The sequence below is a fragment of the Ranitomeya imitator genome, chromosome 3, assembly GCF_032444005.1.
Source record: "Ranitomeya imitator isolate aRanImi1 chromosome 3, aRanImi1.pri, whole genome shotgun sequence".
In the NCBI taxonomy this organism is placed as follows: Eukaryota; Metazoa; Chordata; class Amphibia; order Anura; family Dendrobatidae; genus Ranitomeya; species Ranitomeya imitator.
In genome coordinates, this window is record NC_091284.1 from 520,701,463 (window position 1) to 520,773,551 (window position 72,089).

A 72,089-nucleotide genomic window follows, 5' to 3' on the forward strand; every position below is an offset into this window, starting at 1 on the left:
AAATCTCTCTTCCGCATATCATCCCGAGACGAATGGGTTGGTAGAGAGGGCCAATCAGACTCTGGTCACATATCTGCGACATTTTGTCTCTGCCAGGCAGGATGACTGGGCATCTTTATTACCATGGGCAGAGTTCGCCCTTAATAACGCTGTAGCCGATTCCACCGGTCAGACTCCTTTCCTCCTTAATTACGGCCAGCATCCGCGGGTTCCTGTGCCTATGCCCGTGTCCTCTGCTGACTCCAGGGTGGCAGACTGGGCAGTGGAGGCACGGGACATTTGGGACCGCACTCAGGATGCCATTCGGGCCTCGAAGGAGAGAATGAGGTCCTCCGCCGATGCACATCGGCGCCCTGCCCCGGCCTTTGCTCCTGGCGACTTGGTGTGGCTCTCCGCCCGTAACATCAGGCTGCGAGTTGAGTCCACTAAGTTTGCTCCTCGCTACTTGGGCCCATTCAAGGTCCTCGAGCAGGTTAATCCCGTGGTCTACCGCCTGGCTCTTCCTCCACGCTTGGGTATCACCGACACCTTTCATGTGTCCCTCTTGAAACCCGTATACATGTCCCTGTTTTCCGAGTCATCTGCCGGGACATCGGGTTCGTCTACGGACGATTACGAGGTGAACGCTATTTTGGGGTGCAAGGTGGTACGCGGCAAAAAGTTTTATTTGGTGGATTGGAAGGGTTATGGTCCAGAGGACAGGTCTTGGGAGCCTGCTGAAAACATTCGGGCCCCACAGCTCATTGCTGCCTTCGAGCGTAGCGAGGCCCAAGGAGGGGGGGGCCCTAGGAGGGGGGGTAATGTTAGGAGTCGAGTTTCCTCTGCTGCACAGGGGGAATCTCGATCCGTCTCCGCTGCGGTCTCCCATTCCCCTCCAGCCGCAGTGGAGTCTGCTCAGCAGGGACGTCGATCCCAGCGTCTCGCTCAGTCTGACTCTGTGAGAAGAGTTATTGCTGCTTCTCCAGCTTCTGCCTTTGAAGCCTATTCTGGTCAGCAGCGAGCGGACTTCTCTGGGACTAAGTCCTTATCTGCACACACTGAGCATGCCCAGGGCAAGATCTCCCGTTGGAGATCGAGGGTCATGTGCTCAGGCTCTGCGGCACATTCCATTGGTCCTCTTGGCAGGTCCTAGAAGGGCAAAAGTTCTGTAGCCATTTCCTGTGCTGCAGCTATATAAACTGCGCATGACCGCACGGCCATGCGCTAGTATTGTCTTACAATTGATATGTGTGTATGTGTGAGTGCAAGTCGTTCTTGGTTACCCCTTCCCTATTGAATGTCTGTTCGCGGAAGGTGTACGGTTGCTATCTAGCGCCCGACTTAGCCTACTACACTAAACACACATCACAGCGTCCTGTAGCTGTGCCTGCCAGTACGGCGCCGTGCGCCTGCCTGGCGCTTTCCATACCCAAGTCTGGGTGGTTAGTGGCGTCCGTTAGTGCGGCATCGCTCGCGCACTTGTGCGCTTATATTTCTGAAGGTTCTCTACACACCCAGTTGCGGTGTTGTGCCAGCAAGGGCCTAATCGGGCTTCAATCCCTTCTGGGGTTAAGTCCGCTGGCCACTTGCTCGCTCTCTAGTGCGGTATTGCGGTCCTGTGAATTAACAGGATCGCTTTCCTCACGCTGGGTGAGGTTTAACCCACGCGTGTTTACTTTAGTGTACCGCTATAGAGTCTGCAAATTGCTAGCAGCAGGTTCTCACCTGCACGGTGGACCCCGGACTGCGAACGCATCTTCGTCACCTGTCTTGGTGCGTTCCGCCAGTCCTAACATCTATGGCCCACTATTTGAGAGAGAGAGAGACATGGCACACCCAGGAGTCAGGACTGGCACACAAGCAGAAAGGCCAATATTAATCTCCCACTGATTTTTTTAGATTTTTTCAGGGAGAATTTAAAAACAAATTAAAAAAAAATAAGCTTTCTATGGCCCACTATTTGAGAGAGAGAGATGGCACACCCAGGAGTCAGGACTGGCACACAAGCTGAAAGGCCAATATTAATCTCCCACTGATTTTTTTTTATTTTTCCAGGGAGAATTTAGAAACAAAATTAAAAAAAATAGGCTTTCTATGGCCCACTATTTGAGAGAGAGAGATGGCACACCCAGGAGTCAGGACTGGCACACAAGCTGAAAGGCCAATATTAATCTCCCACTGATTTTTTTAGATTTTTTCAGGGAGAATTTAGAAACCAAATAAAAAAAAAAATAGGCTTTCTATGGCCCACTATTTGAGAGAGAGAGATGGCACACCCAGGAGTCAGGACTGGCACACAAGCAGAAAGGCCAATATTAATCTCCCACTGATTTTTTTAGCTTTTTTCAGGGAGAATTTAGAAACCAAATAAAAAAAAAATAGGCTTTCTATGGCTTACTATTTGAGAGAGAGAGAGATGGCACACCCAGGAGTCAGGAGTGGCACACAAGCAGAAAAACCAATATTAATCTCCCACTGATTTTTTTAGAATTTTTCAGGGAGAATTTAGAAACCAAATAAAAAAAAAATAGGCTTTCTATGGCCCACTATTTGAGAGAGAAAGAGATGGCACACCCAGGAGTCAGGACTGGCACACAAGCAGAAAGGCCAATATTAATCTCCCACTGATTTTTTTAGATTTTTTCAGGGAGAATTTAGAAACCAAATAAAAAAAAAATAGGCTTTCTATGGCTTACTATTTGAGAGAGAGAGAGATGGCACACCCAGGAGTCAGGACTGGCAAACAAGCAGAAAGGCCAATATTAATCTCCCACTGATTTTTTTAGATTTTTTCAGGGAGAATTTAGAAACCAAATAAAAAAAAAATAGGCTTTCTATGGCCCACTATTTGAGAGAGAGATGGCACACCCAGGAGTCAGGACTGGCACACAAGCTGAAAGGCCAATATTAATCTCCCACTGATTTATTATTTTTTCAGTGAGAATTTAGAAACCAAATAAAAAAAATTGGCTTTCTATGGCCCACTATTTGAGAGAGAGAGATGGCACACCCAGGAGTCAGGACTGGCAAACAAGCAGAAAGGCCAATATTAATCTCTACTACTAATTTTTTTTTTCCAGGGAGAATTTAGAAACCAAATAAAAAAAAAAATAAGGTTTTTTATGGCCCACTATTTGAGAGAGAGAGATGGCACACCCAGGAGTCAGGACTGGCACACAAGCTGAAAGGCCAATATTAATCTCCCACTGATTTTTTTTTATTTTTTCAGGGAGAATTTAGAAACCAAATAAAAATAAAAATAGGCTTTCTATGGCCCACTATTTGAGAGAGAGAGATGGCACACCCAGGAGTCAAAAGTGGCACACAAGCAGAAAGGCCAATATTAATCTCCCACTGATTTTTTTTATTTTTTCAGTGAGAATTTAGAAAACAAATAAAAAATAAAAAAAAATAGGCTTTCTATGGCCCACTATTTGAGAGAGAGAGATGGCACACCCAGGAGTCAGGAGTGGCACACAAGCAGAAAGGCCAATATTAATCTCCCACTGATTTTTTTTTATTTTTTCAGTGAGAATTTAGAAAACAAATAAAAAAAACAAAAAATAGGCTTTCTATGGCCCACTATTTGAGAGAGATAGCTGGCACACCCAGGAGTCAGGAGTGGCACACAAGCAGAAAGGCCAATATTAATCTCCCACTGTTTTTTTTTTTTCAGGGAGAATTTAGAAACCAAATAAAAAATATTGATTTTTTTCAGGGAGAATTTAGAAACCAAATAAAAAAAATTGATTTTTTCAGGGAGAATTTAGAAACCAAATAAAAAAAAAATAGGCTTTCTATGGCCCACTATTTGAGAGAGAGAGAGAGAGAGAGAGAGAGATGGCACACCCAGGAGTCAGGACTGGCAAACAAGCAGAAAGGCCAATATTAATCTCCCACTGATTTTTTTAGATTTTTTCAGGGAGAATTTAGAAACCAAATAAAAAAAAAAATAGGCTTTCTATGGCCCACTATTTGAGAGAGAGAGAGATGGCACACCCAGGAGTCAGGACTGGCACACAAGCAGAAAGGCCAATATTAATCTCCCACTGATTTTTTTTAGATTTTTTCAGGGAGAATATAGAAACCAAATAAAAAAAAAAATAGGCTTTCTATGGCCCACTATTTGAGAGAGAGAGATGGCACACCCAGGAGTCAGGACTGGCAAACAAGCAGAAAGGCCAATATTAATCTCCCACTGATTTTTTTTTATTTTTTCAGTGAGAATTTAGAAACCAAATAAAAAAAAAATTGGCTTTCTATGGCCCACTATTTGAGAGAGAGAGAGATGGCACACCCAGGAGTCAGGACTGGCAAACAAGCAGAAAGGCCAATATTAATCTCCCACTGATTTTTTAGATTTTTTCAGGGAGAATTTAGGAACCAAATAAAAAAAAAAAAATAGGCTTTCTATAACCCACTATTTGAGAGAGAGAGATGGCACACCCAGGAGTCAGGACTGGCACACAAGCTGAAAGGCCAATATTAATCTCCCACTGTTTTTTTTTTTTTTTTCCAGGGAGAATTTAGAAACCAAAAAAAAAATTGATTTTTCAGGGAGAATTTAGAAACCAAATAAAAAAAAATGATTTTTTTCAGGGAGAATTTAGAAACCAAATAAAAAAAAAAAATAGGCTTTCTATGGCCCACTATTTGAGAGAGAGAGATGGCACACCCAGGAGTCAAAAGTGGCACACAAGCAGAAAGGCCAATATTAATCTCCCACTGATTTTTTTTTATTTTTTCAGTGAGAATTTAGAAAACAAATAAAAAAGAACAAAAAATAGGCTTTATATGGCCCACTATTTGTGAGAGAGAGATGGCACACCCAGGAGTCAGGAGTGGCACACAAGCAGAAAGGCCAATATTAATCTCCCACTGATTTTTTTAGATTTTTTCAGGGAGAATTTAGAAACCAAAAAAAAAATTGATTTTTCAGGGAGAATTTAGAAACCAAATAAAAAAAAATGATTTTTTTCAGGGAGAATTTAGAAACCAAATAAAAAATTGATTTTTCAGGGAGAATTTAGAAACCAAATAAAAAAAAATGATTTTTTTCAGGGAGAATTTAGAAACCAAATAAAAAAAAAAAATAGGCTTTCTATGGCCCACTATTTGAGAGAGAGAGATGGCACACCCAGGAGTCAAAAGTGGCACACAAGCAGAAAGGCCAATATTAATCTCCCACTGATTTTTTTTTATTTTTTCAGTGAGAATTTAGAAAACAAATAAAAAAGAACAAAAAATAGGCTTTATATGGCCCACTATTTGTGAGAGAGAGATGGCACACCCAGGAGTCAGGAGTGGCACACAAGCAGAAAGGCCAATATTAATCTCCCACTGATTTTTTTAGATTTTTTCAGGGAGAATTTAGAAACCCAAAAAAAAAAAGGCTTTCTATGGCCCACTATTTGAGAGAGAGAGAGATGGCACACCCAGGAGTCAGGACTGGCACACAAGCAGAAAGGCCAATATTAATCTCCCACTGATTTTTTTAGATTTTTTCAGGGAGAATTTAGAAACCAAATTAAAAAAAAAATAGGCTTTCTATGGCCCACTATTTGAGAGAGAGAGATGGCACACCCAGGAGTCAGGACTGGCACACAAGCTGAAAGGCCAATATTAATCTCCCACTGATTTTTTTTTATTTTTTCAGGGAGAATTTAGAAACCAAATATAAAAAAATAGGCTTTCTATGGCCCACTATTTGAGAGAGAGAGAGATGGCACACCCAGGAGTGAGGTGTGGCACACAAGCAGAAAGGCCAATATTAATCTCCCACTGATTTTTTTAGATTTTTTCAGTGAGAATTTAGAAACCAAATAAAAAAAAAATAGGCTTTCTATGGCTTACTATTTGAGAGAGAGAGAGATGGCACACCCAGGAGTCAGGAGTGGCACACAAGCAGAAAAACCAATATTAATCTCCCACTGATTTTTTTTAGATTTTTTCAGGGAGAATTTAGAAACCAAATTAAAAAAAAAAATAGGCTTTCTATGGCCCACTATTTGAGAGAGAGAGATGGCACACCCAGGAGTCAGGAGTGGCACACAAGCAGAAAGGCCAATATTAATCTCCCACTGATTTTTTTTTATTTTTTCAGTGAGAATTTAGAAACCAAATAAAAAAAAAATTGGCTTTCTATGGCCCACTATTTGAGAGAGAGAGAGATGGCACACCCAGGAGTCAGGACTGGCAAACAAGCAGAAAGGCCAATATTAATCTCCCACTGATTTTTTAGATTTTTTCAGGGAGAATTTAGGAACCAAATAAAAAAAAAAAAATAGGCTTTCTATAACCCACTATTTGAGAGAGAGAGATGGCACACCCAGGAGTCAGGACTGGCACACAAGCTGAAAGGCCAATATTAATCTCCCACTGTTTTTTTTTTTTTTTTCCAGGGAGAATTTAGAAACCAAAAAAAAAATTGATTTTTCAGGGAGAATTTAGAAACCAAATAAAAAAAATGATTTTTTTCAGGGAGAATTTAGAAACCAAATAAAAAAAAAAAATAGGCTTTCTATGGCCCACTATTTGAGAGAGAGAGATGGCACACCCAGGAGTCAAAAGTGGCACACAAGCAGAAAGGCCAATATTAATCTCCCACTGATTTTTTTTTATTTTTTCAGTGAGAATTTAGAAAACAAATAAAAAAGAACAAAAAATAGGCTTTATATGGCCCACTATTTGTGAGAGAGAGATGGCACACCCAGGAGTCAGGAGTGGCACACAAGCAGAAAGGCCAATATTAATCTCCCACTGATTTTTTTAGATTTTTTCAGGGAGAATTTAGAAACCCAAAAAAAAAAAGGCTTTCTATGGCCCACTATTTGAGAGAGAGAGAGATGGCACACCCAGGAGTCAGGACTGGCACACAAGCAGAAAGGCCAATATTAATCTCCCACTGATTTTTTTAGATTTTTTCAGGGAGAATTTAGAAACCAAATTAAAAAAAAAATAGGCTTTCTATGGCCCACTATTTGAGAGAGAGAGATGGCACACCCAGGAGTCAGGACTGGCACACAAGCTGAAAGGCCAATATTAATCTCCCACTGATTTTTTTTTTATTTTTTCAGGGAGAATTTAGAAACCAAATATAAAAAAAAATAGGCTTTCTATGGCCCACTATTTGAGAGAGAGAGAGATGGCACACCCAGGAGTGAGGTGTGGCACACAAGCAGAAAGGCCAATATTAATCTCCCACTGATTTTTTTAGATTTTTTCAGTGAGAATTTAGAAACCAAATAAAAAAAAATAGGCTTTCTATGGCTTACTATTTGAGAGAGAGAGAGATGGCACACCCAGGAGTCAGGAGTGGCACACAAGCAGAAAAACCAATATTAATCTCCCACTGATTTTTTTTTTATTTTTCCAGGGAGAATTTAGAAACCAAATTAAAAAAAATAGGTTTTCTATGGCCCACTATTTGAGAGCGAGAGATGGCACACCCAGGAGTCAGAACTGGCACACAAGCTGAAAGGCCAATATTAATCTCCCACTGATTTTTTTTTTTTCAGGGAGAATTTAGAAACCCCAAAAAAAAATTGATTTTTTCAGGGAGAATTTAGAAACCAAATAAAAAAAAAAAATAGGCTTTCTATGGCCCACTATTTGAGAGAGAGAGATGGCACACCCAGGAGTCAGGAGTGGCACACAAGCAGAAAGGCCAATATTAATCTCCCACTGTTTTTTTTTTTTTCAGGGAGAATTTAGAAACCAAATAAAAAATATTGATTTTTTCAGAGAGAATTTAGAAACCAAATAAAAAAAAATTGATTTTTTCAGGGAGAATTTAGAAGCCAAATAAAAAAAAATAGGCTTTCTATGGCCCACTATTTGAGAGAGAGAGATGGCACACCCAGGAGTCAGGAGTGGCACACAAGCAGAAAGGCCAATATTAATCTCCCACTGATTTTTTTTTATTTTTTCAGTGAGAATTTAGAAAACAAATAAAAAAAAAATAGGCTTTCTATGGCCCACTATTTGAGAGAGAGAGATGGCACACCCAGGAGTCAGGACTGGCACACAAGCAGAAAGGCCAATATTAATCTCCCACTGATTTTTTTTTATTTTTTCAGGGAGAATTTAGAAACCAAATAAAAAAAAAATAGGCTTTCTATGGCCCACTATTTGAGAGAGAGAGAGATGGCACACCCAGGAGTCAGGACTGGCACACAAGCTGAATGGCCAATATTAATCTCCCACTGATTTTTTTTTATTTTTCCAGGGAGAAAAGAGAAACCAAATAAAAAAATAGGCTTTCTATGGCCCACTATTTGAGAGAGAGAGATGGCACACCCAGGAGTCAGGACTGGCACACAAGCTGAAAGGCCAATATTAATCTCCCACTGATTTTTTTTTTTATTTCTTCAGGGAGAATTTAGAAACCAAAAAAAAAATTGATTTTTTCAGGGAGAATTTAGAAACCAAATTAAAAAAATGGATTTTTTCACGGAGAATTTAGAAACCAAATAAAAAAAAAAAAATAGGCTTTCTATGGCCCACTATTTGAGAGAGAGAGATGGCACACCCAGGAGTCAGGAGTGGCACACAAGCAGAAAGGCCAATATTAATCTCCCACTGATTTTTTTAGATTTTTTCAGGGAGAATTTAGAAACCAAATAAAAAAAAAAAGGCTTTCTATCGCCCACTATTTGAGAGAGAGAGATGGCACACCCAGGAGTCAGGAGTGGCACACAAGCAGAAAGGCCAATATTAATCTCCCACTGATTTTTTTAGATTTTTTCAGGGAGAATTTAGAAACCAAATAAAAAAAAAAAGGCTTTCTATCGCCCACTATTTGAGAGAGAGAGATGGCACACCCAGGAGTCAGGAGTGGCACACAAGCAGAAAGGCCAATATTAATCTCCCACTGATTTTTTTTTATTTTTTCAGTGAGAATTTAGAAAACAAAAAAAACAAAAAATAGGCTTTCTATGGCCCACTATTTGAGAGAGATAGCTGGCACACCCAGGAGTCAGGAGTGGCACACAAGCAGAAAGGCCAATATTAATCTCCAACTGATTTTTTTTTTTCAGGGAGAATTTAGAAACCAAATAAAAAATATTGATTTTTTTCAGGGAGAATTTAGAAACCAAATAAAAAAAATTGATTTTTTCAGGGAGAATTTAGAAACCAAATAAAAAAAAATAGGCTTTCTATGGCCCACTATTTCAGAGAGAGAGAGATGGCACACCCAGGAATCAGGACTGGCAAACAAGCAGAAAGGCCAATATTAATCTCCCACTGATTTTTTTAGATTTTTTCAGGGAGAATTTAGAAACCAAATTAAAAAAAAAAAATAGGCTTTCTATGGCCCACTATTTGAGAGAGAGAGATGGCACACCCAAGAGTCAGGACTGGCACACAAGCTGAAAGGCCAATATTAATCTCCCACTGATTTTTTTTTTATTTTTCCAGGGAGAATTTAGAAACCAAATTAAAAAAAATAGGTTTTCTATGGCCCACTATTTGAGAGCGAGAGATGGCACACCCAGGAGTCAGAACTGGCACACAAGCTGAAAGGCCAATATTAATCTCCCACTGATTTTTTTTTTTTCAGGGAGAATTTAGAAACCCCAAAAAAAAATTGATTTTTTCAGGGAGAATTTAGAAACCAAATAAAAAAAAAAAATAGGCTTTCTATGGCCCACTATTTGAGAGAGAGAGATGGCACACCCAGGAGTCAGGAGTGGCACACAAGCAGAAAGGCCAATATTAATCTCCCACTGTTTTTTTTTTTTTCAGGGAGAATTTAGAAACCAAATAAAAAATATTGATTTTTTCAGAGAGAATTTAGAAACCAAATAAAAAAAAATTGATTTTTTCAGGGAGAATTTAGAAGCCAAATAAAAAAAAATAGGCTTTCTATGGCCCACTATTTGAGAGAGAGAGATGGCACACCCAGGAGTCAGGAGTGGCACACAAGCAGAAAGGCCAATATTAATCTCCCACTGATTTTTTTTTATTTTTTCAGTGAGAATTTAGAAAACAAATAAAAAAAAAATAGGCTTTCTATGGCCCACTATTTGAGAGAGAGAGATGGCACACCCAGGAGTCAGGACTGGCACACAAGCAGAAAGGCCAATATTAATCTCCCACTGATTTTTTTTTATTTTTTCAGGGAGAATTTAGAAACCAAATAAAAAAAAAATAGGCTTTCTATGGCCCACTATTTGAGAGAGAGAGAGATGGCACACCCAGGAGTCAGGACTGGCACACAAGCTGAATGGCCAATATTAATCTCCCACTGATTTTTTTTTATTTTTCCAGGGAGAAAAGAGAAACCAAATAAAAAAATAGGCTTTCTATGGCCCACTATTTGAGAGAGAGAGATGGCACACCCAGGAGTCAGGACTGGCACACAAGCTGAAAGGCCAATATTAATCTCCCACTGATTTTTTTTTTTATTTCTTCAGGGAGAATTTAGAAACCAAAAAAAAAATTGATTTTTTCAGGGAGAATTTAGAAACCAAATTAAAAAAATGGATTTTTTCACGGAGAATTTAGAAACCAAATAAAAAAAAAAAAATAGGCTTTCTATGGCCCACTATTTGAGAGAGAGAGATGGCACACCCAGGAGTCAGGAGTGGCACACAAGCAGAAAGGTGTTAGGACTGGCGGAACGCACCAAGACAGATGATAAAGGTGCGTTCGCAGTCCGGGGTCCACCGTGCAGGTGAGAACCTGCTGCTAGCAATTTGCAGACTGTATGGCGGTACACTAAAGTATACACGCGTGGGTTTAACCTCACCCAGCGTGAAGAAAGCGATCCTGTTAATTCACAGGACCGCAGTACCGCACAAGTGCGCGAGCAAGTGGTCAGCGGACTTAACCCCAGAAGGGATTGGAGCCCGATTAGACCCCTGCTGGCGCAACACCGCAACTGGGTGTGTAGAGAACCTTAGGAAATATATGTGCACAAGAGTGCGAGCGATGCCGCGCTGACGGACGCCACTAACCACCCAGACTCGGGTATGGAAAGCGCAAGGCAGGCGCACGGCGCCGTACTGGCAGGCACAGCTACAGGACGCTGTGATGTGTGACTAGTGCTGTAGGCTAAGTCGGGCGCTAGATAGCAGCCATACACCTTCCGCGAACAGACATTCAATAGGGAAGGGGTATCCAAGGACGACTTGCACTCACAACATACACACATAAGCAATTGTAAAACAATACTAGCGCATGGCCGTGCGGTCATGCGCAGTTTATATAGCAGCAGCACAGGAAGTGGCCACAGCACTTTTGCCCTTCTAGGACCTGCCAAGAGGACCAATGGAATGTGCTGCAGAGCCTGAGCACATGACCCTCGATCTCCAACGGGAGACCTTATGCTGGGCATGCTCAGTACGTGCAGACAAGGACTTAGTCCCAGAGACGTCCGCTCGCTGCAGACCAGCACTGACTTCAATGGCAGAGACTGGAGAAGCAGCAGTAACTCTCAGAACAGAGTGAGAATGAGCAAGACGCTGGGACCGACGTCTTTGCTGAGCAGACTCCACTGCGGCTGGACAAGAATGGGAGACCGCAGCGGAGGCGGCTCGAGATTCCCCCTGTGCAGAAGCGGGAACTCGACCCCTAACATTACCCCCCCCCCTAGGGCCCCCCCCTCCTTGGGCCTCGCTACGTTCGAAGGCAGCAATGAGCTGCGGAGCCCGAATATACTCAGCAGGCTCCCAGGATCTATCCTCAGGACCGTAACCCCTCCAGTCCACCAAATAAAATTTTTTGCCACGAACCACCTTGTACCCCAAGATCGCGTTCACCTCGTAATCGTCCGTAGACGAACCCGACGTCCCAGTAGATGACTCAGAAAACCGGGACATGTAGACGGGCTTAAGGAGGGACACATGAAAGGTGTCGGTGATACCCAGGCGTGGAGGAAGGGCCAGACGGTAAACCACAGGATTAACCTGTTCGAGGACCTTAAAAGGGCCTAAGTAGCGAGGTGCAAACTTGGTGGACTCAACTCGCAGCCTGATGTTACGGGCGGAGAGCCACACTAAGTCGCCAGGAGCAAAGGTCGGAGCGGGGCGCCGATGTGCGTCGGCGGAGGACCTCATTCTCTCCTTGGAAGCCTGAATAGCATCCTGAGTGCGATCCCAAATGTCCCGTGCCTCCACAGCCCAGTCTGCCACCCTGGAATCGGCGGAAGACACGGGCATGGGCACAGGTACCCTCGGATGCTGACCATAGTTAAGGAGGAATGGAGTCTGTCCAGTGGAATCAGCGACAGCATTGTTAAGAGCAAACTCCGCCCACGGTAGCAAAGATGCCCAGTCATCCTGCTTAGCAGAAACAAAATGTCGCAGATATGTGACCAAGGTCTGGTTGGCTCTCTCTACCAACCCATTCGTCTCGGGATGATAAGCCGAAGAGAGATTCAACTCGATACTGAGAAGACGACAAAGCTCTCTCCAGAACCGAGACGCAAACTGGGGACCTCGGTCACTGACAATTTTGTCTGGCATACCGTGAAGACGAAAGATGTGTTTGACAAACAACGCTGCCAAGGCCCGTGCAGAAGGTAACCGGGGAAGTGGCACCAAATGCACCATTTTAGAAAAATGGTCGGTGATTACCCAAATAATGGTACAGCCACGAGACTTGGGCAAACCCACAACAAAATCCATCCCGACCATCTCCCAGGGCCTGTCTGCCACCGGCAGAGGGTATAACAAACCAGCTGGCCGTTGTCGGGAAGACTTATTCTTGGCACAAGAGACACATGCCCGAACGTAGTCTCCGACGTCACGAACCATATGTGGCCACCAGTACGTCCTCGCCAGTAGCTCAGAGGTCCTTTTAGCCCCAAAGTGTCCACCCACTCTGGACGAATGAGCCCAAGAGAGAACCTCCGGACGCAAATTGATGGGAACAAAAGTCTTGCCCGGGGGCACAGACTCCAGCGAAACCGGAGCTACAGTTCTCAGACTCTCCGAAGGGACAATGAGCCGAGGCTCGTCCTCCTCCTCCTCAGCTGACACGAAGGAGCGAGAGAGAGCGTCGGCACGAATGTTCTTCTCCCCGGCGAGATAATGTAGGGTAAAGTGGAACCGGGAGAAAAACAAGGACCATCTGGCCTGACGAGAATTCAGCCGCTGGGCTGTTTGTAAATAGACCAAATTCTTGTGATCCGTGAAAACCTGGAATGGGAACCGGGCACCCTCCAAGAGATGTCTCCACTCCGAAAAGGCCAACTTCATTGCCAACAACTCTCTATCCCCGATGGAGTAATTTCTCTCCGCTGGTGTGAAGGTCTTTGAGAAAAAGAAGCATGGATGCTTCCGACCCTGAGCATCCTTTTGATAGAGGACTGCTCCAGCGCCAACGGATGAGGCATCCACTTCCAGAAGGAATGGCTTACCCACATCGGGACGATGTAAGATAGGAGCGCTGGCAAAATGGGACTTTATAGAAGAGAAGGCCTTGGAGACCCCTTCGGACCACAATTTGGGATTCGCTCCCTTCTTGGTGAGGGATACCAAGGGAGCTACCAAAGTTGAAAAGTGGGGAATGAACTGGCGATAGTAATTTATGAACCCCATAAAGCGCTGCACCGCTTTAAGAGAATGGGGTTCCTGCCAGTCCATCACTGCTTGTAGTTTGGCAGGATCCATAGCCAATCCCTGGGCCGAGACGATATAGCCCAGGAAAGGCAAGGACTCCTGCTCGAACACACACTTCTCCAACTTTGCATATAAGGAATTCGCCCGTAGGAGTTCGAAGACTCTGCCAACATCTCTCCGGTGGGAGTCAATATCTGGAGAAAAGATGAGGATATCATCCAGATAGACTACGACCGAGGTGGAAAGCATATCCCGGAAGATATCGTTGACAAAGTCCTGAAAAACGGCTGGGGCATTACAGAGCCCGAAAGGCATCACCAGGTACTCATAGTGCCCATCCCTGGTATTGAAAGCCGTTTTCCATTCGTCCCCCTCACGGATGCGAATCAGATTGTAGGCACCCCGCAGATCTAATTTGGTGAAAATTTTAGCTCCCCTTAATCTGTCAAAGAGCTCCGATATCAGGGGCAACGGGTATTTGTTCTTAATAGTGATTGCATTGAGACCCCTGTAATCGATGCAAGGACGTAACTCCCCGTTCTTCTTCTGCACGAAGAAGAATCCCGCCCCTGCCGGAGACACTGACTTCCTTATAAATCCTCTTGCTAAATTCTCCTGAATGTATTGAGACATAGCCTCCGTCTCAGGAAGAGAGAGGGGATATACCCTTCCCCTAGGAGGTTCAGCTCCCGGCAAGAGGTCGATAGGACAGTCGTAAGGGCGATGGGGCGGTAGAGTCTCAGCAGCCTTTTTAGAGAACACGTCTGCATAACACCAATAATACCTGGGAAGTGACGAGAGATCTGCGGGTACCTGGGTAGAAGAGACCTGTACACACTCACTCACACATCTGCCCAAACATGACTTACTCCAGCCCAATATTTTCCCTGAGGACCACTCAATATGTGGCGAGTGGAAACGGAGCCAGGGTATTCCCAGCAAAATCTCATCCATTCCCTCAGGAAGGACAAGAAGGGAAATAATCTCCTGGTGGGAAGGAGACATGGACAGCGATAACGGGACTGTCTGGTGCGTGATTTGCAGTGGGAGTGTCGCCCCATTCACAACTCTAACCGTTATTGGTTTGGCGAGCATGACCAGTGGTATAGCATGACGTGTAGCAAAAGCAGAGGACATGAAACTTCCCTCTGCTCCTGAATCCACACAAAGCTCGACTGTAAGAGTGGAGGAGCCTAACAGGATTGTCCCTTTAAAGGACAGTTTGGAGGAGAATGCTGCTGTGTCTAGTGAACCTCCCCCAATGGCCACTAGACGCGATCGTTTCCCGACCGCCGCGGACATTTATTGGCGTAATGTCCATGTTGTCGACAGTTATTACAAACTACGGGTACTCGAGCGGCTAGAGATTTAGGTCCCGCTCGAGAAACCTCCATGGCCTCATGAGAATCTGACGCCAAGACAGGAGATTCCAGAGGTCTGGCGAAAGTTGGAGCCAGCCGAAACCTCTGCCTACACTGGGTCCGCTCCAACCTCCGCTCGTGAAAACGGAGGTCGATGCGGGTAGACACGGAAATAAGTTCCTCCAGTGTGGCCGGTATCTCCCTAGTGGCCAAGGCGTCTTTCACGTGGTCTGCCAGTCCCCTCCAGAACACCGGAATAAGAACTTTGTCTGGCCACTCTAACTCTGAAGCTAGAGTCCGGAACTGAATGGCAAACTGGCTGACCACGGAGGTACCCTGTGTAATGGACAACAATTGGAGTGCGGTGTCGTGGGTAACCCGAGGCCCTAAAAAGACCTGCTTCAGAGTGTCCAAGAAGAGAGGAGCACTCTGTACCACACGATCATCTCGCTCCCAGAGTGGCGTTGCCCACTCCAACGCCCTGCCCGACAAGAGAGATAGGATAAATCCCACTCTCGCCCGCTCCGTAGGAAAACGTGACGCCAGGAGCTCAAGATGTATAGAGCACTGACTCACGAATCCGCGACAAAGTTTACTGTCGCCAGCAAACTTGTCAGGTAGTGGGAGACGGGATAAAGTCGGAGCAGGGGTGGCAGTGGACAAACTGGCCACGGCTACACTTGCAGCCTGCACAGCTACAGCAGTGACATCCACAGCTGAGGTTGTACGCTCAAGAGCCGCCAACCTTCCCTCCAGCTGCTGGATGTACCGCTGTAAACGCTGGTCGTCCGCCATTTTACTAGCCAGACCCTGGCGCTAGTATTCTGTTAGGACTGGCGGAACGCACCAAGACAGATGATAAAGGTGCGTTCGCAGTCCGGGGTCCACCGTGCAGGTGAGAACCTGCTGCTAGCAATTTGCAGACTGTATGGCGGTACACTAAAGTATACACGCGTGGGTTTAACCTCACCCAGCGTGAAGAAAGCGATCCTGTTAATTCACAGGACCGCAGTACCGCACAAGTGCGCGAGCAAGTGGTCAGCGGACTTAACCCCAGAAGGGATTGGAGCCCGATTAGACCCCTGCTGGCGCAACACCGCAACTGGGTGTGTAGAGAACCTTAGGAAATATATGTGCACAAGAGTGCGAGCGATGCCGCGCTGACGGACGCCACTAACCACCCAGACTCGGGTATGGAAAGCGCAAGGCAGGCGCACGGCGCCGTACTGGCAGGCACAGCTACAGGACGCTGTGATGTGTGACTAGTGCTGTAGGCTAAGTCGGGCGCTAGATAGCAGCCATACACCTTCCGCGAACAGACATTCAATAGGGAAGGGGTATCCAAGGACGACTTGCACTCACAACATACACACATAAGCAATTGTAAAACAATACTAGCGCATGGCCGTGCGGTCATGCGCAGTTTATATAGCAGCAGCACAGGAAGTGGCCACAGCACTTTTGCCCTTCTAGGACCTGCCAAGAGGACCAATGGAATGTGCTGCAGAGCCTGAGCACATGACCCTCGATCTCCAACGGGAGACCTTATGCTGGGCATGCTCAGTACGTGCAGACAAGGACTTAGTCCCAGAGACGTCCGCTCGCTGCAGACCAGCACTGACTTCAATGGCAGAGACTGGAGAAGCAGCAGTAACTCTCAGAACAGAGTGAGAATGAGCAAGACGCTGGGACCGACGTCTTTGCTGAGCAGACTCCACTGCGGCTGGACAAGAATGGGAGACCGCAGCGGAGGCGGCTCGAGATTCCCCCTGTGCAGAAGCGGGAACTCGACCCCTAACAAAAGGCCAATATTAATCTCCCACTGATTTTTTTAGATTTTTTCAGGGAGAATTTAGAAACCAAATAAAAAAAAAAAGGCTTTCTATCGCCCACTATTTGAGAGAGAGAGATGGCACACCCAGGAGTCAGGAGTGGCACACAAGCAGAAAGGCCAATATTAATCTCCCACTGATTTTTTTTTATTTTTTCAGTGAGAATTTAGAAAACAAATAAAAAAAAAAATAGGCTTTCTATGGCCCACTATTTGAGAGAGAGAGATGGCACACCCAGGAGTCAGGAGTGGCACACAAGCAGAAAGGCCAATATTAATCTCCCACTGATTTTTTTTTATTTTTTCAGTGAGAATTTAGAAAACAAATAAAAAAAACAAAAAATAGGCTTTCTATGGCCCACTATTTGAGAGAGATAGCTGGCACACCCAGGAGTCAGGAGTGGCACACAAGCAGAAAGGCCAATATTAATCTCCAACTGATTTTTTTTTTTCAGGGAGAATTTAGAAACCAAATAAAAAATATTGATTTTTTTCAGGGAGAATTTAGAAACCAAATAAAAAAAATTGATTTTTTCAGGGAGAATTTAGAAACCAAATAAAAAAAAATAGGCTTTCTATGGCCCACTATTTCAGAGAGAGAGAGATGGCACACCCAGGAATCAGGACTGGCAAACAAGCAGAAAGGCCAATATTAATCTCCCACTGATTTTTTTAGATTTTTTCAGGGAGAATTTAGAAACCAAATAAAAAAAAAATAGGCTTTCTATGGCCCACTATTTGAGAGAGAGAGAGATGGCACACCCAGGAGTCAGGACTGGCACACAAGCAGAAAGGCCAATATTAATCTCCCACTGATTTTTTTTAGATTTTTTCAGGGAGAATATAGAAACCAAATAAAAAAAAAAAATAGGCTTTCTATGGCACACTATTTGAGAGAGAGATGGCACAAACAGGAGTCAGGACTGGCACACAAGCTGAAAGGCCAATATTAATCTCCCACTGATTTTTTTTTATTTTTTCAGGGAGAATTTAGAAACCAAAAAAAAAATTGATTTTTCAGGAAGAATTTAGAAACCAAATAAAAAAAATTGATTTTTTTCAGGGAGAATTTAGAAACCAAATAAAAAAAAAAATAGGCTTTCTATGGCCCACTATTTGAGAGAGAGAGATGGCACACCCAGGAGTCAAAAGTGGCACACAAGCAGAAAGGCCAATATTAATCTCCCATTGATTTTTTTTTATTTTTTCAGTGAGAATTTAGAAAACAAATAAAAAAAAACAAAAAATAGGCTTTCTATGGCCCACTATTTGAGAGAGAGAGATGGCACACCCAGGAGTCAGGAGTGGCACACAAGCAGAAAGGCCAATATTAATCTCCCACTGATTTTTTTAGATTTTTTCAGGGAGAATTTAGAAGCCAAATAAAAAAAAAAAAGGCTTTCTATCGCCCACTATTTGAGAGAGAGAGAGACATGGCACACCCAGGAGTCAGGACTGGCACACAAGCAGAAAGGCCAATATTAATCTCCCACTGATTTTTTTAGATTTTTTCAGGGAGAATTTAGAAACCAAATTAAAAAAAAAAAGGCTTTCTATGGCCCACTATTTGAGAGAGAGAGATGGCACACCCAGGAGTCAGGACTGGCACACAAGCTGAAAGGCCAATATTAATCTCCCACTGATTTTTTTTTTATTTTTCCAGGGAGAATTTAGAAACCAAATAAAAAAAATAGGCTTTCTATGGCCCACTATTTGAGAGAGAGAGATGGCACACCCAGGAGTCAGGACTGGCACACAAGCTGAAAGGCCTATATTAATCTCCCACTGATTTTTTTAGATTTTTTCTTGGGAGAATTTAGAAACCAAATAAAAAAAAAAATAGGCTTTCTATGGCCCACTATTTGAGAGAGAGAGATAGCACACCCAGGAGTCAGGACTGGCACACAAGCAGAAAAGCCAATATTAATCTCCCACTGATTTTTTTAGATTTTTTCAGGGAGAATTTAGAAACCAAATTAAAAAAAAATAGGCTTTCTATGGCTTACTATTTGAGAGAGAGAGAGATGGCACACCCAGGAGTCAGGAGTGGCACACAAGCAGAAAAACCAATATTAATCTCCCACTGATTTTTTTAGATTTTTTCAGGGAGAATTTAGAAACCAAATAAAAAAAAAAAATAGGCTTTCTATGGCCCACTATTTGAGAGAGAAAGAGATGGCACACCCAGGAGTCAGGACTGGCACACAAGCAGAAAGGCCAATATTAATCTCCCACTGATTTTTTTAGATTTTTTCAGGGAGAATTTAGAAACCAAATTAAAAAAAAAAAATAGGCTTTCTATGGCCCACTATTTGAGAGAGAAAGAGATGGCACACCCAGGAGTCAGGACTGGCACACAAGCAGAAAGGCCAATATTAATCTCCCACTGATTTTTTTTTTATTTTTCCAGGGAGAATTTAGAAACCAAATTAAAAAAATAGGTTTTCTATGGCCCACTATTTGAGAGAGAGAGATGGCACACCCAGGAGTCAGAACTGGCACACAAGCTGAAAGGCCAATATTAATCTCCCACTGATTTTTTTTTTTTTTCAAGGAGAATTTAGAAACCCCCCAAAAAATTGATTTTTTCAGGGAGAATTTAGAAACCAAATAAAAAAATTGTTTTTTTCCGGGAGAATTTAGAAACCAAATAAAAAAAAAAAATAGGCTTTCTATGGCCCACTATTTGAGAGAGAGAGAGATGGCACACCCAGGAGTCAGGAGTGGCACACAAGCAGAAAGGCCAATATTAATCTCCCACTGTTTTTTTTTTTTCAGGGAGAATTTAGAAACCAAATAAAAAATATTGATTTTTTCAGGGAGAATTTAGAAACCAAATAAAAAAAATTGATTTTTTCAGGGAGAATTTAGAAGCCAAATAAAAAAAAATAGGCTTTCTATGGCCCACTATTTGAGAGAGAGAGATGGCACACCCAGGAGTCAGGAGTGGCACACAAGCAGAAAGGCCAATATTAATCTCCCACTGATTTTTTTTTATTTTTTCAGTGAGAATTTAGAAAACAAATAAAAAAAACAAAAAATAGGCTTTCTATGGCCCACTATTTGAGAGAGATAGCTGGCACACCCAGGAGTCAGGAGTGGCACACAAGCAGAAAGGCCAATATTAATCTCCAACTGATTTTTTTTTTTCAGGGAGAATTTAGAAACCAAATAAAAAATATTGATTTTTTTCAGGGAGAATTTAGAAACCAAATAAAAAAAATTGATTTTTTCAGGGAGAATTTAGAAGCCAAATAAAAAAAAATAGGCTTTCTATGGCCCACTATTTGAGAGAGAGAGATGGCACACCCAGGAGTCAGGAGTGGCACACAAGCAGAAAGGCCAATATTAATCTCCCACTGATTTTTTTTTATTTTTTCAGTGAGAATTTAGAAAACAAATAAAAAAAAAAAATAGGCTTTCTATGGCCCACTATTTGAGAGAGAGAGATGGCACACCCAGGAGTCAGGAGTGGCACACAAGCAGAAAGGCCAATATTAATCTCCCACTGATTTTTTTTTATTTTTTCAGGGAGAATTTAGAAACCAAATAATAGAAAAAAATAGGCTTTCTATGGCCCACTATTTGAGAGAGAGAGAGATGGCACACCCAGGAGTCAGGACTGGCACACAAGCTGAATGGCCAATATTAATCTCCCACTGATTTTTTTTTATTTTTCCAGGGAGAAAAGAGAAACCAAATAAAAAAAATAGGCTTTCTATGGCCCACTATTTGAGAGAGAGAGATGGCACACCCAGGAGTCAGGACTGGCACACAAGCTGAAAGGCCAATATTAATCTCCCACTGATTTTTTTTTTTCTTTCTTCAGGGAGAATTTAGAAACCAAAAAAAAAAATTGATTTTTTCAGGGAGAATTTAGAAACCAAATTAAAAAAATGGATTTTTTCACGGAGAATTTAGAAACCAAATAAAAAAAAAAAATAGGCTTTCTATGGCCCACTATTTGAGAGAGAAAGAGATGGCACACCCAGGAGTCAGGACTGGCACACAAGCAGAAAGGCCAATATTAATCTCCCACTGATTTTTTTAGATTTTTTCAGGGAGAATTTAGAAACCAAATTAAAAAAAAAAAATAGGCTTTCTATGGCCCACTATTTGAGAGAGAGAGATGGCACACCCAGGAGTCAGGACTGGCACACAAGCTGAAAGGCCAATATTAATCTCCCACTGATTTTTTTTTTATTTTTCCAGGGAGAATTTAGAAAACAAATTAAAAAAATAGGTTTTCTATGGCCCACTATTTGAGAGAGAGAGATGGCACACCCAGGAGTCAGAACTGGCACACAAGCTGAAAGGCCAATATTAATCTCCCACTGATTTTTTTTTTTTTTCAAGGAGAATTTAGAAACCCCCCCAAAAAATTGATTTTTTCAGGGAGAATTTAGAAACCAAATAAAAAAATTGTTTTTTTCCGGGAGAATTTAGAAACCAAATAAAAAAAAAAAAATAGGCTTTCTATGGCCCACTATTTGAGAGAGAGAGAGATGGCACACCCAGGAGTCAGGAGTGGCACACAAGCAGAAAGGCCAATATTAATCTCCCACTGTTTTTTTTTTTTCAGGGAGAATTTAGAAACCAAATAAAAAATATTGATTTTTTCAGGGAGAATTTAGAAGCCAAATAAAAAAAAAATAGGCTTTCTATGGCCCACTATTTGAGAGAGAGAGATGGCACACCCAGGAGTCAGGAGTGGCACACAAGCAGAAAGGCCAATATTAATCTCCCACTGATTTTTTTTTATTTTTTCAGTGAGAATTTAGAAAACAAATAAAAAAAAAAAAATAGGCTTTCTATGGCCCACTATTTGAGAGAGAGAGATGGCACACCCAGGAGTCAGGAGTGGCACACAAGCAGAAAGGCCAATATTAATCTCCCACTGATTTTTTTTTATTTTTTCAGGGAGAATTTAGAAACCAAATAATAGAAAAAAATAGGCTTTCTATGGCCCACTATTTGAGAGAGAGAGAGATGGCACACCCAGGAGTCAGGACTGGCACACAAGCTGAATGGCCAATATTAATCTCCCACTGATTTTTTTTTATTTTTCCAGGGAGAAAAGAGAAACCAAATAAAAAAAATAGGCTTTCTATGGCCCACTATTTGAGAGAGAGAGATGGCACACCCAGGAGTCAGGACTGGCACACAAGCTGAAAGGCCAATATTAATCTCCCACTGATTTTTTTTTTTCTTTCTTCAGGGAGAATTTAGAAACCAAAAAAAAAAATTGATTTTTTCAGGGAGAATTTAGAAACCAAATTAAAAAAATGGATTTTTTCACGGAGAATTTAGAAACCAAATAAAAAAAAACAAAAAATAGGCTTTCTATGGCCCACTATTTGAGAGAGATAGCTGGCACACCCAGGAGTCAGGAGTGGCACACAAGCTGAAAGGCCAATATTAATCTCCCACTGATTTTTTTTTTATTTTTCCAGGGAGAATTTAGAAACCAAATAAAAAAAATAGGCTTTCTATGGCCCACTATTTGAGAGAGAGAGATGGCACACCCAGGAGTCAGGACTGGCACACAAGCAGAAAGGCCAATATTAATCTCCCACTGATTTTTTTAGATTTTTTCAGGGAGAATTTAGAAACCAAATTAAAAAAAAATAGGCTTTCTATGGCTTACTATTTGAGAGAGAGAGAGATGGCACACCCAGGAGTCAGGAGTGGCACACAAGCAGAAAAACCAATATTAATCTCCCACTGATTTTTTTAGATTTTTTCAGGGAGAATTTAGAAACCAAATAAAAAAAAAAATAGGCTTTCTATGGCCCACTATTTGAGAGAGAAAGAGATGGCACACCCAGGAGTCAGGACTGGCACACAAGCAGAAAGGCCAATATTAATCTCCCACTGATTTTTTTAGATTTTTTCAGGGAGAATTTAGAAACCAAATTAAAAAAAAAAATAGGCTTTCTATGGCCCACTATTTGAGAGAGAGAGAGATGGCACACCCAGGAGTCAGGACTGGCACACAAGCTGAAAGGCCAATATTAATCTCCCACTGATTTTTTTTTTATTTTTCCAGGGAGAATTTAGAAACCAAATTAAAAAAATAGGTTTTCTATGGCCCACTATTTGAGAGAGAGAGATGGCACACCCAGGAGTCAGAACTGGCACACAAGCTGAAAGGCCAATATTAATCTCCCACTGATTTTTTTTTTTTCAAGGAGAATTTAGAAACCCCCCCAAAAAATTGATTTTTTCAGGGAGAATTTAGAAACCAAATAAAAAAATTTGTTTTTTTCCGGGAGAATTTAGAAACCAAATAAAAAAAAAAAATAGGCTTTCTATGGCCCACTATTTGAGAGAGAGAGAGATGGCACACCCAGGAGTCAGGAGTGGCACACAAGCAGAAAGGCCAATATTAATCTCCCACTGTTTTTTTTTTTCAGGGAGAATTTAGAAACCAAATAAAAAATATTGATTTTTTCAGGGAGAATTTAGAAACCAAATAAAAAAAATTGATTTTTTCAGGGAGAATTTAGAAGCCAAATAAAAAAAAATAGGCTTTCTATGGCCCACTATTTGAGAGAGAGAGATGGCACACCCAGGAGTCAGGAGTGGCACACAAGCAGAAAGGCCAATATTAATCTCCCACTGATTTTTTTTTATTTTTTCAGTGAGAATTTAGAAAACAAATAAAAAAAAAAATAGGCTTTCTATGGCCCACTATTTGAGAGAGAGAGATGGCACACCCAGGAGTCAGGAGTGGCACACAAGCAGAAAGGCCAATATTAATCTCCCACTGATTTTTTTTTATTTTTTCAGGGAGAATTTAGAAACCAAATAATAGAAAAAAATAGGCTTTCTATGGCCCACTATTTGAGAGAGAGAGAGATGGCACACCCAGGAGTCAGGACTGGCACACAAGCTGAATGGCCAATATTAATCTCCCACTGATTTTTTTTTATTTTTCCAGGGAGAAAAGAGAAACCAAATAAAAAAAATAGGCTTTCTATGGCCCACTATTTGAGAGAGAGAGATGGCACACCCAGGAGTCAGGACTGGCACACAAGCTGAAAGGCCAATATTAATCTCCCACTGATTTTTTTTTTTCTTTCTTCAGGGAGAATTTAGAAACCAAAAAAAAAAATTGATTTTTTCAGGGAGAATTTAGAAACCAAATTAAAAAAATGGATTTTTTCACGGAGAATTTAGAAACCAAATAAAAAAAAACAAAAAATAGGCTTTCTATGGCCCACTATTTGAGAGAGATAGCTGGCACACCCAGGAGTCAGGAGTGGCACACAAGCTGAAAGGCCAATATTAATCTCCCACTGATTTTTTTTTTATTTTTCCAGGGAGAATTTAGAAACCAAATAAAAAAAATAGGCTTTCTATGGCCCACTATTTGAGAGAGAGAGATGGCACACCCAGGAGTCAGGACTGGCACACAAGCAGAAAGGCCAATATTAATCTCCCACTGATTTTTTTAGATTTTTTCAGGGAGAATTTAGAAACCAAATTAAAAAAAAATAGGCTTTCTATGGCTTACTATTTGAGAGAGAGAGAGATGGCACACCCAGGAGTCAGGAGTGGCACACAAGCAGAAAAACCAATATTAATCTCCCACTGATTTTTTTAGATTTTTTCAGGGAGAATTTAGAAACCAAATAAAAAAAAAAATAGGCTTTCTATGGCCCACTATTTGAGAGAGAAAGAGATGGCACACCCAGGAGTCAGGACTGGCACACAAGCAGAAAGGCCAATATTAATCTCCCACTGATTTTTTTAGATTTTTTCAGGGAGAATTTAGAAACCAAATTAAAAAAAAAAAAATAGGCTTTCTATGGCCCACTATTTGAGAGAGAGAGATGGCACACCCAGGAGTCAGGACTGGCACACAAGCTGAAAGGCCAATATTAATCTCCCACTGATTTTTTTTTATTTTTCCAGGGAGAATTTAGAAACCAAATTAAAAAAATAGGTTTTCTATGGCCCACTATTTGAGAGAGAGAGATGGCACACCCAGGAGTCAGAACTGGCACACAAGCAGAAAGGCCAATATTAATCTCCCACTGATTTTTTTAGATTTTTTCAGGGAGAATTTAGAAACCAAATTAAAAAAAAAATAGGCTTTCTATGGCTTACTATTTGAGAGAGAGAGAGATGGCACACCCAGGAGTCAGGAGTGGCACACAAGCAGAAAAACCAATATTAATCTCCCACTGATTTTTTTAGATTTTTTCAGGGAGAATTTAGAAACCAAATAAAAAAAAAAATTGGCTTTCTATGGCCCACTATTTGAGAGAGAAAGAGATGGCACACCCAGGAGTCAGGACTGGCACACAAGCAGAAAGGCCAATATTAATCTCCCACTGATTTTTTTAGATTTTTTCAGGGAGAATTTAGAAACCAAATTAAAAAAAAAAAATAGGCTTTCTATGGCCCACTATTTGAGAGAGAGAGATGGCACACCCAGGAGTCAGGACTGGCACACAAGCTGAAAGGCCAATATTAATCTCCCACTGATTTTTTTTTTTTTCAAGGAGAATTTAGAAACCCCCCCAAAAAATTGATTTTTTCAGGGAGAATTTAGAAACCAAATAAAAAAATTGTTTTTTTCCGGGAGAATTTAGAAACCAAATAAAAAAAAAAAAGGCTTTCTATGGCCCACTATTTGAGAGAGAGAGAGATGGCACACCCAGGAGTCAGGAGTGGCTCACAAGCAGAAAGGCCAAGATTAATCTCCCACTGATTATTTTTTATTTTTTCAGTGAGAATTTAGAAAACAAATAAAAAAACAAAAAATAGGCTTTCTATGGCCCACTATTTGAGAGAGAGAGCTGGCACACCCAGGAGTCAGGAGTGGCACACAAGCAGAAAGGCCAATATTAATCTCCCACTGTTTTTTTTTTCAGGGAGAATTTAGAAACCAAATAAAAAATATTGATTTTTTCAGGGAGAATTTAGAAACCAAATAAAAAAAATTGATTTTTTCAGGGAGAATTTAGAAGCCAAATAAAAAAAAATAGGCTTTCTATGGCCCACTATTTGAGAGAGAGAGATGGCACACCCAGGAGTCAGGAGTGGCACACAAGCAGAAAGGCCAATATTAATCTCCCACTGATTTTTTTTTATTTTTTCAGTGAGAATTTAGAAAACAAATAAAAAAAAAATAGGCTTTCTATGGCCCACTATTTGAGAGAGAGAGAGATGGCACACCCAGGAGTCAGGAGTGGCACACAAGCAGAAAGGCCAATATTAATCTCCCACTGATTTTTTTTTATTTTTTCAGGGAGAATTTAGAAACCAAATAATAAAAAAAAATAGGCTTTCTATGGCCCACTATTTGAGAGAGAGAGAGATGGCACACCCAGGAGTCAGGACTGGCACACAAGCTGAATGGCCAATATTAATCTCCCACTGATTTTTTTTTATTTTTCCAGGGAGAAAAGAGAAACCAAATAAAAAAAAATAGGCTTTCTATGGCCCACTATTTGAGAGAGAGAGATGGGACACCCAGGAGTCAGGAGTGGCACACAAGCAGAAAGGCCAATATTAATCTCCCACTGATTTTTTTTTATTTTTTCAGGGAGAATTTAGAAACCAAATAATAGAAAAAAATAGGCTTTCTATGGCCCACTATTTGAGAGAGAGAGAGATGGCACACCCAGGAGTCAGGACTGGCACACAAGCTGAATGGCCAATATTAATCTCCCACTGATTTTTTTTTATTTTTCCAGGGAGAAAAGAGAAACCAAATAAAAAAAATAGGCTTTCTATGGCCCACTATTTGAGAGAGAGAGATGGCACACCCAGGAGTCAGGACTGGCACACAAGCTGAAAGGCCAATATTAATCTCCCACTGATTTTTTTTTTTCTTTCTTCAGGGAGAATTTAGAAACCAAAAAAAAAAATTGATTTTTTCAGGGAGAATTTAGAAACCAAATTAAAAAAATGGATTTTTTCACGGAGAATTTAGAAACCAAATAAAAAAAAAAAAAAATAGGCTTTCTATGGCCCACTATTTGAGAGAGATAGCTGGCACACCCAGGAATCAGGAGTGGCACACAAGCTGAAAGGCCAATATTAATCTCCCACTGATTTTTTTTTTATTTTTCCAGGGAGAATTTAGAAACCAAATAAAAAAAATAGGCTTTCTATGGCCCACTATTTGAGAGAGAGAGATGGCACACCCAGGAGTCAGGACTGGCACACAAGCAGAAAGGCCAATATTAATCTCCCACTGATTTTTTTAGATTTTTTCAGGGAGAATTTAGAAACCAAATTAAAAAAAAATAGGCTTTCTATGGCTTACTATTTGAGAGAGAGAGAGATGGCACACCCAGGAGTCAGGAGTGGCACACAAGCAGAAAAACCAATATTAATCTCCCACTGATTTTTTTAGATTTTTTCAGGGAGAATTTAGAAACCAAATAAAAAAAAAAATAGGCTTTCTATGGCCCACTATTTGAGAGAGAAAGAGATGGCACACCCAGGAGTCAGGACTGGCACACAAGCAGAAAGGCCAATATTAATCTCCCACTGATTTTTTTAGATTTTTTCAGGGAGAATTTAGAAACCAAATTAAAAAAAAAAAAATAGGCTTTCTATGGCCCACTATTTGAGAGAGAGAGATGGCACACCCAGGAGTCAGGACTGGCACACAAGCTGAAAGGCCAATATTAATCTCCCACTGATTTTTTTTTTATTTTTCCAGGGAGAATTTAGAAACCAAACTAAAAAAATAGGTTTTCTATGGCCCACTATTTGAGAGAGAGAGATGGCACACCCAGGAGTCAGAACTGGCACACAAGCTGAAAGGCCAATATTAATCTCCCACTGATTTTTTTTTTTCAAGGAGAATTTAGAAACCCCCCAAAAAAATTGATTTTTTCAGGGAGAATTTAGAAACCAAATAAAAAAATTTGTTTTTTTCCGGGAGAATTTAGAAACCAAATAAAAAAAAAAAAATAGGCTTTCTATGGCCCACTATTTGAGAGAGAGAGAGATGGCACACCCAGGAGTCAGGAGTGGCACACAAGCAGAAAGGCCAATATTAATCTCCCACTGTTTTTTTTTTTTCAGGGAGAATTTAGAAACCAAATAAAAAATATTGATTTTTTCAGGGAGAATTTAGAAACCAAATAAAAAAAATTGATTTTTTCAGGGAGAATTTAGAAGCCAAATAAAAAAAAATAGGCTTTCTATGGCCCACTATTTGAGAGAGAGAGATGGCACACCCAGGAGTCAGGAGTGGCACACAAGCAGAAAGGCCAATATTAATCTCCCACTGATTTTTTTTTATTTTTTCAGTGAGAATTTAGAAAACAAATAAAAAAAAAAAATAGGCTTTCTATGGCCCACTATTTGAGAGAGAGAGATGGCACACCCAGGAGTCAGGAGTGGCACACAAGCAGAAAGGCCAATATTAATCTCCCACTGATTTTTTTTTTTTCAAGGAGAATTTAGAAACCCCCCCAAAAAATTGATTTTTTCAGGGAGAATTTAGAAACCAAATAAAAAAATTTGTTTTTTTCCGGGAGAATTTAGAAACCAAATAAAAAAATAAAAATAGGCTTTCTATGGCCCACTATTTGAGAGAGAGAGAGATGGCACACCCAGGAGTCAGGACTGGCACACAAGCTGAAAGGCCTATATTAATCTCCCACTGATTTTTTTAGATTTTTTCAGGGAGAATTTAGAAACCAAATAAAAAAAAAATAGGCTTTCTATGGCCCACTATTTGAGAGAGAGAGATAGCACACCCAGGAGTCAGGACTGGCACACAAGCAGAAAGGCCAATATTAATCTCCCACTGATTTTTTTAGATTTTTTCAGGGAGAATTTAGAAACCAAATTAAAAAAAAAATAGGCTTTCTATGGCTTACTATTTGAGAGAGAGAGAGATGGCACACCCAGGAGTCAGGAGTGGCACACAAGCAGAAAAACCAATATTAATCTCCCACTGATTTTTTTAGATTTTTTCAGGGAGAATTTAGAAACCAAATAAAAAAAAAAAATTGGCTTTCTATGGCCCACTATTTGAGAGAGAAAGAGATGGCACACCCAGGAGTCAGGACTGGCACACAAGCAGAAAGGCCAATATTAATCTCCCACTGATTTTTTTAGATTTTTTCAGGGAGAATTTAGAAACCAAATTAAAAAAAAAAAATAGGCTTTCTATGGCCCACTATTTGAGAGAGAGAGATGGCACACCCAGGAGTCAGGACTGGCACACAAGCTGAAAGGCCAATATTAATCTCCCACTGATTTTTTTTTTTTTCAAGGAGAATTTAGAAACCCCCCCAAAAAATTGATTTTTTCAGGGAGAATTTAGAAACCAAATAAAAAAATTGTTTTTTTCCGGGAGAATTTAGAAACCAAATAAAAAAAAAAAAGGCTTTCTATGGCCCACTATTTGAGAGAGAGAGAGATGGCACACCCAGGAGTCAGGAGTGGCTCACAAGCAGAAAGGCCAAGATTAATCTCCCACTGATTATTTTTTATTTTTTCAGTGAGAATTTAGAAAACAAATAAAAAAACAAAAAATAGGCTTTCTATGGCCCACTATTTGAGAGAGAGAGCTGGCACACCCAGGAGTCAGGAGTGGCACACAAGCAGAAAGGCCAATATTAATCTCCCACTGTTTTTTTTTTCAGGGAGAATTTAGAAACCAAATAAAAAATATTGATTTTTTCAGGGAGAATTTAGAAACCAAATAAAAAAAATTGATTTTTTCAGGGAGAATTTAGAAGCCAAATAAAAAAAAATAGGCTTTCTATGGCCCACTATTTGAGAGAGAGAGATGGCACACCCAGGAGTCAGGAGTGGCACACAAGCAGAAAGGCCAATATTAATCTCCCACTGATTTTTTTTTATTTTTTCAGTGAGAATTTAGAAAACAAATAAAAAAAAAATAGGCTTTCTATGGCCCACTATTTGAGAGAGAGAGAGATGGCACACCCAGGAGTCAGGAGTGGCACACAAGCAGAAAGGCCAATATTAATCTCCCACTGATTTTTTTTTATTTTTTCAGGGAGAATTTAGAAACCAAATAATAAAAAAAAATAGGCTTTCTATGGCCCACTATTTGAGAGAGAGAGAGATGGCACACCCAGGAGTCAGGACTGGCACACAAGCTGAATGGCCAATATTAATCTCCCACTGATTTTTTTTTATTTTTCCAGGGAGAAAAGAGAAACCAAATAAAAAAAAATAGGCTTTCTATGGCCCACTATTTGAGAGAGAGAGATGGGACACCCAGGAGTCAGGAGTGGCACACAAGCAGAAAGGCCAATATTAATCTCCCACTGATTTTTTTTTATTTTTTCAGGGAGAATTTAGAAACCAAATAATAGAAAAAAATAGGCTTTCTATGGCCCACTATTTGAGAGAGAGAGAGATGGCACACCCAGGAGTCAGGACTGGCACACAAGCTGAATGGCCAATATTAATCTCCCACTGATTTTTTTTTATTTTTCCAGGGAGAAAAGAGAAACCAAATAAAAAAAATAGGCTTTCTATGGCCCACTATTTGAGAGAGAGAGATGGCACACCCAGGAGTCAGGACTGGCACACAAGCTGAAAGGCCAATATTAATCTCCCACTGATTTTTTTTTTTCTTTCTTCAGGGAGAATTTAGAAACCAAAAAAAAAAATTGATTTTTTCAGGGAGAATTTAGAAACCAAATTAAAAAAATGGATTTTTTCACGGAGAATTTAGAAACCAAATAAAAAAAAAAAAAAATAGGCTTTCTATGGCCCACTATTTGAGAGAGATAGCTGGCACACCCAGGAATCAGGAGTGGCACACAAGCTGAAAGGCCAATATTAATCTCCCACTGATTTTTTTTTTATTTTTCCAGGGAGAATTTAGAAACCAAATAAAAAAAATAGGCTTTCTATGGCCCACTATTTGAGAGAGAGAGATGGCACACCCAGGAGTCAGGACTGGCACACAAGCAGAAAGGCCAATATTAATCTCCCACTGATTTTTTTAGATTTTTTCAGGGAGAATTTAGAAACCAAATTAAAAAAAAATAGGCTTTCTATGGCTTACTATTTGAGAGAGAGAGAGATGGCACACCCAGGAGTCAGGAGTGGCACACAAGCAGAAAAACCAATATTAATCTCCCACTGATTTTTTTAGATTTTTTCAGGGAGAATTTAGAAACCAAATAAAAAAAAAAATAGGCTTTCTATGGCCCACTATTTGAGAGAGAAAGAGATGGCACACCCAGGAGTCAGGACTGGCACACAAGCAGAAAGGCCAATATTAATCTCCCACTGATTTTTTTAGATTTTTTCAGGGAGAATTTAGAAACCAAATTAAAAAAAAAAAAATAGGCTTTCTATGGCCCACTATTTGAGAGAGAGAGATGGCACACCCAGGAGTCAGGACTGGCACACAAGCTGAAAGGCCAATATTAATCTCCCACTGATTTTTTTTTTATTTTTCCAGGGAGAATTTAGAAACCAAACTAAAAAAATAGGTTTTCTATGGCCCACTATTTGAGAGAGAGAGATGGCACACCCAGGAGTCAGAACTGGCACACAAGCTGAAAGGCCAATATTAATCTCCCACTGATTTTTTTTTTTCAAGGAGAATTTAGAAACCCCCCAAAAAAATTGATTTTTTCAGGGAGAATTTAGAAACCAAATAAAAAAATTTGTTTTTTTCCGGGAGAATTTAGAAACCAAATAAAAAAAAAAAAATAGGCTTTCTATGGCCCACTATTTGAGAGAGAGAGAGATGGCACACCCAGGAGTCAGGAGTGGCACACAAGCAGAAAGGCCAATATTAATCTCCCACTGTTTTTTTTTTTTCAGGGAGAATTTAGAAACCAAATAAAAAATATTGATTTTTTCAGGGAGAATTTAGAAACCAAATAAAAAAAATTGATTTTTTCAGGGAGAATTTAGAAGCCAAATAAAAAAAAATAGGCTTTCTATGGCCCACTATTTGAGAGAGAGAGATGGCACACCCAGGAGTCAGGAGTGGCACACAAGCAGAAAGGCCAATATTAATCTCCCACTGATTTTTTTTTATTTTTTCAGTGAGAATTTAGAAAACAAATAAAAAAAAAAAATAGGCTTTCTATGGCCCACTATTTGAGAGAGAGAGATGGCACACCCAGGAGTCAGGAGTGGCACACAAGCAGAAAGGCCAATATTAATCTCCCACTGATTTTTTTTTATTTTTTCAGGGAGAATTTAGAAACCAAATAATAGAAAAAAATAGGCTTTCTATGGCCCACTATTTGAGAGAGAGAGAGATGGCACACCCAGGAGTCAGGACTGGCACACAAGCTGAATGGCCAATATTAATCTCCCACTGATTTTTTTTTATTTTTCCAGGGAGAAAAGAGAAACCAAATAAAAAAAATAGGCTTTCTATGGCCCACTATTTGAGAGAGAGAGATGGCACACCCAGGAGTCAGGACTGGCACACAAGCTGAAAGGCCAATATTAATCTCCCACTGATTTTTTTTTTTCTTTCTTCAGGGAGAATTTAGAAACCAAAAAAAAAATTGATTTTTTCAGGGAGAATTTAGAAACCAAATTAAAAAAATGGATTTTTTCACGGAGAATTTAGAAACCAAATAAAAAAAAACAAAAAATAGGCTTTCTATGGCCCACTATTTGAGAGAGATAGCTGGCACACCCAGAAGTCAGGAGTGGCACACAAGCTGAAAGGCCAATATTAATCTCCCACTGATTTTTTTTTTATTTTTCCAGGGAGAATTTAGAAACCAAATAAAAAAAATAGGCTTTCTATGGCCCACTATTTGAGAGAGAGAGATGGCACACCCAGGAGTCAGGACTGGCACACAAGCAGAAAGGCCAATATTAATCTCCCACTGATTTTTTTAGATTTTTTCAGGGAGAATTTAGAAACCAAATTAAAAAAAAAATAGGCTTTCTATGGCTTACTATTTGAGAGAGAGAGAGATGGCACACCCAGGAGTCAGGAGTGGCACACAAGCAGAAAAACCAATATTAATCTCCCACTGATTTTTTTAGAATTTTTCAGGGAGAATTTAGAAACCAAATAAAAAAAAAATAGGCTTTCTATGGCCCACTATTTGAGAGAGAAAGAGATGGCACACCCAGGAGTCAGGACTGGCACACAAGCAGAAAGGCCAATATTAATCTCCCACTGATTTTTTTAGATTTTTTCAGGGAGAATTTAGAAACCAAATTAAAAAAAAAAATAGGCTTTCTATGGCCCACTATTTGAGAGAGAGAGATGGCACACCCAGGAGTCAGGACTGGCACACAAGCTGAAAGGCCAATATTAATCTCCCACTGATTTTTTTTTTATTTTTCCAGGGAGAATTTAGAAACCAAATTAAAAAAATAGGTTTTCTATGGCCCACTATTTGAGAGAGAGAGATGGCACACCCAGGAGTCAGAACTGGCACACAAGCTGAAAGGCCAATATTAATCTCCCACTGATTTTTTTTTTTTCAAGGAGAATTTAGAAACCCCCCAAAAAATTGATTTTTTCAGGGAGAATTTAGAAACCAAATAAAAAAATTGTTTTTTTCCGGGAGAATTTAGAAACCAAATAAAAAAAAAAAATAGGCTTTCTATGGCCCACTATTTGAGAGAGAGAGAGATGGCACACCCAGGAGTCAGGAGTGGCTCACAAGCAGAAAGGCCAAGATTAATCTCCCACTGATTATTTTTTATTTTTTCAGTGAGAATTTAGAAAACAAATAAAAAAACAAAAAATAGGCTTTCTATGGCCCACTATTTGAGAGAGAGAGCTGGCACACCCAGGAGTCAGGAGTGGCACACAAGCAGAAAGGCCAATATTAATCTCCCACTGTTTTTTTTTTTCAGGGAGAATTTAGAAACCAAATAAAAAATATTGATTTTTTCAGGGAGAATTTAGAAACCAAATAAAAAAAATTGATTTTTTCAGGGAGAATTTAGAAGCCAAATAAAAAAAAATAGGCTTTCTATGGCCCACTATTTGAGAGAGAGAGATGGCACACCCAGGAGTCAGGAGTGGCACACAAGCAGAAAGGCCAATATTAATCTCCCACTGATTTTTTTTTATTTTTTCAGTGAGAATTTAGAAAACAAATAAAAAAAAAATAGGCTTTCTATGGCCCACTATTTGAGAGAGAGAGATGGCACACCCAGGAGTCAGGAGTGGCACACAAGCAGAAAGGCCAATATTAATCTCCCACTGATTTTTTTTTATTTTTTCAGGGAGAATTTAGAAACCAAATAATAAAAAAAAATAGGCTTTCTATGGCCCACTATTTGAGAGAGAGAGAGATGGCACACCCAGGAGTCAGGACTGGCACACAAGCTGAATGGCCAATATTAATCTCCCACTGATTTTTTTTTATTTTTCCAGGGAGAAAAGAGAAACCAAATAAAAAAAAATAGGCTTTCTATGGCCCACTATTTGAGAGAGAGAGAGATGGCACACCCAGGAGTCAGGACTGGCACACAAGCTGAAAGGCCAATATTAATCTCCCACTGATTTTTTTTTTCTTTCTTCAGGGAGAATTTAGAAACCAAAAAAAAAAATTGATTTTTTCAGGGAGAATTTAGAAACCAAATTAAAAAAATGGATTTTTTCACGGAGAATTTAGAAACCAAATAAAAAAAAACAAAAAATAGGCTTTCTATGGCCCACTATTTGAGAGAGATAGCTGGCACACCCAGGAGTCAGGAGTGGCACACAAGCAGAAAGGCCAATATTAATCTCCCACTGTTTTTTTTTTTTTTTTTCAGGGAGAATTTAGAAACCAAATAAAAAATATAGATTTTTTTCAGGGAGAATTTAGAAACCAAATAAAAAAAATTGATTTTTTCAGGGAGAATTTAGAAACCAAATAAAAAAAAAATAGGCTTTCTATGGCCCACTATTTGAGAGAGAGATGGCACACCCAGGAGTCAGGAGTGGCACACAAGCAGAAAGGCCAATATTAATCTCCCACTGATTTTTTTTATTTTTTCAGTGAGAATTTAGAAAACAAATAAAAGAAAAATAGGCTTTCTATGGCCCACTGTTTGAGAGAGAGAGATGGCACACCCAGGAGTCAGGAGTGGCACACAAGCAGAAAGGCCAATATTAATCTCCCACTGATTTTTTTTTATTTTTTCAGGGAGAATTTAGAAACCAAATAATAATAAAAAAAATAGGCTTTCTAAGGCCCACTATTTGAGAGAGAGAGATGGCACACCCAGGAGTCAGGAGTGGCACACAAGCAGAAAGGCCAATATTAATCTCCCACTGATTTTTTTTTATTTTTTCAGGGAGAATTTAGAAACCAAATAATAATAAAAAAAATAGTCTTTCTATGGCCCACTATTTGGGAGAGAGAGATGGCACACCCAGGAGTCAGGACTGGCACACAAGCAGAAAGGCAAATATTAATCTCCCACGGTTTTTTGTTATTTTTTCAGGGAGAATTTAGAAACCAAATTTAAAAAAATAAATAAATAAATAGGCTTTCTATGGCCTACTATTTTAGAGAGATGGCACGCTCAGGACTGGCACACAAGCCCAAAGGCCAATATTAATCTCCCACTGTTTTTTTTTTTCAGGGAGAATTTATAAATCCCCCCCCCTAAAAAAAACAGAAAAATAAAAAGGCTTTCTATGGCCCACTATGTGAGAGAGATGGCACACACAGGGATGGCACTCTAGTAGAAATGCCAATCTTAATCTCCCACAACTTATTTTTTTAGGGAGAATTAAAAAAAAAAAAAAAGGGACTGTCCTACAATTACTATCTCCCTCCAGTAATCTCAGCCAGGTATGGCAGGCAGCAATAAAGAGTGGACTGATGCACAAATTAAATAAAAAGTGTGGACAAACAAAAAAGATAGCTGTGCAGAAAGGAAGGAACAACAGGATTTGTGCTTTGAAAAAAGCAGTTGGTTTGCACAGCGGCGTACACACAGCAATGCAGCTATCAGGGAGCCTTCTAGGGCAGCCCAATGAGCTACAGCGCTGAGGAAAAAAAAATGTAGCTTCCACTGTCCCTGCAAACAAAAGGTGGTGTTGGACAGTGGAAATCGCTACAGCACAAGCGGTTTGGTGGTTAATGGACCCTTCCTAACGCTATCCCTGCTTCTGACGAAGCAGCAGCAACCTCTACCTAGGCTCAGATCAGCAGCAGTAAGATGGCGGTCGGCGGGAACGCCTCTTTATAGCCCCTGTGATGCCGCAGACAGCAAGCCAATCACTGCAATGCCCTTCTCTAAGATGGTGGGGACCAGGACCTATGTCATCACGCTGCCCACACTCTGCGTCCACCTTCATTGGCTGAGAAATGGCGCTTTTAGCGTAATTGAAACGCGACTTTGGCGCGAAAGTCGCGTACCGCATGGCCGACCCCACACAGGGGTCGGGTCGGGTTTCATGAAACCCAACTTTGCCAAAAGTCGGCGACTTTTGAAAATGAACGATCCGTTTCACTCAACCCTAATTATTATCACTGTGCAGCCTACTGAAACAGACTAAAGGTACCGTCACATTAAGCGACGCTGCAGCGATATAGACAACGATGCCGATCGCTGCAGCGTCGCTGTGTGGTCGCTGGAGAGCTGTCACACAGACAGCTCTCCAGCGACCAACGATGCCGAGGTCCCCAGGTAACCATGGTAAACATCGGGTTACTAAGCGCAGGGTCGCGCTTAGTAACCCGATATTTACCCTGGTTACCTAAAAAAAAAAACACTACATACTTACATTCCGGTGTCTGTCGCGTCCCTCGCAGTCAGCTTCCCGCACTGACTGTGAGCGCCGGCTGGCCTTAAAGCAGAGCACAGCGGTGACGTCACCGCTGTGCTTTACGGCGGCGCTCACAATCAGTGCGGGAAGCTGACTGCGAGGGACGCGACAGACATCGGAATGTAAGTATGTAGTGTTTTTTTTTTAGGCAACCAGGGTAAATATCGGGTTACTATGCGCGGCCCTTCGCTTAGTAACCCGATGTTTACCCTGGTTACAAGTGAAGACATCACTGAATCGGCGTCACACACGCCGATTCAGCGATGTCAGCAGGTGATCCAGCGACGAAATAAAGTTCTGGCCTTCTAGCTCCGACCAGCGATCTCACAGCAGGATCCTGATCGCTGCTGCATGTCAAACACAACGATATCGCTATCCAGGACGCTGCAACGTCACGGATCACTATCGTTATCATTCTAAAGTCGCTCAGTGTGAAGGTACCTTAAGGGACCTTTTAAAATGCTTAAGAAGCCTTTGCAGGTGTTTTTTGTTAATTATTTTAATTAACTGAGATAATGGCTTTTCAGTTTTCATTGGATTTAAGCCATAATCATCAACATTAACAGAAATAAACACTTGAAATAGATCACTCTGTTTTTAATGACTCTATATAATATGAGTTTCACTTTTTTTTTATTGAAGAACTGAAATAAATTTACTTTATGATGATATTCTAATTTTGGGAGAAGAACTTGTATATAGTATAATGCACCCCCCATAGACAGACTCTATATTGTATAATGCACCCCCCATAGGCAGACTCTATAGTATAATGCACTCATAGTTTGCTCATAGGCAAACTTTATATAGTGTAATGCATTCCCTATAGGCAGACTCTATAGGATACTGCATTCCCGATAGGCAGACTCTACAGTATAATGCTCTCCTCCATAGGCAGACTCTATAGCATACTGCACTTCTCATAAGCAGACTCTATAGCATAATGCACCCCTCCCCATAGGCAGACTTTATAGTATAATGCACCCCATGAAAACAATAAATAATACCTATTTCCCACCTCTTTCCTCTGCTGCTTTAAGTGCCCGCACATCTCCGGACAGTGGGCGCCAAGTAGAGATATCATTGCGACACTGTCAGTTTCTGTGTCAGGGACGTCAGGAGGAATGACGGGATCGATTCTCCTTGCTCTGCCACAGGGTGTAACTGTATGGGCACATTGTGCACGCCGATACATTTACTGTAGCATAGCTACAGTGGGCCCACTCAGAGCAAAGGGCATGGGGTGACCCACCCCATCTGCACCCCGGTAGCTATGCTACTGTTTGGAGGCAATGGATGTTCACACACTAAATATGATTTAGAATTCTATTTTCTTCATTCAGTTAGCACTTTGTTAATTGATAAAAATAAACTAAACACTTCTATTTTTGAAAGCTTCCTTAACTTGCAGGATTTTTTCCACCCTGGCCGAGCACTTTTGACAAGTACTGTATATATACATATATATTGCTTTGTCAGCCTGTTGATGAAGTACATTTAGAACAGGTGACAGATCTGCAAATGTGTAATCACATTGAATTGACAGATAAGACATACTTTGTTAGTCAGATTACAGCATATTAACTGGTCTATTCTTGGAATTAATAATAAGAACATGAAATATATTTTTCAGTATTAGTATATCTGAAATTCATGAAAGCAATATCTGTTCTATCTAGTATGAAATATAAGATATGCATCAAACTTGTAAAATCTTAACTGTTTGAAAGCAACTAAAATTGAAAGTTTCTCTAAATTTGACATTCACACTTTATCAATGAAATATGTGTTAGGTATAGAAATATGTATAAAACAGGTGTAATGCTGAAAGCACCTGAACTGAAGTTAAGAGCATATGAAGGCATAAAAGATATGCAATTAAAGTCATGCATTATGAGGCGTAATGTTCTACATTTTCAGTGTACATACTTTAGTAATTCTTTCTTCCTTGTTGAAATGAAAATAGTTCCAGATAATTTGCAATCAGCAGTTTTGTGTTTCCTATGATAAAATTGTAATTATCGGATGTGTTCTACATTACTTGCTATTACAGACTTGTAAAAATTTATTTTATTATTTTTTTAACACCATAGGGCTCTTAAAAATATTCTATGGTAAAAAAAAATCTGCTAACAGAAAAGAAAGATTATTTAAACATATTCTTAACCCCTTAGTGACCGAGCCAATTTTGACCTTAATGACCAAGCCAATTTTTACCATTCTGTCAATTTATGAGGTTATAACTCTGGAACGCTTCAACAGATCCCACCGATTCTGAGAATGTTGCATTTCATGTTAGTGGTAACATTTCTTCGATATGACTTGTGTTTATTTATGAAAAAAAACAGAAATTTTGCAAACATTTTCAAAAATGTTTGCAATTTTCAAACTTTAAATTTTTGTGCCTTTAAATCAAAGTCATATTGCACAAACTAATTAATAAATAACATTTACCACATGTCAATTTTGTATCAGCCCAATTTTGTAAACATAATTTTTTTTGCTAGGACATTATAAGAGTTAAAAGTTGACCAGCGATTTATCATTTTTCCAACAAAATTTTCAAAACTATTTTTTAGGCACCACCTCACATTTGAAGTGAGTTTGGGGGTCAATATGACACAAAATAACTAAACGTGACACCATTCTAATCACTGCACCCTGTCAAGGTGCTCAAAAACACATTAAAGAAGTTCATTAACCCTTCAGGTACTTCACAAGAACTAAAGCAATGTCAAAAGAAAAAATTAACATTTCACTTTTTTCACAAAAAAATTAATTCAGATGCAAACTTTTTTATTTTCACAAGGGTATGAGGAGAAAAGGACAACAAAATTTGTTGTGCAATTTCTCCTGAGTATGGTGAGACCCTGTATTTGGGGGAAAGCTACTATGAAGGCTCATGGCAGGGCTCAGAAGGGAGGGACCACCATTTGACTTTTTGAACTCAAAATTGGCTGGATTCAAAGGTGGGATGTATCTAGACAGTGGAAACTCCCCAATTCTAACCCCAACCCTAACCCCAACACACCCCTAACCCTAATTTCAACCCTAATTCCAACACTAATAACAACCATAACCCTAACCCCACCCTAACCCCAATACCACAACCGTAACCTCACCATAACCCCAACACAACTCTAACCTCAACCCTAACCCTAGCCCCAACCCTAACGCTAGCTCTAACCTTAACCCTTACCCAACCCTAAGCCAAACTCTAATCTCAACCCTAACCCTAGCACCAACCCTAACTGCAAAGAATGGAAAAAAATACATTTTTTTTTTCATTTTATTATTTTTACCTAATTAAGGGGATGACAAAGGGAGTGTTTGATTTACAATTTTTTTTATTTTGATCACTGTGATAGGGTCTATCACAGTGATCAAAATGAACCAATAGGAAAAATCTCCTATTGCTGCTGGGTACCGGCTGGCAGATCTCAGCGGGCACACTGTGCATGCACATGCCATTTTCTTCCAGGAAGAAGACATGAAGGGCCGGGGGAACGAGCCAGAAGGTCTGGAGATGGTGGAGGTACCAGGGGATTCAGGGGACCTCATTTCTCTCTCCTCTGGTATGCTAGATCATATCAGAGGAAAGAAAAATGAATGTGAAATCAGACATTTTTTGCAGTCGCCTTCATTCGGTAAAGACTGGGGACAGTAAAAAGCGACCCGAATCATGTTCTCCAGAGTCTCACTTACCCCTGGTAGCCAAGGCCCTGGAGATTTTCCGACGCTGGGGGGCGCTATACCCTTATTTATCAGAGCCGTTAAAAAGCGGCCGTTAAAAGGCATATTGGTAGTTGTTAAAGGGTTAAATGTATTATTTAGTGCTATTATGGTAGTTGCTAAAATCTGAAAGAATCCAAATAACTATGGGAATAAGCTGGGAGGTTCTCCGATAACAAAATCTATTTTCATGTACGAAATAGAGGAATTCTGAATTAATAGAGTATAGTTTCCCATTCAAGTATCCTGTTTAACAACTTAGCGCAAAATGACAATAATGCTGGGTGTTAGGGGTCGAGTTCCCGCTTCTGCACAGGGGGAATCTCGGGCCGCTTCTGCTGCGGTCTCCCATTCCTCTCCTGCCGCAGGTAAACCTGCTCAGCAGAGACGACGGTCCTTGCGTCTGGCTCAGTCTCACTCGGTGCTTAGGCTTGCTGTTGCTTCTCCAGCTTTTGCCATTAAAGCCAGTGCTGGGCAGCAGCGAGCGGGCTTCTCTGGGACCAAGTCCTTATTTGCACACACTGAGCATGCCCAGGGCAAGATCTCTCATTGGAGATCGAGGGTCACATGCTCAGGCACTGCAGCACATCCCATTGGTCCTCCTGGCAGGTCCTGAAAGGGCAAAACTTCTGTAGCTACTTCCTGTGCTGCAACTATATAAACTGCACATGACCGCACGGCCATGCGCTAGTGTACATTTGTATACGTGTGTTTGTTGTGAGTGCAAGTCGTTCATTAAATACCCCTACCCTATTGTATGACTGTTCGCGTATGGAGTATGGCTGCTATCTAGCGCCCGACTAACCACTCAACGTGTCACACACGTATCAGCGTCTATTGCTGTGTCCGCCAGTGCGGCGCCACGCGCCAGTAGTGCGCTTCCTGACCCACGTCTGGGTGCTTAGTGGTGTTTGCCAGCACGGCACAGTTCGCACTTCGGTGCTCTAATTATTTATAGTTACCTAACACACCCAGTTGCGGTGTGGTGTCAGCAAGTGGTCTAATCGGACTTCAATCCTGAGTCTTGGGGTTGTGTCCGCTGACTCCTTGCTTGCACTCTTTAGTGCAGTATTGCGGACCTGTGGCTTTACCGGGTTTGCTTCCACCGCCATATTACGCTGCCATTTACTAGCAGCAGGTTTTCACCTGCACGGTGGACCCCGGACTGCGAACGCATCTATTACATCTTTCTTGGTGCGTTCCGCCAGTCCTAACACTGGGTTCATCTATATCTAACGCAGCGGCTGAAGCTGAGCTCTGATTACTGCTGTTAACCATTTAAATGGACTGGATGTGGTGATCACAATTTAATCTATATACTGCAATGCCGTAATATTGCAGTGTATATAGTATTAGCAATCAAATTATCACAAGTTCAAGTCCTAAAAGTAGACTAAAAAAGGGAAAAAAATTTAAAAAATGTTTTTAAGATATTAAATATATATAATAATTTGAATCCACCCATTCCATTTAAAAATAAAGAAATAAAAAAAACATATTTAATATAGCATCGTCCGTAAATGTTCGGTTTATCAAAACATAAATTAATTAATCCATTTAGTAAATGCAGAAAAAAGAAGAAAAAAAGCATCAAACTTGTGGGAGTTTTTTGGTCATACCTCCCTAAAAAAAATGCAATAAAATGTTAAAAAACTGGTGAAGTAAGGCTAAAATCCAATGGCCAGAGGAGAACAGGGAACATCAAGCAGTAGTGAACGTATAGCAATAGGAGTTGTTAGAAAGATTCCGGAGATGAGTGGGAGAAGTCTGGGTAAGGCCGTTTTCTGGAGCAGGAGACTGTAACTAGACAAACAGCTAGACACAATACTAAACAAATGAGTAAGAGATACATGTAGCTTTAAGTAGGCCCAAACAGGAAACAAGATGTCTTCCACATTCCACAGATTAAGAATCTGCCAACTTATTAGAAGGCAATTGGAGAGCACAACAGCAGCCTCCATTGGTAGGGAGTGGAAATCCAACACATTTATCAACACTAGCAGCCACTAATGGTCAATATGCAGAAGGACAACAGGAATGCAGACATAAAGAAACAATCACAACATCATGTGTACCCTAAATTGGCAATAAACATGTTTGCTTGCCAAGCAAAAAAACATGTCCTAATGCAGTTATAAAAGACAACCCACTCCTTATAATGGCCATTGTGCAATATTTATCTCTGTTATGGCACTATATAAAAACTGAACATGTACAGACAGATTTCTCCACAAATTATAGTCTGTGGTCTCAGCAAGAGAGGAACTTTAAGATAGGTTAAGGGATCCTTCTTTGAAAGTAAGGATTGCCTAAAATCAGCATTTCTATCGGAAAGAGAAAGAGCTACACCTTAGTGCCAACCCTTAGTAAGTGTCCCTGTCACAGACACATACAGCTCTTGCAAAAACTTAGAGACCACTGCACAGTTTTATAAAAATCAGCTTCTCTACAAGTCTGACAGCTATTCCTTTCCAGGGTCAGTTGAATTCCAACCAGAGTACACCTCATTCTACTTAATGTGCTTCTGATTAAGTGATCACCTGAACCAAATCTTATTTAACAAAGGAAAATATAGAAAACACTGCTGTGGTGTTCACAATCCTCTTGAAATAGGACAAGCTGGATGGCAAAACAAGTGCTAGCAATATCCCAACAGTAATATGAATGAAAAAATAACTTTTATCCATGCCAAAGGAGTTGAAAAGAAAAGTCTTGAGCGAGGAAAAGAAGGCCTCAATTCTGGCTTTACTAGCAGAGGGACACAATGAGCATCATGTTGCCTCCATCCCTAAAATTTTGAAGATGGTAGTCCATTACAACAATGTCAAGCAGCAGACATTGGGGACAACAAAGCTACAGACCAGCAGAGGGCAAAAACAACTCTCCACTGACTGAGATGACCGTCATCTTATTCGAATGTTACTCAGCAACTGCAGGATGACATCAAGTGACCTACAAAAGAAATGGCAAATGGCAGCTGGGGTGAAGTGTACGGCAAGAACAGTTCATAACAAGCTCCTAAAGGCAGGACTCAAGTTATGTAAAGCTAGAAAAAAGCCTTTCATCAATGAGAAGCAAAGGAGAGCCAGGCTGAAGTTTCCCAAAGACCATAAGGATTGGACCACAGAGGACTGGAGTAAGGTAATCTTCTCTGATGAGTAATAATATTCAGCTTTGCCCAACACCTAGTCATCTAGTGGTTAGACAGAGACCTGGAGAGGCATACAAGCCACAGTGTCTTGCACCCACTTTGAAATTTGGTGGAGGATCGGTGATGATCTGGGGATGCTTCAGCTAGGCTGGAATTGGGCAGGTTAATCTTTGCAAAGGATGTATGAATCAATCCGCATACAATGTTATCCTGGAAAAACAGTTGATTCCTTCTGCTCAGGCAATGTTCCCCAACTCTGAGGACTGTTTTTTCAGCAGGACATAGCGCCATGCCACACAGCTATGTCAATCATGGTGTGGATGAAGGACCACCACATCAAATCCCTGTCATGGCCAGTCCAATCTCCAGACCTGAACCCCATTGAAAACCTCTGGAATGTAATCAAGAGGAAGATGGATAGTCACAAGCCATCAAACAAAAAAGAACTGCCTAAATTTTTGTACCAGAGTGGCACAAGGTCACCCTAAATCAGTGTGAAAGACATTCCAAGCGCTAGAAAGCTGTGATGAAAAATTGTGTTTATTCCACAAAATATTGATTTCTGATCTCTTCCTGAGTTAAAACATTATTATTGTTGTTTCTAAATTATTATGAATTTGTTTTGTTTTTTTTTGCATTATTTGAGATCTGCAAACACTGCATTTTTTTGTTATTTTGACCATTTCTCATTTTCAGAAAATAAATACAAAATGTATTGCTTGGAACTTTGGAGACATGTTGGCAGTAGTTTATAGAATAAAAGAACAATTTACATTTTACTCAAAAATATACCTATAAAGAGAAAAATCAGACAAAACTGAAAATTTTGCAGTGGTCTCTTAATTTTTGCTAGAGCTGTATCTACAGCAACAAATTTATCGATCTTATGAAATTTTCATATTATTTTGTTTTAACCAGGTGACTGTCGAATTCAAAGGTACAAGACGATGCTGATTACCACAACAATAAGCAACTATGATCATATTAGTTGGTTTTGAACCCTGGAGACCCTAGAAAAGTATACAATTCAAGCCATGTCTTCATACTATCCCGTACACATAATCACTTTTTATCATGATTTCAGCTCCTCTGCCAACTTTTATTTTCCTTACTGCCGAAATTTGTTTTTCTTTGATGGGGAAATAAATCAGAAGGAACAGCTTAAAAAAGTACAAAGTGGGAGTTGGATCTAAATTGTATCCATGGACGCCAGTTCTCTTCAAAGGACACCTGTGAGTTATTCACTGAGGCTACTATTTCGGCCATGTGATATAATTGGTCTTTTTTTATAGCAGTTGCTGAAGGATTTGAGTTGATCTCCAATATGTGGGGATGAGAAGTTTGGACGCAGCAATTATATTGTGGATGAGAATAGAGGTTCCCTTTTGTTCAGGCCATATGGGGAAATTCAACAGCGCAGTTTCTGGTGTTAGTATCACTACTTTCCCCATAATGTCTCGAACAAGTGTTTCTGTCATTGCCCAAAAACGATGGAGGACAGGGCACGTCCACCATAAATGGAAATAATCCCCATCCCCTGTTTCACATCTCCAGCATCTAGTCTGTGCACCTACTCGCCAAACCCGAGATACTATTTTAAAAGAGTCTTCTTGGGTTTTCATGCAACTTGTTGGGCCGTGTGAATGTGCGTATACATGGAGTATTTGTGACTGTGTAAATTTATATTCCAGGTCCTTTTCCCAGTGGGCGATATATGCTCTCATCAGGCAACAATAATTTCACCCTGAAGTCATGCTGAGCCCCCCTTTTTTCTTCCTCTTTCTTTCTCACTCTTTCTCCCCTTTTCTCTGTTTCCATCTCTCCTTCTGTTATATTTACTTATTCTGTTTACACATTAGACTTACACATTGCACCCCTGTGTGCTTCTTTAACCCCTTAATGACCGCCAATACGCCTTTTAATGGCGGTAATGAAGGGTACTTAAACCACAGCGCCATTTATTAACGGCGCTGTGGAAAAAGTGAATAGCGCCCCCTCAGAGTTGATTATTTCTGGAGTCTCGGTTGCCGACGGTAGCCGAGACCCCAGAGAACATGATTCGGGGGGTTTTACCGACCCCCGGGTTGCGATCGCCGGTAATTAACCGTTTACCGGCGGTCGCAAAAAAACCCCGCGATTTCCCATTTAATTTCTCTGTCCTCCGATGTGATTGCACATCAGAGGACAGGGAAATAGGGTCCCCGATCACCCCCCAATACTCACCCATCTCCCCCGGTGCTCCTTGTGGCTCCCAATGGGCGCCGCCATCTTGTTCTGGCAAAAAAATGGTGGGTGCATGTGCATTGTGCTGGCTGCTGGGGTCAGCCGAGACCCCAAAGAACATGATAGGGGTTGGTTTTTACCGACCCTTGTTTTGCGATCACCGGTAATTAACTGTTTACTGGCGGCCGCAAAATAAAAAGAAAAAGTGATGTGTCATTCTCTGTCCTCTGATGTGATCGCACATCAGAGGACAGAGAAATAGGGGGATCGGGGACCCTGTTATACTTACCGGTGTCCCTGGGTCATCCTGCGTCCCCTCCTGGCCGCTGGCTTCTTCCTCCAGTAAGAAAATGGCGGGTGCATGCGCATTGCACCCACCATGATCTGCTGGCTGGCAACTAGAGAAGTTGGGCTAAAGTTAGGGTTAGGGCTAGGGTTAGGGCTAGGGTTGGGGCTAAAGTTAGGGTTAGGGTTGGGGCTAAAGTTAGGGTTAGGGTTGGAGCTAAAGTTAGGGTTAGGGCTAGGGTTGGGGCTAAAGTTAGGGTTAGGGTTGGGGCTAAAGTTAGGTCTAGGGTTAGGGCTGGGGCTAAAGTTAGGGTTAGGGTTGGGGCTAAAGTTAGGGCTAGGGTTGGGGCTAAAGTTAGGATTAGAGTTGAGATTAGGGTTAGGGTTGGTATTAGGGTTAGGGTTGGCATTAGGGTTACATTTGGGATTAGGGTTAAGGTTAGGGTTGGGATTAGGGTTAGGGGTGTATTGGGATTAGGGTTAGGTTTGAGGTTAGGGTTGAGATTAGGATTAGGGGTGTGTTGGGCTTAGGGGTTTGATTAGGGTTATGGTTAGGGTTGGGATTAGGGTTAGGGGTGTTTTGGGGTTAGGGTTGTGATTAGGGTTATGGTTAGGGTTGTGATTAGGATTATGGATCAGGTTGGGATTAGGGTTAGGGGTGTGTTGGGGTTAGGGTTGGAGTTAGAATTGGGGGGTTTCCACTGTTTAGGTACATCAGGGCATCTCCAAATGCAACAGCCAATTTTGCACTCAAAAAGTCAAATGGTGCTCCCTCCCTTCTGAGCTCTGCCGTGCACCCAAACAGTGGTTTACCCCCACATATGGGGCATCAGCGTACTCAGGACAAATTGGACAACAACTTTTGGGGTCCAATTTCTCCTGTTACCCTTGTGAAAATAAAAACTTGGGGCTAAGAAATCTTTTTTGTGGGAAAAAAATATTTTTTATTTTCACGACTCTATATTATAAACTTCTGTGAAGTACTTGGCCATTCAAAGTTCTCACCGCAAATCTAGATAAGTTCCTCCGGGGGTCTAGTATCCAAAATGGTGTCAATTGTGTGGGGTTTCCACTGTTTAGGCATATCAGGGGCTCTCCAAATGCGACATGGCGTCCAATCTCAATTTCAGTCAATTCTGCATTGAAAAAGTCAAACGGAACTCCTTCTCTTCCAAGCTCTGTGATGCGCCCAAACAGTGGTTTACCCCCACATATGAGGTATCAACATACGCAGGAGAAATTGCACAACAACATTCGTGGTCTAATTTTTCCTGTTATCCTTGTGAAAATAAGAATTTGTGGGCAAAAAATCATTTTTGTGTAAAAAAATGCGATTTTTTTTATTTTCATGTCTCTACGTTATAAACTTCTGTGAAGCACTTGGGGGTTCAAAGTGCTTACCACACATACAGATAAGTTCCTTAAGGGGTCTAGTTTCCAAAATGGTGTCACTTGTGGGGGGCTTCCACTGTTTAGGCACATCAGGGGCTCTCCAAAAGCGACATGGCGTCTGATCTCAATTTCAGCCAATTCTACATTAAAAAAGTCAAACGGTGCTCCTTCTCTTCCAAGCCATGCCGTGCGCCCAAACAGTGGTTTACCCCCACATATGGGGTATCGGCGTATTCAAGAGAAATTGCAAAACAAAATTTGTGGTTCATTTTCTCTTTTTGCACTTGAAAAAATAAAAAAAATTGGTTCTGAAATACAATGTTTGCAAAAAAAGATAAATGTTCTTTTTTTCCTTCCACATTGTTTCAGTTCCTGTGAAGCACGTAAAGGGTTAATAAACTTCTTGAATAAGGTTTTGAGCACCTTGAGGGATGTAGTTTTCAGAATGGTGTCAAGTTTGGGTATTTTCTGTCACGTACACCCATCAAAGTGACTTTAAATGTGAGATGGTCCCTAAAAAATGGTTTTGATAATTTGGTTGGAATAATGAGAAATCGTTGGTCAAATTTTAACCTTTATAACATCCTAACAAAAAAAAATTTGTTTCCAAAATTGTGCTGATCTAAAGTAGACATGTGGGAAATATTATTTATTAACTATTTTGTGTGACATATCTCTCTAATTTAAGGGCATAAAAATACAAAGTTTGAAAATTGCAAAATTTTAAAATTTTTCGCCATATTTCCTTTTTTTTTCATAAATAATCGCAAGTAATATCGAAGAAATGTTACCAATAACATGAAGTACAATATGTCACAAAAAACAATCTCAGAATCACCAGGATCCGTTAAAGAGTTCCAGAGTTATAACCTCATAAAATGACAGTGATCAGAATTGTAAAAATTGGTGTCACGCCGTTAACGGTGATAAAGGGACAGGACGGCGTACTGGGACCCGCACCTGTCCCTGCCACTATAATGGGGCCCTGACTTTCCCTTATCTCAGGGGTACCTATGATGGTTAGGAGGCCTGAGCCGCCAGCGTATCCCTATCTCCTGTGCAGGCCCTATCAGTGGCCCCCTCTGTCCCCTTCGGGAGGAGGACTGCACCAGTGTATAAATACAACAAAAAAACAGGGTATACAGACAAGGTAACTAAAAGTCTCAAACTAAACCAAATGCTCACACAACCACAGAGGAAACACAGAGAAGGGAAGAGAAGGAAAAAACTAGGAAGGAAAACAGGTTTAACATGCAACCAAAACAGCAGACACCAATCTCTGTAATAAACCTCCAAGCTCCAAATACTACGCTCCTTCAACCTCCAAGCCAGGCAGCAGAACTGATCACTGACACTAGCTGTAGTCAAGGCTGGGTCTATATAGAGGAGGAGATTACAAAAATCCACTTCAGCTGAGAGGCCCAGCTCACAGCAACTCAGCAACAAGGTTAACTCCTGCACTGCTGGCACAAAGCAGCCAGGTCAGAATACAGGAGAAGAGCTTCTGTTCTCTGTGTGTGAACGAGGCCCAGAGCACTGCGGTTCTCTGGAACCTCTCTGTCGCGGTAGCCCCGTGACAGTACCCCCCCTTCTATGAGAGACCTCCGGAACCTCAGGACCAGGTTTCTCAGGATGAACTGTATGAAATGCCCGAACCAAGCTAACCACATGGACATCGGCAGCAGGTACCCACGTCCTGTCCTCAGGACCGTACCCTCTCCAGTGTACCAGATATTGTAGGGACCAACAAACTAAATGAGAATCCATAACCCTGGAAATCTGGAACTCGAGATATCCATCAACAAGGACCGGAGATGGAGGTGAAGGGGATGGATTGGATGACGCCTGTTGTGAATTCTGTTATCGAACTCCCTCCTGTGGTCATGAATGGTACTTCGGCGAGTTCTGTCCATGGACTCCCTCTGGTGGCTGTGAGTGGAGCTGCTGCTTCTGAGGTTCCTTCCACAGGTGACGTAGTTTATTCTTTGGCTGGCTGCTCTATTTAACTCCACTCAGATCGTTACTCCATGCCAGCTGTCAATGTTCTTGTACTGGTTCAGTTCGCTCTTGGATCTTTCTGGTGACCTGTCTACTCCAGCAGAAGCTAAGTCCCGGCTAATTAATTATTTGTTCATTGTTTCCTTGTCCAGCTTGCTATCTTGCCTTGCTAGCTGGAAGCTCTGGGATGCAGAGTGGCACCTCCGCACCGTGAGTCGGTGCGGAGGTCTTTTTGCACACTCTGCGTGGTCTTTTTGTAGTTTTTTGTGCTGACCGCAAAGATACCTTTCATGTTGTGAATTCTGTGGCAGAGCTCCCTCCTGTGGTCACAAGTGGTACTTCGGCTGGTTCTCTCTGTGAGCTTCCGTTGGTGGAGGAAAGTGGTACTGCGGCTTCTGAGTTTCCTTCCTCAGGTGATGTGGTGAAGTCGTTGGGTGCTGCTCTATTTAACTCCACCTAGTGCTTTGATCCTGGCCTCCAGTCAATGTTCTAGTATTGGACCTGTTTCCTCCTGGATCGTTCCTGTGGCCTGCTGCTCTGCATAGCTAAAAGTTCCTCTTTGCTATTTGTTTGCTGTTTTTTTCTTTCCAGCTTGTCAATTTGTTTTTTACTGCTTGCTGGAAGCTCTGGGACGCAGAGGGTGTACCTCCGTGCTGTTAGTTCGGTACGGAGGGTCTTTTTGCCCCCTTTGCGTGGTGTTTGTAGGGTTTTGTGTTGACCGCAAAGTTACCTTTCCTATCCTCGCTCTGTTTCAGTCACTTTGCTAAATCTATTTCATCTCTACGTTTGTCTTTTCATCTTAACTCACAGTCATTATATGTGGGGGCTGCCTTTTCCTTTGGGGTATTTCTCTGAGGCAAGGTAGGCTTATTTTCTATCTTCAGGCTAGCTAGTTTCTCAGGCCGTGCTGAGTTGCATAGGGAGCGTTAGGCGCAATCCACGGCTGCCTTTAGTGTGGTTTGAGAGGATTAGGGATTGCGGTCAACAGAGTTTCCACGTCTCAGAGCTCGTTCTTGTTTTTTGGGTTATTGCCAGGTCACTGTATGTGCGCTGACCTCTATGTCCATTGTGGTACTGAATTACCTTTCACAACAGTACTGGAGGCCACAAGTACTAATGATTCCCAATAGAGGGAAAAAAGAAGTTCTGAGACCATTTTTTTTTCTTTGCACTGTGTTTTGCCTTTTTTTTCCCCTAGACATTTGGGTGGTTCAGGACACAGGTGTAGCAATGGACATTAAAGGTCTGTCTTCATGTGTGGATCAGCTCACGGCAAGAGTACAAAATATTCAAGACTTTGTGGTTCAGAATTCTATGTTAGATCCGAGATTTCCTATTCCTGATTTGTTTTTTGGAGATAGAACTAAATTTCTGAGTTTCAAAAATAATTGTAAACTATTTCTGGCTTTGAAACCTCGCTCCTCTGGTGACCCAGTTCAACAAGTTAGGATCGTTATTTCTTTTTTGCGTGGCGACCCTCAGGACTGGGCATTTACTCTTGCGTCAGGAGATCCTGCATTAAGTAATATCGATGCATTTTTCCTGGCGCTCGGATTGCTGTACGATGAGCCTAATTCTGTGGATCAGGCAGAGAAGAATTTGCTGGCTCTGTGTCAGGGTCAGGATGAAATAGAGGTATATTGTCAGAAATTTAGAAAGTGGTCCGTACTCACTCAGTGGAATGAAGGTGCGCTCGCAGCTATTTTCAGAAAAGGTCTCTCTGAAGCCCTTAAGGATGTCATGGTGGGATTTCCTATGCCTGCTGGTCTGAATGAGTCTATGTCTTTGGCCATTCAGATCGGTCGACGCTTGCGCGAGCGTAAATCTGTGCACCATTTGGCGGTATTACCTGAGCTTAAACCTGAGCCTATGCAGTGCGATAGGACTTTGACCAGAGTTGAACGGCAAGAACACAGACGTCTCAATGGGCTGTGTTTCTACTGTGGTGATTCCACTCATGCTATCTCTGATTGTCCTAAGCGCACTAAGCGGTTCGCTAGGTCTGCCACCATTGGTACGGTACAGTCAAAATTTCTTTTGTCTGTTACCTTGATCTGCTCTTTGTCATCGTATTCTGTCATGGCATTTGTGGACTCAGGCGCTGCTCTGAATTTGATGGACTTGGAGTATGCTAGGCGTTGTGGGTTTTTCTTGGAGCCCTTGCAGTGTCCTATTCCATTGAGAGGAATTGATGCTACGCCTTTGGCCAAGAATAAGCCTCAGTACTGGACCCAGCTGACCATGTACATGGCTCCTGCACATCAGGAGGTTATTCGCTTTCTGGTGTTGCATAATCTGCATGATGTGGTCGTGTTGGGGTTGCCATGGCTACAAGTCCATAATCCAGTATTAGATTGGAAATCCATGTCTGTGTCCAGCTGGGGTTGTCAGGGGGTACATGGTGATGTCCCATTTCTGACTATTTCGTCATCCACCCCTTCTGAGGTTCCTGAGTTCTTGTCTGATTACCGGGATTTATTTGATGAGCCCAAGTCCGATACCCTACCTCCGCATAGGGATTGTGATTGTGCTATCGATTTGATTCCTGGTAGTAAATTCCCAAAAGGTCGACTGTTTAATTTATCTGTGCCTGAGCACGCCGCTAAGCGGAGTTATGTGAAGGAGTCTTTGGAGAAGGGGCATATTCGCCCGTCATCGTCGCCATTAGGAGCAGGGTTCTTTTTTGTAGCCAAGAAGGATGGTTCACTGAGACCTTGTATAGATTACTGCCTTCTAAATAAGATCACGGTTAAATTTCAGTACCCCTTGCCATTGTTATCTTATTTGTTTGCTCGGATTAATGGGGCTAGTTGGTTCACCAAGATAGATCTTCGTGGTGCGTATAATCTTGTGCGTATTAAGCGAGGCGATGAATGGAAAACTGCATTTAATACGCCCGAGGGCCATTTTGAGTATCTAGTAATGCCATTCGGACTTGCCAATGCTCCATCAGTGTTTCAGTCCTTTATGCATGACATCTTCCGAGAGTACCTGGATAAATTCCTGATTGTGTACTTAGATGACATTTTGATCTTCTCGGATGATTGGGAGTCTCATGTGAAGCAGGTCAGAACGGTGTTTCAGGTCCTGCGTGCTAATTCTTTGTGAAGGGATCAAAGTGTCTCTTTGGTGTTCAGAAGGTTTCATTTTTGGGGTTCATCTTTTCCCCTTCTACTATCGAGATGGACCCTGTTAAGGTCCAAGCCATCCATAATTGGACTCAGCCGACATCTCTGAAAAGTCTGCAAAAGTTCCTGGGCTTTGCTAATTTTTATCGTCGCTTCATCTGCAATTTTTCTAGTATTGCTAAACCATTGACCGATTTGACCAAGAAAGGTGCTGATTTGGTCAATTGGTCTTCTGCTGTGGTGGAAGCTTTTCAAGAGTTGAAGCGTCGTTTTTCTTCTGCCCCTGTGTTGTGTCAACCAGATGTTTCGCTTCCATTCCAGGTTGAGGTTGATGCTTCTGAGATTGGAGCAGGGGCTGTTTTGTCGCAGAGAAGTTTTGATTGCTCGGTGATGAAACCATGCGCCTTCTTTTCCAGGAAGTTTTCGCCTGCTGAGCGAAATTATGATGTGGGCAATCGAGAGTTGCTGGCCATGAAGTGGGCATTCGAGGAGTGGCGTCATTGGCTTGAAGGAGCTAAGCCTCGCGTGGTGGTCTTGACTGATCATAAGAACTTGACTTATCTCGAGTCCGCCAAGCGGTTAAATCCTAGACAAGCTCGTTGGTCGTTGTTTTTTGCCCGTTTTGACTTTGTGATTTCATACCTTCCGGGCTCTAAAAATGTGAAGGCGGATGCTCTGTCTAGGAGTTTTGTGCCCGACTCTCCGGGTGTATCTGAGCCGGCGGGTATCCTCAAAGAGGGAGTAATTGTGTCTGCCATCTCCCCTGATTTGCGGCGGGTGCTGCAAAAATTTCAGGCTAATAAACCTGATCGTTGCCCAGTGGAGAAACTGTTTGTCCCTGATAGGTGGACGAATAAAGTTATCTCTGAGGTTCATTGTTCGGTGTTGGCTGGTCATCCTGGAATCTTTGGTACCAGAGAGTTAGTGGCTAGATCCTTTTGGTGGCTATCTCTGTCGCGGGATGTGCGTACTTTTGTGCAGTCCTGTGGGATTTGTGCTCGGGCTAAGCCCTGCTGTTCTCGTGCCAGTGGGTTGCTTTTGCCCTTGCCGGTCCCGAAGAGGCCTTGGACACATATCTCTATGGATTTTATTTCAGATCTTCCCGTCTCTCAAAAGATGTCAGTCATTTGGGTGGTCTGTGATCGCTTCTCTAAGATGGTCCATTTGGTACCCTTGTCTAAATTGCCTTCCTCCTCTGATTTGGTGCCATTGTTTTTCCAGCATGTGGTTCGTTTACATGGCATTCCAGAGAATATCATTTCTGACAGAGGTTCCCAGTTTGTTTCGAGGTTTTGGCGAGCCTTTTGTGGTAGGATGGGCATTGACTTGTCTTTTTCCTCGGCTTTCCATCCTCAGACTAATGGCCAGACCGAACGAACCAATCAGACCTTGGAAACATATCTGAGATGCTTTGTTTCTGCTGATCAGGATGACTGGGTGTCCTTTTTGCCTTTGGCTTAGTTCGCCCTTAATAATCGGGCCAGCTCGGCTACCTTGGTTTCACCGTTTTTCTGCAACTCTGGGTTCCATCCTCGTTTCTCTTCAGGGCAGGTTGAGTCTTCGGACTGTCCTGGTGTGGATACTGTGGTGGACAGGTTGCAGCAGATTTGGACTCATGTAGTGGACAATTTGACTTTGTCCCAGGAGAAGGCTCAACGTTTTGCTAATCGCAGACACTGTGTGGGTCCCCGACTTCGGGTTGGGGATTTGGTTTGGTTATCTTCTCGTCATATTCCTATGAAGGTTTCCTCTCCTAAGTTTAAACCTCGTTTTATTGGTCCGTATAGGATTTCTGAGGTTCTTAATCCTGTGTCTTTTCGTCTGACCCTTCCAGATTCTTTTTCCATACATAACGTATTCCATAGGTCATTGTTGCGGAGATACGTGGCACCTATGGTACCATCTGTTGATCCTCCTGCCCCGGTTTTGGTGGAGGGGGAGTTGGAGTATATTGTGGAGAAGATTTTGGATTCTCGTGTTTCAAGGCGGAAACTCCAGTATCTGGTTAAGTGGAAGGGTTATGCTCAGGAAGATAATTCCTGGGTCTTTGCCTCTGATGTCCATGCTCCCGATCTTGTTCGTGCCTTTCATATGGCTCATCTTGGTCGTCCTGGGAGCTCTGGTGAGGGTTCGGTGACCCCTCCTCAAGGGGGGGGTACTGTTGTGAATTCTGTGGCAGAGCTCCCTCCTGTGGTCACAAGTGGTACTTCGGCTGGTTCTCTCTGTGAGCTTCCGTTGGTGGAGGAAAGTGGTACTTCGGCTTCTGAGTTTCCTTCCTCAGGTGATGTGGTGAAGTCGTTGGGTGCTGCTCTATTTAACTCCACCTAGTGCTTTGATCCTGGCCTCCAGTCAATGTTCTAGTATTGGACCTGTTTCCTCCTGGATCGTTCCTGTGGCCTGCTGCTCTGCATAGCTAAGTTGCTCTTTGCTATTTGTTTGCTGTTTTTTTCTTTCCAGCTTGTCAATTTGTTTTTTACTGCTTGCTGGAAGCTCTGGGACGCAGAGGGTGTACCTCCGTGCCGTTAGTTCGGTACGTAGGGTCTTTTTGCCCCCTTTGCATGGTGTTTGTAGGGTTTTGTGTTGACCGCAAAGTTACCTTTCCTATCCTCGCTCTGTTTCAGTCACTTTGCTAAATCTATTTCATCTCTACGTTTGTCTTCTCATCTTAACTCACAGTCATTATATGTGGGGGCTGCCTTTTCCTTTGGGGTATTTCTCTGAGGCAAGGTAGGCTTATTTTCTATCTTCAGGCTAGCTAGTTTCTCAGGCCGTGCCGAGTTGCATAGGGAGCGTTAGGTGCAATCCACGGCTGCCTTTAGTGTGGTTTGAGAGGATTAGGGATTGCGGTCAACAGAGTTTCCACGTCTCAGAGCTCGTTCTTGTTTTTTGGGTTATTGCCAGGTCACTGTATGTGCGCTGACCTCTATGTCCATTGTGGTACTGAATTACCTTTCACAACAGTACTGGAGGCCACAAGTACTAATGATTCCCAATAGAGGGAAAAAAGAAGTTCTGAGACCATTTTTTTTTCTTTGCACTGTGTTTTGCCTTTTTTTTCCCCTAGACATTTGGGTGGTTCAGGACACAGGTGTAGCAATGGACATTAAAGGTCTGTCTTCATGTGTGGATCAGCTCACGGCAAGAGTACAAAATATTCAAGACTTTGTGGTTCAGAATTCTATGTTAGAACTGAGAATTCCTATTCCTGATTTGTTTTTTTGGAGATAGAACTAAATTTCTGAGTTTCAAAAATAATTGTAAACTATTTCTGGCTTTGAAACCTCGCTCCTCTGGTGACCCAGTTCAACAAGTTAGGATCGTTATTTCTTTTTTGCGTGGCGACCCTCAGGACTGGGCATTTTCTCTTGCGTCAGGAGATCCTGCATTAAGTAATATCGATGCATTTTTCCTGGCGCTCGGATTGCTGTACGATGAGCCTAATTCTGTGGATCAGGCAGAGAAGAATTTGCTGGCTCTGTGTCAGGGTCAGGATGAAATAGAGGTATATTGTCAGAAATTTAGAAAGTGGTCTGTACTCACTCAGTGGAATGAAGGTGCGCTCGCAGCTATTTTCAGAAAAGGTCTCTCTGAAGCCCTTAAGGATGTCATGGTGGGATTTCCTATGCCTGCTGGTCTGAATGAGTCTATGTCTTTGGCCATTCAGATCGGTCGACGCTTGCGCGAGCATAAATCTGTGCACCATTTGGCGGTATTACCTGAGCTTAAACCTGAGCCTATGCAGTGCGATAGGACTTTGACCAGAGTTGAACGGCAAGAACACAGACGTCTCAATGGGCTGTGTTTCTACTGTGGTGATTCCACTCATGCTATCTCTGATTGTCCTAAGCGCACTAAGCGGTTCGCTAGGTCTGCCACCATTGGTACGGTACAGTCAAAATTTCTTTTGTCTGTTACCTTGATCTGCTCTTTGTCATCGTATTCTGTCATGGCATTTGTGGACTCAGGCGCTGCTCTGAATTTGATGGACTTGGAGTATGCTAGGCGTTGTGGGTTTTTCTTGGAGCCCTTGCAGTGTCCTATTCCATTGAGAGGAATTGATGCTACGCCTTTGGCCAAGAATAAGCCTCAGTACTGGACCCAGCTGACCATGTACATGGCTCCTGCACATCAGGAGGTTATTCGCTTTCTGGTGTTGCATAATCTGCATGATGTGGTCGTGTTGGGGTTGCCATGGCTACAAGTCCATAATCCAGTATTAGATTGGAAATCCATGTCTGTGTCCAGCTGGGGTTGTCAGGGGGTACATGGTGATGTCCCATTTCTGACTATTTCGTCATCCACCCCTTCTGAGGTTCCTGAGTTCTTGTCTGATTACCGGGATTTATTTGATGAGCCCAAGTCCGATACCCTACCTCCGCATAGGGATTGTGATTGTGCTATCGATTTGATTCCTGGTAGTAAATTCCCAAAAGGTCGACTGTTTAATTTATCTGTGCCTGAGCACGCCGCTATGCGGAGTTATGTGAAGGAGTCTTTGGAGAAGGGGCATATTCGCCCGTCATCGTCGCCATTAGGAGCAGGGTTCTTTTTTGTAGCCAAGAAGGATGGTTCACTGAGACCTTGTATAGATTACCGCCTTCTAAATAAGATCACGGTTAAATTTCAGTACCCCTTGCCATTGTTATCTTATTTGTTTGCTCGGATTAAGGGGGCTAGTTGGTTCACCAAGATAGATCTTCGTGGTGCGTATAATCTTGTGCGTATTAAGCGAGGCGATGAATGGAAAACTGCATTTAATACGCCCGAGGGCCATTTTGAGTATCTAGTAATGCCATTCGGACTTGCCAATGCTCCATCAGTGTTTCAGTCCTTTATGCATGACATCTTCCGAGAGTACCTGGATAAATTCCTGATTGTGTACTTAGATGACATTTTGATCTTCTCGGATGATTGGGAGTCTCATGTGAAGCAGGTCAGAACGGTGTTTCAGGTCCTGCGTGCTAATTCTTTGTTTGTGAAGGGATCAAAGTGTCTCTTTGGTGTTCAGAAGGTTTCATTTTTGGGGTTCATCTTTTCCCCTTCTACTATCGAGATGGACCCTGTTAAGGTCCAAGCCATCCATAATTGGACTCAGCCGACATCTCTGAAAAGTCTGCAAAAGTTCCTGGGCTTTGCTAATTTTTATCGTCGCTTCATCTGCAATTTTTCTAGTATTGCTAAACCATTGACCGATTTGACCAAGAAAGGTGCTGATTTGGTCAATTGGTCTTCTGCTGTGGTGGAAGCTTTTCAAGAGTTGAAGCGTCGTTTTTCTTCTGCCCCTGTGTTGTGTCAACCAGATGTTTCGCTTCCATTCCAGGTTGAGGTTGATGCTTCTGAGATTGGAGCAGGGGCTGTTTTGTCGCAGAGAAGTTTTGATTGCTCGGTGATGAAACCATGCGCCTTCTTTTCCAGGAAGTTTTCGCCTGCTGAGCGAAATTATGATGTGGGCAATCGAGAGTTGCTGGCCATGAAGTGGGCATTCGAGGAGTGGCGTCATTGGCTTGAAGGAGCTAAGCATCGCGTGGTGGTCTTGACTGATCATAAGAACTTGACTTATCTCGAGTCCGCCAAGCGGTTAAATCCTAGACAAGCTCGTTGGTCGTTGTTTTTTGCCCGTTTTGACCTTGTGATTTCATACCTTCCGGGCTCTAAAAATGTGAAGGCGGATGCTCTGTCTAGGAGTTTTGTGCCCGACTCTCCGGGTGTATCTGAGCCGGCGGGTATCCTCAAAGAGGGAGTAATTGTGTCTGCCATCTCCCCTGATTTGCGGCGGGTGCTGCAAAAATTTCAGGCTAATAAACCTGATCGTTGCCCAGCGGAGAAACTGCTTGTCCCTGATAGGTGGACGAATAAAGGTATCTCTGAGGTTCATTGTTCGGTGTTGGCTGGTCATCCTGGAATCTTTGGTACCAGAGAGTTAGTGGCTAGATCCTTTTGGTGGCCATCTCTGTCGCGGGATGTGCGTACTTTTGTGCAGTCCTGTGGGATTTGTGCTCGGGCTAAGCCCTGCTGTTCTCGTGCCAGTGGGTTGCTTTTGCCCTTGCCGGTCCCGAAGAGGCCTTGGACACATATCTCTATGGATTTTATTTCAGATCTTCCCGTCTCTCAAAAGATGTCAGTCATTTGGGTGGTCTGTGATCGCTTCTCTAAGATGGTCCATTTGGTACCCTTGTCTAAATTGCCTTCCTCCTCTGATTTGGTGCCATTGTTTTTCCAGCATGTGGTTCGTTTACATGGCATTCCAGAGAATATCATTTCTGACAGAGGTTCCCAGTTTGTTTCGAGGTTTTGGCGAGCCTTTTGTGGTAGGATGGGCATTGACTTGTCTTTTTCCTCGGCTTTCCATCCTCAGACTAATGGCCAGACCGAACGAACCAATCAGACCTTGGAAACATATCTGAGATGCTTTGTTTCTGCTGATCAGGATGACTGGGTGTCCTTTTTGCCTTTGGCTTAGTTCGCCCTTAATAATCGGGCCAGCTCGGCTACCTTGGTTTCACCGTTTTTCTGCAACTCTGGGTTCCATCCTCATTTCTCTTCAGGGCAGGTTGAGTCTTCGGACTGTCCTGGTGTGGATACTGTGGTGGACAGGTTGCAGCAGATTTGGACTCATGTAGTGGACAATTTGACTTTGTCCCAGGAGAAGGCTCAACGTTTTGCTAATCGCAGATGCTGTGTGGGTCCCCGACTTCGGGTTGGGGACTTGGTTTGGTTATCTTCTCGTCATATTCCTATGAAGGTTTCCTCTCCTAAGTTTAAACCTCGTTTTATTGGTCCGTATAGGATTTCTGAGGTTCTTAATCCTGTGTCGTTTTGTCTGACCCTTCCAGATTCTTTTTCCATACATAACGTATTCCATAGGTCATTGTTGCGGAGATACGTGGCACCTATGGTTCCATCTGTTGATCCTCCTGCCCCGGTTTTGGTGGAGGGGGAGTTGGAGTATATTGTGGAGAAGATTTTCGATTCTCGTGTTTCAAGGCGGAAACTCCAGTATCTGGTTAAGTGGAAGGGTTATGCTCAGGAAGATAATTCCTGGGTCTTTGCCTCTGATGTCCATGCTCCCGATCTTGTTCGTGCCTTTCATATGGCTCATCTTGGTCGTCCTGGGAGCTCTGGTGAGGGTTCGGTGACCCCTCCTCAAGGGGGGGGTACTGTTGTGAATTCTGTGGCAGAGCTCCCTCCTGTGGTCACAAGTGGTACTTCGGCTGGTTCTCTCTGTGAGCTTCCGTTGGTGGAGGAAAGTGGTACTGCGGCTTCTGAGTTTCCTTCCTCAGGTGATGTGGTGAAGTCGTTGGGTGCTGCTCTATTTAACTCCACCTAGTGCTTTGATCCTGGCCTCCAGTCAATGTTCTAGTATTGGACCTGTTTCCTCCTGGATCGTTCCTGTGGCCTGCTGCTCTGCATAGCTAAGTTCCTCTTTGCTATTTGTTTGCTGTTTTTTTCTTTCCAGCTTGTCAATTTGTTTTTTACTGCTTGCTGGAAGCTCTGGGACGCAGAGGGTGTACCTCCGTGCCGTTAGTTCGGTACGGAGGGTCTTTTTGCCCCCTTTGCGTGGTGTTTGTAGGGTTTTGTGTTGACCGCAAAGTTACCTTTCCTATCCTCGCTCTGTTCAGAAAGTTGGGCCTCACTTTGCTAAATCTATTTCATCTCTACGTTTGTCTTTTCATCTTAACTCACAGTCATTATATGTGGGGGCTGCCTTTTCCTTTGGGGTATTTCTCTGAGGCAAGGTAGGCTTATTTTCTATCTTCAGGCTAGCTAGTTTCTCAGGCCGTGCCGAGTTGCATAGGGAGCGTTAGGCGCAATCCACGGCTGCCTTTAGTGTGGTTTGAGAGGATTAGGTATTGCGGTCAACAGAGTTTCCACGTCTCAGAGCTCGTTCTTGTTTTTGGGTTATTGCCAGGTCACTGTATGTGCGCTGACCTCTATGTCCATTGTGGTACTGAGTTACCTTTCACAACACTTTCCTATCCTCAGTCTGTTTAGTAAGTCTGGCCTCCCTTTGCTGAAACCTGTTTCATTTCTGTGTTTGTGACTTTCATCTTTACTCACAGTCAATATATGTGGAGGGGCTGCCTTTTCCTTTGGGGAATTTCTCTGAGGCAAGGTAGGCTTTATTTTCTATCTTTAGGGCTAGTTAGCTCTTAGGCTGTGAAGAGGCGTCTAGGCAGAGCTAGGTACGCTCCACGGCTATTTCTAGTTGTGTGATAGGATTAGGGGTTGCGGTCAGCAGAGCTCCCACTTCCCAGAGCTTGTCCTGTGTGAGTTTAACCATCAGGTCGTTCCGGGTGCTCCTAACCACCAGGTCCATAACAGTACAGCTGGCCCAAAGTATTAATGCATCTCAATAGAAGGATAAGAGAAGTTCTGAGACCATTTGTTTTTCTCTGCAGTGTGTTTTGCCTTTCTTTTCCCCTTAACCTCTGGGTGGTTCAGGACACAGGTGTAGATATGGACATTCAAGGTCTGTCTCTTGTGTGGATCATCTCACTGCAAGGGTACAAAACATTCAAGATTTTGTGGTTCAGAATCCGATGTTAGAACGTAGAATTCCAATTCCTGATTTGTTTTCTGGGGATAGATCAAAGTTCCTGAATTTCAAAAATAATTGTAAACTGTTTCTAGCTTTGAAACCCCGCTCCTCTGGTGACCCCATTCAACAAGTGAAAATCATTATTTCTTTGTTGCGTGGTGACCCTCAAGACTGGGCATTTTCCCTTGCGCCAGGAGATCCTGCATTGCGTGATGTAGATGCGTTTTTTCTGGCGCTTGGATTGCTTTATGATGAACCAAATTCAGTGGATCAGGCAGAGAAAATCTTGCTGGCTTTGTGTCAGGGTCAGGATGAAGCGGAGGTGTACTGTCAGAAGTTTAGAAAGTGGTCTGTGCTTACTCAGTGGAATGAGTGTGCCTTGGCGGCAATTTTCAGAAAGGGTCTTTCTGAAGCCCTTAAGGATGTCATGGTGGGATTTCCCACGCCTGCTGGTCTGAATGAGTCTATGTCCTTGGCCATTCAGATCGATCGGCGCTTGCGTGAGCGCAAAGTTGTGCACCATTTGGCGGTGTTCTCTGAGCATAGGCCTGAGCCTATGCAATGTGATAGGACTTTGACCAGAGCTGAACGGCAAGAACACAGACGTCGGAATGGGCTGTGTTTTTACTGTGGTGATTCCACTCATGCTATCTGCGATTGTCCTAAGCGCACTAAGCGGTTCGCTAGGTCTGCCACCATTGGTACAGTACAGTCTAAATTTCTTTTGTCCGTTACTCTGTTTTGCTCTCTGTCGTCCTATTCTGTTATGGCATTTGTGGATTCAGGCGCTGCCCTGAATTTGATGGACTTGGAGTTTGCCAGGCGCTGTGGTTTTTTCTTGGAGCCCTTGCAGTATCCTATTCCATTGAGAGGAATTGATGCTACGCCTTTGGCCAAGAATAAGCCTCAGTACTGGACTCAATTGACCATGTGCATGGCTCCTGCACATCAGGAGGATATACACTTTTTGGTGTTGCATAATCTGCATGATGTGGTCGTTTTGGTGTTGCCATGGCTACAGGTCCATAATCCAGTATTGGATTGGAAATCTATGTCTGTGTCCGGCTGGGGTTGTCAGGGGGTACATGGTGATGTTCCATTGCTGTCAATTTCGCCTTCCACTCCTTCTGAAGTCCCTGAGGTTTTGTCAGATTACCGGGTGTATTTGAAGAGCCCAAATCCGGTGCTCTACCTCCTCATAGGGATTGCGATTGTGCTATTAATTTGATTCCTGGTAGTAAGTTTCCTAAGGGCCGACTGTTTAATTTATCTGTGCCAGAGCACGCCGCTATGCGGAGTTATATAAAGGAATCCTTGGAGAAAGGTCATATTCGCCCGTCGTCATCACCGTTGGGAGCAGAGTTCTTTTTTGTGGCCAAGAAGGATGGCTCTTTGAGACCTTGTATTGATTACCGCCTTCTTAATAAGATCACAGTCAAATTTCAGTACCCTTTGCCGCTGCTGTCTGATTTGTTTGCTCGGATTAAGGGGGCTAGTTGGTTCACCAAGATAAATCTTCGTGGTGCGTATAATCTTGTGCGAATTAAACAGGGTGGTGAATGGAAAACGGCATTTAATACGCCCGAGGGCCATTTTGAGTACCTGGTTATGCCATTCGGGCTTTCTAATGCTCCATCTGTGTTTCAGTCCTTTATGCATGACATCTTCCGAAAGTACCTGGATAGATTCATGATTGTATATTTGGATGATATTTTGGTCTTTTCGGATGATTGGGAGTCTCATGTGAAGCAGGTCAGAATGGTGTTCCAGGTCCTTCGTGCGAATTCCTTGTTTGTGAAGGGGTCGAAATGTCTTTTTGGAGTTCAGAAGGTTTCATTTTTGGGTTTCATTTTTTCCCCTTCTACTATCGAGATGGACCCTGTTAAATTTCAGGCCATTTATGATTGGACTCAGCCGACATCTGGGAAGAGCCTGCAGAAGTTCCTGGGCTTTGCTAATTTTTACCGTCGCTTCATCGCTAATTTTTCTAGTGTTGCTAAACCGTTGACTGATTTGACCAAGAAAGGTGCTGATGTGGTCAATTAGTCCTCTGCGGCTGTAGAGGCTTTTCAGGAGTTGAAGCGTCGTTTTTCTTCTGCCCCTGTGTTGTGCCAGCCAGATGTTTCGCTCCCGTTTCAGGTCGAGGTTGATGCTTCTGAGATTGGAGCAGGGGCTGTTTTGTTGCAAAGAAGTTCTGATGGCTCGGTGATGAAACCATGTGCCTTCTTTTCTAGAAAATTCTCGCCTGCTGAGCGCAATTATGATGTTGGCAATCGAGAGTTGTTGGCCATGGAGTGGGCATTCGAGGAGTGGCGACATTGGCTTGAAGGAGCCAAGCATCGCGTGGTGGTCTTGACAGATCACAAGAATTTGACTTATCTCGAGTCTGCCAAATGGTTGAATCCTAGACAAGCTCGATGGTCGCTGTTTTTCTCCCGTTTTGATTTTGTGGTTTCGTACCTTCCAGGCTCTAAGAATGTGAAGGCTGATGCCTTGTCAAGTTTTGTGCCTGACTCTCCGGGTGTTCCTGAGCCGGCGGGTATTCTCAAAGAGGGGGTAATTTTGTCTGCCATCTCCCCTGATTTGCGGCGCGTGCTGCAGAAGTTTCAGGCTGATAGACCTGACCGTTGTCCAGCGGAGAAACTGTTTGTCCCTGATAGATGGACTAGTAGAGTTATCTCTGAGGTTCATTGTTCGGTGTTGGCGGGTCATCCTGGAATCTTTGGTACCAGAGATTTGGTGGCTAGATCCTTTTGGTGGCCTTCTTTGTCACGGGATGTGCGTTCTTTTGTGCAGTCCTGTGGGACTTGTGCTCGGGCTAAGCCCTGCTGTTCTCGTGCCAGTGGGTTGCTTTTGCCCTTGCCGGTCCCGAAGAGGCCCTGGACGCATATTTCCATGGATTTTATTTCAGATCTCCCTGTCTCTCAAAGGATTTCGGTCATTTGGGTGGTTTGTGATCGCTTCTCTAAGATGGTCCATTTGGTACCCTTGTCTAAATTGCCTTCCTCCTCTGATTTGGTGCCATTGTTTTTCCAGCATGTGGTTCGTTTGCATGGCTTTCCGGAGAATATCGTCTCAGACAGAGGTTCCCAGTTTGTTTCAAGGTTTTGGCGGTCCTTTTGTGCTAAGATGGGCATTGATTTGTCTTTTTCTTCGGCTTTCCATCCTCAGACAAATGGCCAAACCGAACGAACTAATCAGACTTTGGAAACATATCTGAGATGCTTTGTTTCTGCTGATCAGGATGATTGGGTGTCCTTCTTGCCTTTGGCTGAGTTCGCCCTTAATAATCGGGCCAGCTCGGCTACTTTGGTTTCGCCTTTTTACTGTAATTCTTGTTTCCATCCTCGTTTCTCGTCAGGGCAGGTTGAGCCTTTGGACTGTCCTGGTGTGGATACTGTGGTGGACAGGTTGCAGCAGATTTGGACTCATGTGGTGGACAATTTAACATTGTCCCAGGAGAAGGCTCAACGTTTCGCTAACCGCCGGCGCTGTGTTGGTCCCCGACTTCGTGTTGGGGATTTGGTTTGGTTGTGGTCTCGTTATGTTCCTATGAAGGTTTCCTCTCCTAAGTTTAAGCCTCGTTTCATTGGTCCGTATAAGATTTCTGAAGTTCTCAATCCTGTGTCATTCTGTTTGGCCCTTCCAGCTTCTTTTGCCATCCATAATGTGTTCCATAGGTCGTTATTGCGGAGATACGTGTCGCCTATGGTTCCCTCCGTTGATCCTCCTGCCCCGGTGTTGGTCGAGGGGGAGTAGGAGTATGTGGTGGAGAAGATTTTGGATTCTCGTATTTCGAGACGGAAACTCGAGTACCTGGTCAAGTGGAAGGGTTATGGTCAGGAAGATAATTCCTGGGTTTTTGCCTCTGATGTTCATGCTGCCGATCTAGTTCGTGCCTTTCATTTGGCTCGTCCTGATCAGCCTGGGGGCTCTGGTGAGGGTTCGGTGACCCCACCTCAAGGGGGGGGGTACTGTTGTGAATTCTGTTATCGAACTCCCTCCTGTGGTCATGAATGGTACTTCGGCGAGTTCTGTCCATGGACTCCCTCTGGTGGCTGTGAGTGGAGCTGCTGCTTCTGAGGTTCCTTCCACAGGTGACGTAGTTTATTCTTTGGCTGGCTGCTCTATTTAACTCCACTCAGATCGTTACTCCATGCCAACTGTCAATGTTCTTGTACTGGTTCAGTTCGCTCTTGGATCTTTCTTGTGACCTGTCCACTCCAGCAGAAGCTAAGTCCCGGCTAGTTAATTATTTGTTCATTGTTTCCTTGTCCAGCTTGCTATCATGATTTTGCCTTGCTAGCTGGAAGCTCTGGGATGCAGAGTGGCACCTCCGCACCGTGAGTCGGTGCGGAGGTCTTTTTGCACACTCTGCATGGTCTTTTTGTAGTTTTTTGTGCTGACCGCAAAGATACCTTTCCTATCCTCAGTCTGTTTAGTAAGTCTGGCCTCCCTTTGCTGAAACCTGTTTCATTTCTGTGTTTGTGTTTACTCACAGTCAATATATGTGGGCGGCTGCCTTTTCTCTGAGGCAAGGTAGGCTTTATTTTCTATCTTTAGGGCTAGTTAGCTCTTAGGCTGTGAAGAGGCGTCTAGGCAGAGCTAGGTACGCTCCACGGTGTGTGATAGGATTAGGGGTTGCGGTCAGCAGAGCTCCCACTTCCCAGAGCTTGTCCTGTGTGAGTTTAACCATCAGGTCGTTCCGGGTGCTCCTAACCACCAGGTCCATAACAGACGCAACAACATTCTTGAGTAAGGAGCGATGAAAAACATTATGGATCTTAAATGACTGAGGCAAAGCCAGCCGAAAAGCAACAGAATTCACGACGGCCACAATCCTATAAGGGCCAATGAACCTAGGGCCCAATTTCCAAGAGGGAACTCTCAGCTTAATATTTTTCGAGGACAACCAAATCCAATCACCCACACACAAGTCCGGACCTTCCACACGTCTCCGATCAGCCGAATTCTTATACTTGGAACCCATCCTCTTTAATTTATCAAGAACCCCTTGCCAAACGGACGTGATGGACGAAGAAAACCTCTCCTCTTCAGGCACCCCTGAGGAATCCTTCCTATTAAAAGAACTGAATTGAGGATGAAAATCATATGCCCCAAAAAACGGAGACTTACCAGTGGACTCATGAGTATGGTTGTTTATAGCAAACTCTGCCAACGGTAAGTATTTAACCCAGTCCTCCTGATTTTCTGAAATGAAACACCTGAGATAAATTTCAAGATTTTGATGTACACGTTCTGTCTGACCATTAGATTGAGGATGGAAAGCTGAAGAAAATGATAAATGAATCCCCAACCGGCTGCAAAAAGCCCTCCAAAACTTAGAAATAAACTGCACCCCACGGTCTGATACAATATCGGAAGGAACACCATGCAATCTCACAACCTCCTTGATAAAGATCTGTGCCAGAGTCTTGGCATTAGGTAACGCGGGAAGAGCAATAAAATGTGACATTTTGCTAAATCTGTCAACTACGACTAAAATAACTGTATTACCCTCAGAAACCGGTAAGTCAGTGATGAAGTCTATTGACAAATGGGTCCAAGGTCTATTGGGAATCTCCAGAGGTTGGAGAGTCCCAGACGGGCGAGTACGAGGCGTCTTGGAACGCACACACACACTGCAGGCAGCGACATATTCCTGTACATCATGATTTACCCCAGACCACCAAAAACGCTGAGTCAGAAGGTCCGAGGTAACCTTACTTCCAGGGTGTCCGGCCAGAACCGAATCCTGATGTTCATTGATGACACTAAGACGAAGATTAGGAGGAACGTACAGTTTACCTAAAGGACAGGCTGCTGGGGCGTCCCCCTGCGCCTCTACCACCTCTCTCTCAAGATCCAAATTAATTGCGGCGACAATTACACCCTTCTGCAGTATAGGACCTGGCTCACAGTTATCCCCACCTCCTGGAAAACAACGGGATAACACATCGGCCTTGACATTCTTGCTTCCCGGCCTATACGTAATGTAGAAATTGAACCTGGCCAAGAACAGAGACCACCTAGCTTAACTAGGTGTGATACGCTTTGCAGATTCTAAATACAACAGATTTTTGTGAGCTGTGATCACCATGACTGGGTGAAGTGCTCCCTCCAAAAAATGGCGCCATTCTTCAAATGCTCATTTAATTGCCAACAGTTCCCTGTTACCAATATCATAATTCCTCTCGGTAGGAGATAATTTTTTCGAGAAAAATGCACATGTACGCCGCTTACTCTGAGAAATCCCCTGTGACAATACAGCTCCCACCCCCACCTCAGAGGCATCCACATCTACCACAAATGGCTACGTGATGTCAGGCTGTATTAATATGGGTGCAGTGGAAAAACACTTCTTCAAAGTCTCAAAAGCCTGACAGGCCACACTGGACCAGGCAGAGAAGTCTGTGCCTCTCTTGGTTATATCTGTTAAAGATTTGGCTACTACTGAAAAGTCTTTAATAAATTTGCGATAGTAGTTTGCAAAACCTAAAAACCTCTGTAAGGCCTTAAGGTTCTCAGGGCGCTCCCACTCCAGGTCCGCATTGACCTTAGCCGGATCCATACGAAATCCTGTGGAGGATAAGAAATAACCCAAGAACGGAATCTCTTTGACCGCAAACATACATTTCTCAAGTTTGGCAAATAGTTTATTGTCCCTGAGTACCTGATGACTAAGTATATCATTGACAAAGCGTTGGAACACCGCAGGAGCACAACACAATCCAAAAGGCATGACCAGGTTCTCTTAATGTCCCTCTGGAGTATTAAACGCCGTTTTCCATTCATCCCCCTCCTTCATCCGAATGAGATTATATGCCCCCCTGAGGTCTAACTTGGAGAACCACTTAGCCCCCACAATTTGATTAAAGAGGTCTGGAATAAGAGGGAGCGCGAAAGAATCCCGGACTGTAATTTGATTCAATTCACGGAAGTCTAAGCATGGGCGTAAACCCCCATCCTTCTTCTTTACATAGAAGAACCCAGCAGCAATGGGTGATGACGAGGGTCTGATATGACCCTTGGCCACACTCTTCGTGATATAGTCCTTCATGGCCTGTCTCTCTGTGGCAGAGATGTTGTATAGCCTACTCTTAAACAGTTTAGCATTAGGAATGAGACGTATGGAGCAATCATAAGGACAGTGTGGAGGCAGCTCTTGACTCCCCTCCTCAGAGAATACATCCTCAAAATCTGAGATGAACTCTGGCAAAACCTGAGAACTCAACCCGGCCAGCCAAGTGCCCAGGCAATGTTCCTGACAAAACTCACTCCATCTAATAATCTCCCGAGTCTGCCAGTCTAACACTGGGTTGTGTAATGTGAGCCATGGTAAACCAAGAACTACAGGCGACGGCAACCCCCCCAACACATAACAATCTATTGACTCAGAGTGCAACGCCCCTATTTGTAGGCTTACCCCACGGACGATCTGAGTGAAAGTCCTCTGGCTCAAAGGTGCAGAGTCAATAGCAATTATAGGTATGGGTCTAGACAACTCTTGAGTTTTAAGCCCATGTGCCTGAACAAACCCAGCATCAATTAAATTAATCCCTGCCCCAGAGTCCAGAAAAGCAGAGATATTGAGCCTACTTTCACCAAGACGAATCTTGGCTGGTAGGAAAAATTGTGGTTTACCTAAGGAGGAAACTAGTACACCCGAGTTTCCAACCTCCCCGCAACCCGGGCTCAAAAGTTTTCCGGCGGTTGTTTTTTAGAAGGAAAAAGGCAAGCTTAGAACCTGGTATAAGAGAGATGCCGTAAAGTGGCTACCAGGTACACATAAAATTGGCCATTTTTATGCACTAAACGCTCTCATTTTTCATATTTCTAGTGCAGTAATGCAGTTCAAAGTTCGTATTTCAAGTTTGTATGTTCTAGCGCTGCAGTGTGCTGCCTTATTTATTTAACTATATACGAGTTGGCGACTCTAGGTTCAGCACCTGTTCACACTTAGTCTATGTTTGGATGTGCAGGTCAGGTTTTTGAAATGTATTCTCTAGCCTTCTGATCGTGCACTCCGCCTTCTAGCCACAGCTGTTTTAATTACAGCAGGTCCAATACCCCTCCATAGAGAGAGAGAATTTTAGTCTAGGAAGAGGTTTCACATGTACCCATTCAGATGGAGACGTTTATTCTCAGCGAGGTAAGGCAAGCGTAGGACCTGGTATAAGAGAGATGCCGTAAAGTGGCTACCAGGTACACATAAAATTGGCCATTTTTATGCGCTAAACGCTCTCATTTTTCATATTTCTAGTGCAGTAATGCAGTTCAAATTTCGTATTTCAAGTTTGTATGTTTTAGCGCTGCAGTGTGCTGCCTTATTTATTTAACTATATACGAGTTGGCGACTCTAGGTTCAGCACCTGTTCACACTTAGTCTATGTTTGGATGTGCAGGTCAGGTTTTTGAAATGTATTCTCTAGCCTTCTGATCGTGCACTCCGCCTTCTAGCCACAGGTGTTTTAATTACAGCAGGTCCAATACCCCTCCATAGAGAGAGAGAATTTTAGTCTAGGAAGAGGTTTCACATGTACCCATTCAGATGGAGACGTTTATTCTCAGCGAGGTAAGGCAAGCATAGGACCTGGTATAAGGGAGATGCCGTATAGTGGCTACCAGGTACACATAAAATTGGCCATTTTTATGCGCTAAACACTCTCATTTTTCATATTTCTAGTGCAGTAATGCAGTTCAAATTTCGTATTTCAAGTTTGTATGTTCTCGCGCTGCAGTGTGCTGCCTTATTTATTTAACTATATACGAGTTGGCGATTCTAGGTTCAGCACCTGTTCACACTTAGTCTATTTTTGGATGTGCAGGTCAGGTTTTTGAAATGTTTTTTAGAAGGACACACATTCACATAATGACCCCTTCTGCCACAAAAAAAACATGCTCCTCCCTTACGCCGTATTACTGCCGCCCCCTTACAACGAGATGCGCCACCCAACTGCATAGGTTCTCCAAGAGACTCAGAATCTGGTGATTCCAAATCTGAATTACCCTTGAAAAGCAGCGATTCATAAAGTCTCTGGCACAGGCGGCGGTCCACACGGATCTCAAGAGACATAGTTGCCTCCAGTGTGGTTGGTGTCTCCTGTAGGGTGAAGGCATCTTTTATTTTATCTGATAGGCCCTGATAAAATTGACTGTGGAGTGCAGGGTAATTCCACAATGTGTCAGTAGCCCATCTCCGAAACTCAGAGCAGTACTCCTCTACTGGCCGGTCTCCCTGTGTAAGATGGCGTATTGTGGACTCAGCGAGGGAGACGGGGTCAGGATCATCATACACTTGACCTAAGACTTGAAAAAACTCCTCCACAGTCCGTAATGGCAAAGCGGCAGTGGGAAGTGAAAAAGCCCAGGCCTGAGGGTCACCTTGTAGGAGCGATACTACAATTCCAACCCTCTACTCCTCTGAACCTGAAGTGTGAGGACGCAACCTAAAATACAATTTACAGGCCTCCCTAAAAGTAACAAATTTGTCACGCCCCCCAGAGAACCTGTCAGGTAACACAATTTTAGGCTCCAGCGAAGCTTGTGGAGGTGTAGCAACCCTTGCAGTGGCCACTGGAGTGCACTGTACAACCGCCGAGCGGAGGTCAGCCACCTCTAGACTGAGCTGCTGTAATTGTCCAGCTAAAGCAACAATGGGGTCCATATTGCCCCAAGAAAATTTTTAAGGTCAGTGATACTGTCACGCCGTTAACGGCGATAAAGGGGCAGGACGGCGTACTGGGACCCGCACCTGTCCCTGCCACTATGATGGGGCCCTGACTTTTCCTCATCTCAGGGGTACCTATGATGGCTAGGAGGCCTGAGCCGCTAGCGTATCCCTGTCTCCTGTGCAGGCCCTATCAGTGGCCCCCTCTCCCCCCCCTCGGGAGGAGGACTGCACCAGTGTATAAACACAACAAAAAACAGGGTATACAGACAAGGTAACTAAAAGTCTCAAACTAAACCAAGTGCTCACACAACCACAGAGGAAACACAGAGAAGGGAAGAGAAGGAAAAAACTAGGAAGTAAAACAGGTTTAACATGCAACCAAAACAGCAGACACCAATCTCTGTAATAAACCTCCAAGCTCCAAATACTACGCTCCTTCAACCTCCAAGCCAGGCAGCAGAACTGATCACTGACACTAGCTGTAGTCAAGGCTGGGTCTATATAGAGGAGGAGATTACAAAAATCCACTTCAGCTGAGAGGCCCAGCTCACAGCAACTCAGCAACAAGGTTAACTCCTGCACTGCTGGCACAAAGGAGCCAGGTCAGAATACAGGAGAAGAGCTTCTGTTCACTGTGTGTGAACGAGGCCTAGAGCGCTGCGGTTCTCTGGAACCTCTCTGTCGCGGTAGCCCCGTGACAATTGGCTCTGTCATTAAGTACCAAATTGGCTCTGTCACTAAGGGGTTAATCAGTTAAGATTAACCTTGTTTGTGTTTCAATTATACCAATTCTATGACTGTGCGACAGCATTATTTGTATTATTGCTGTTACACCATTTGGAACTACTGTTCCAACCTTTGAATAGTTGCTTCTTTTCTTTTTGCCTGTTTGACATTGTACCTTCAAAACTCAATAAAAAGACCATTGAAAAGAAAAAAAGTAGAAAGTGGACCAACCTTTTACATGCCAAAGACTGAACGTAAATGATGACATTTCTGTTCTTGTATTGCACCTTACAAACTATTTCTAGAATACATTTTTTTCTTTACCTCTTATCTTCGGTATACACTTATATAAGAACAATAAAGATCAATATGTATTCAATTTCAGGGTGAAAATTAGAAAACAGGGCGCACTACAATATCATAACGTACTATATACGTGCGATATCCAGTAGTCAGAAAATGATACATAGCAAAACAATATACATATATCCTCCAGCGATAGCCAAAAATATGAAAAATATATATTTTTAATCACATTAAAAACTGTAGTGGCAGGTCACCAAAAGAGATCCATAGACATGGGAGAAGCAGACCAACTAGTTTCAGCTTAATGCCTTAATCATTACACAGCAGGCACCCATGGCAACTGTGGACGTCTGGAAATTGAAGAATCTATCAAACCTCTCAGAGTTAGGTTGTTGGTCAAAAAAGGACATCTCTGTGTTACTTCAACCTTTCATATACTCTAGTCTCCCGGGAACTGCTCGT